At 35.6% G+C, this 64,162-nt stretch overlaps 1 protein-coding gene across 1 annotated transcript; it reads right to left on the reverse strand.

The window, feature by feature from the left end:
* Positions 1 to 22,581: 22,581 nt before the first annotated feature.
* LOC106083868 (hormone receptor 4) lies at positions 22,582 to 60,741 on the reverse strand. Its single transcript, XM_013247144.2, is given in 6 exon segments — positions 22,582 to 26,067; positions 29,982 to 30,103; positions 30,201 to 31,673; positions 31,731 to 31,879; positions 32,224 to 34,969; positions 59,751 to 60,741. Coding segments are annotated over 6 exon segments (7,845 nt in total). The 5' UTR covers positions 60,670 to 60,741; the 3' UTR covers positions 22,582 to 23,631.
* Positions 60,742 to 64,162: the final 3,421 nt, after the last annotated feature.

The raw sequence follows: 64,162 nt of genomic DNA on the forward strand, positions 1-64,162 counted from the left end.
TCTGAAGCCTATAAAAGCTTTATTTTTTAACCGATTTCGCTAAAATTTGAAACAGTGAGTAGTTTTACGCCTCCCAACAACGGACTCAAATATAATATAGATCGGACTATATTTATATATAGCTGCCATATATACTGATCTGCCGATAAAGGTTCTGAAGCCCATAAATACTTTATTTTTTAACCGATTTCGCTGAAATTTGAAACAGCGAGTTATTTTAAGCCTTCGGATCGGACTATATTTACATATAGACCGATATACCGATTAATTGTCTGAAGCTCATATTTGCTTTATTTATTACCCGATTTTGTTGAAATTTGAAATACAAAATTCAACAGTGACTTATATTTATTAGACCACCTAATGTCCTTGCCGAATTTGGGTGCATAAGTTATCCAATTTTCATCGGGTTGTGTCGAAAGGGGGTTTACATATATTCCCGAGGTGGTGGGTATCTAAAGTTCAGCCCGGCCGAACTTAATGCCTTTTTGCTTGTTTTTATTATTTTTCTGAGAAACGTTGCTTGAATAATTACCTTATTTTTGAATAACGAAAACTCGGATGTCATTTATTTTTTTTATTAAATATTTATTACAGTTTCATTTATTTTTATTGGTTTGGTTTTGGTTGGTTCATGAATGTTTGGATGATCTTTTTTTTTTTTTGTTATTGTTGTTTGCATTTTATCATATTTTTGATAAATAAATGGTTTACAGTGGTTTATATAATAAGTTTTTTTTTGTTTTGTTTAATAATAATAATTGTTTTGTTTAATAGTTAATACAAGGTGTATATAGCGTTTTATATAATATATTTGTGTTTTTTTTTTGTTTGGTTTTCTTTTGAGTTATATACTTTTTATTAAGTTTTTCTTAATTTTTTTGATAATATTTTTCGATTTTTTTTTCTAAAAAAAATGCCTCAAAGAAAAAAGTTATGTAAATATTTTTGCAATTTTTCCCATTTTCGTAATTTATAATTATGATTAAACAAAAAATTGTTTAATTTAATTATCATGTTTTAATTAATTTTCTTAATTAGTTTAGTAAAATATTTTATCGATTTTATTTTTGTTTATATATATAAATGTTTCAGTATAATTTTTTTCTTCTTTTATTTTTAAAACTCAATAACAATTAAATATAGTTTGGTTTCTATTCGTTTATGAAATAAAATAAATAAAACTTATCTTATATGTTAATAATATATATCTTCTACGTTTTTTTTTTGTTTTCGAATAAAAATTATTTAATTTGTTTTTTTTCGCGTTTACAAAATTGTTCTGTTTTTTACTTTTTTCTTAATCATTTCTCTTAACAAACATATTCATTAATTATATTTTAAATAAACATAAAGAAACAACAATTGCAAAGGTTTATACTATATGTTTTAAGGGCTACTTAAGTTATAAATAAAGTTTTGTAGGACATTTTGTTCTAAAGGTGTTAATTAATATTTTTTTGTTTAGGTTTGTTAAGGTTTTGGTTTAGCTATACAATGTGTTTTATATTTTGTTCAACTGTTTATATCTAATAGGGCGTGAGTTTAGGTTTGAAGTTTCTTTTTATTTATTTATTTATTTTTTTTTTTTGGGGATTTGTGTGAAAAACAACTCTGCTTTAAGTGTAAATAAATGCTGTTTTTTTTATTTTAAAATTTTTTTTATTTGTTATAAATCAAAATATGTCTTCCTTATGTTGTTGACTTACGAAAACCATATCGAAAAGTTTGGACAATGTCATTTAAAAGAAATTCGAGATCTATGGCGTGTGCATAAAAATCTTTAAAACACTGAAAAATCTAACTATGGTACCAAAAAAACTAACTATGGTACCATAAATAACCCCATTGATTGCGGAAAAATGCAAATTTTGCCCACTAAGGAACAGGGGCAAACTTCTCACATATCAATGAGTGCAGTCCGATTTAAGTTTTAAGCTCAATGATAAGGGACCTCCTTTTCATAGCCGAGTCCGAACGGCGTGCCACAGTGTGACACCTCTTTGGAGAGAAGTTTTACATGGCATAGTACCTCACAAATGTTGCCAGCATTAGGAGGGGAAACCATCGCTGAAAATTTTTTCTGATGGTTTCGCCAGGATTCGAACCCAGGCCTTCAGTTTCAAAGAAAGACATGCTAACCTCTGCGCTACGGTGGCCTCCTGATTGTGAGGAAGTTTTAATACAAGAATTTAAAAGAAAATAATGTGCGTATCAAAGCCCTGAACGAAACCATTCATTGGTGACTTTTTTTTCAAGACTACTGAAGAGCGAGACACTGAAGATAGAGTTAAACGACCGAGTTGCTGTTGAGTAGATGATCTTGAAAAACAGCCACCATGTAGTACTTGCGAATATTTTTATCTCGAATTTATAGCCGCTACAGTGAGTTATGAGAAATTACTCCCTGTAATCACTGTATATGAAAGCGTCTCGCTGTCATTTTCAAACACAAACTGATCACACAAATCGATTGCAAACTGTTTGTTTTCTCATATAAAATAAAAACTAAGCGTGTGTGTGTTTATCCATGCTTTTGCCAACTCAACCTCATTGCCTTCGTACGAATTTCGTACTACGAAGGCAGACAACAAGAAAAATAGTACTTTGTCTGAAACAAAATATACCCGAATACGTGCACTCACTGAAATCCGAATCAATCTTTCTTTTGCTGAAGGGCTCAATATGCATTCCCTCATCTCGTTACTTGGTGTCTTGTGTATGAGTTTTACTCAGTTCTCAAATGTCTCATTGTTCTTGAAATACTCTATGATTGTTAGCGTGTGTCTTGAAAGCAGACATGAATGGTTTTGCACAGGCCTTTTGTGCGTATACGTATTATTATTATTGAATTAATATAACTTATACGACCTGTTGTACGACAACTTTTTGCAATCTTTGCAAATTGAATTTCATTCAAAATTTAGTTATAGACAAAACTTCCGTAAAATGTCCCATTTGGGGGTATTTGGAGATGGGCCACCTCCCATTACTTGGACCTAAAGTTGTATGCCATATTTGTAATCTACTGCCTAATACTTTTCATTTGAGTCCCATAATGACATGAACTTCGAATATATCTGTTTAGAGGAGTTTTGGGGTTGGGGGGGGGGGGCCCGCTGGGTATTTGGACCCAAATTTTAATACCATATTCGTTTTATGGCCTCCAATACCTTTCATTTCATACCCTTATTGTGCCCAGCTGACCACTTTCGGATATGGGTGGCGTTTCTGGGGTAAGGGGGAGGGTCCGCCTCCACCCGATATCTAAAAATTATAAAGCCTATGTTTCCTTCCAGACAAACATACATAACCTATGAACATTTTAAGAAAATCGGTTCAGCCAAGTATTATATAGTCATAATGGGTCTAATGGCATTTGTGAGGGGAGGCGTGATCCCCTATACTTCGATCTGATTTTGTATGCCTGTTTCGAATTCTACTCCCGAATACCTTTCATTTGAGCCCCATACTGAAATGAACGTCCAATATGTCTATTGGGTGGAGTGTTGGGGTTGGGGCGGCCCGATGGGTACTTACACTCAAATTTTAATACCATATTCGTATTCTAATCTCCAATACCTATCTTTTGAGGGTTCATCCCCCTTCCGATACCGAAAGATTATATAGCCTATGTTTCCTTTCAGACAAACCTACACAATATGCGAAAATTTCGAGAAAATCGGTTCTGCAGTTTTTGGCTAATGTGTCCATTTTGGGCGTTTTTGTAGGGGTGGGGCGGCCCCCTATACTTCGACATGAATTTGTGTGCCAGATTCGTTATCTACTCCCGCATACTTTTCATATGATTTTGGTGGTGTTTTTGGGGTAACGGTGGAGGGTCCGCTCCCTTCCGTTATCAAAAAATTATAAAGCCTATTCCTACATCCTGACCATATTCGTAATCTACTCCCGAATACTATTCATTTGAGTCCCATATTGTCATGATCGTCAAATAAACCTATTTTAAGGGGTTTTGGGGCTGGGGCGGCCTCCCAGGTATTTTTATTATGAAATTTGTACTCTACTCTGGAATACCTTTCATTTGAATCCCATATTGTCCCGATTGTTCTACTTTTATTTTTCGGTAGTACTTTTGGGGTAAGGAGTAAGGGAAGGTCCGCCTCATTCCTAATATTAAAAAAAATTATATAGCCTATGTTTCCTTTCAGACCAACCTACACAACTTGTGAACATTTCAAGGAAATCGGTTCAACCGTTTTTGAGTCTATACGGAACAAACAAACATACACAAATTGAATTTTATATATTATAAGACTAGTGAAACATAGTGATATGGTGCATGGGTGCGTATACGTAGTAGTAATATATTAATATCACGTATACGGCCCGATGAAAATAAAGTGTTAGCTTAGAATTAGAGCTTTATACAATCAATTTTTTTATACCCTCCACTGAACGGAATGACAGGATATTCATTTTGTCATTCCGTTTGCAACACATCGATATATCCATTTCCGACCCTATAGAGTATATATATATATATGATCTAGACATGTCCGTCCGTCTGTCTGTTGAAATCACGCTACAGTCTTCGAAAATAGAGATATTGAGCTGAAATTTTGCACAGATTCTTTTTTTGTCCATAAGCAGGTTAAGTTTGAAGATGGGCTATATCGCACTATATCTTGATGTAGCCCCCATATAGACCGATCCACCGATTTAGGGCCTTAGGCCCATAAAAGTCACATTTATTATCCAATTTTGATGAAATTCGGGACAGTGAATTGTGTTAGGCCCATCGACATCCTTCGTCAATTTGGCCCAGATCGGTCCAGATTTGGATATAGCTGCCATATAGACCGAACCTCCGATTTAGGGTCTTAGGCCTACAAAAGCCACATTTATTATACAATTTTGATGAAATTCGGGACAGTAAATTGTGTTTGGCCCATCGACATCCTTCGTCAATTTGGCCCAGATCGGTCCAGATTTGGATATAGCTGCCATATGAACCGATTTTTTGATTTAAGGTTTTGGGCCCATAAAAGGGGTATTTATTGTCCGATGTCGCCGAAATTTGGGACAGTGAGTTAAGTTAAGCCCCTTGACATACTTCTGCAATATCGCACAGATCGGTTCAGATTTGGATATAGCTGCCATATAGACCGATATCTAGGTTTTAGGTTTTGAAGCCATAAAAGACGCATTTATTGTCCCATGTCGCTGAAATTTGAGACAGTGAGGTTAGTTAGGCTCTTCGACGTCCTTCTTCAATTTTGCCCAGATCGGTCCAGATTTGAATATAGCTGCCATATAAACCGATCTCTCGATTTAAGGTTTTGGGCCAATAAAAGGCGCATTTATTGTCCGATGTCCCCAATATTTGGGACAGTGAGTTGTGTTGGGCTCTTTGACATTTTTATGCAACTTGGCCCAAATCGGTCCCGATTTGAATATAGGTGCCATGTAGACCGATATCTCGATTTCAAGTCTTGGCCTCATAAAAGTCGCATTTACGATCCGATTTCACTGAAACTTGACACAGTGACTTATGTTAGGCTTTTCGACATCCGTGTCGTATATGGTTTAGATCAGTTTATTTTTGGATATAGCTACTGTACTTATTAGTATTTGGTCCAAATCGGAACATATTTTGATATAACTGAAATGGGGCATAAGGTATGAAATTTTCACCGAATTTTGATGAAAGGTGGTTTACATATATACCCGAGGTGGTGGGTATCCAAAGTTCGGCCCGGCCGAAATTAAAACGCCTTTTTACTTGTGTCTTTTTGTACTACTCAGAAGAATTTAAATTGTTAAATTATTTCGAATTTATTGCGCAGTTTACAGTAATTGTTTAACAAAAAATTCGTCCCATGAGATTAACTCCAATATCCACAAAAAAAAAATCATTTAAGTGCCACTGCCATATATCTTATTCTCCAAAATCCTTAAAATTTTGAAAATTTCTTTCAATTGACAGTGCCATCAAACTTATTCCCCATTTTTTTAACAAAAAATGTTCTTTGTCGTCGTATTTCCTTGAAGAGGAAACTCAATATATACTTATTATAAATTTGTAATGTTTCATCATTTGTATTTCCACAAAAGCACCAATTGTATATAGTGAAAGTAGGAATTGAAAAAAAAAACTTTATTTAATAAAACAAAAAATATACAAAAATTTTAACAAATACAAAATCTTTTAAAAGATTTCCTTCAATAAATATAATGACATATATAGTTTTGTTTATTTATAGATGTATATATGTGTGTTGACTGTGTGTTGTAATGTAGCGATTTTCCTTTTTCAATGGTAATCTAAGTAAGGTTACTGTATTACTGTTTATTTTTGTTATCAAGTGCAGTTTGTTTTTAGTTTTTGTTATTAATTGTATCATCGTTTTAAGGTTTTTCTTTTGTCAAGTGTCATTTTCTCTAAAATTCTTAAATGTTTTGTTTAGGGTTTTTATTTATTTTATGTTTTCCTATGTATGTATGACGAAAAAATTTTGCTAACTAAAATTTATTGAATTAAATTCGATTTTCTTATCATCTATAATGAATTTATAACATAGAAGATGTTTAAACTCAACTGTATGCATGTATGTATGTATATGTAATAATGCAAAGTGTTTATCTTTGTGTTTCTATATATATATATGCATTGTTTGAAAGTGTTTGTGTTATTGGTTTTTCAATGTTATAATCTACAACGATGTTTTTGGGGGGTTGTTTGTTTAGTGGTTTTATGTATGTGAACACAATATATGTGGTTTTCAGTTAAATTTATTCCCATTTATCCCTTTTAAATCATATATACATAATGTGACTTCGTTTATTGTTTGAAGTGGACAGTTTAGGGGGGGAAAAGATTTACATAACTTAAAACGAAATATTTATGCATAGATTTATTTCCGAATTTGACGCACTTTATGGTGGCTGGGTTTTGTTGTCGTTTTTTTGTACAATTTCTTTTTGAATAGGACGAAACAAAATTTCTTTATATATTAAAGGAAAACTAGATTACGAGGGATATATGTATGTAATTTTTGTGGCGGAATTTTCAATATATATACAATTTTACAAAGTTTGGCGATAAATCATTATAAACACTATTTGAATCAAAATGAGAAAATAAATAATTTTATAAAAATTTTGCCCATGATCATTCCACTAAGGAACAGGGGCAAACTTCTCACATATCAGTGAGTGCAGTCCTATTCAAGTTTAAGCTCAATGATAAGGGGCTCCTTTTTATAGCCGAGTCCGAACGGCGAGCTGCAGTGAGAGAAGTTTTACATGGCAGAGTACCTCACAAATGTCGGCAGCATTAGGAGGTGAAAACCACCGGTGAAAAAATTTTTTTTCTGATGGTCTCGCCAGGATTCGAACCCAGGCGTTCAGCGTCATAGGCGGATATGCTAACCTCTGCGCTACGGTTGCCTCTATTATGGCCTTTATTAAAATATTTAATTGAATTCTTTTATATATTCGAGCTATTTGTGTGGGTTTTTTTGCCCAACCTGGTAATTTTTAACAAATATTTATTACTTATCTTTTTTATTGAAATATATGTGTACCATAATTGTTAATTAAGAGTTTTTTATACCCTCCACCATAGGATGGGGGTATACTAATTTTGTCATTCTGTTTGTAACACCTCGAAATAGGCGTCTGAGACCCCATAAAATATAAATATTCTTGATCGTTATGTCATTTTAAATCGATCTCGCCATGTCCGTCCGTCTGTCCGTCCTTCGGTCTGTCCGTCCGTCCGTCCTTCGGTCTGTCCGTCCGTCCGTCCTTCGGTCTGTCCGTCCGTCCGTCGTTCCGTCTGTCTGTCGAAAGCACGCAAACTTTCGAAGAAGTAAAGCTAGTTCGGAATTTTGCAAAAAAACTTCTTATTAGTGTAGATCGGTTGGGATTCTAAATGGGCGAAATCGGTTCATGTTATGATATAGCTGCCATATAAACTGATCTTGAGTCTTGACTTCTTTAACCCTCTACAGGGTGCAAATCTTGTCCGATTTGAGTGAAATTTTACACATGGTGTTTTGGTATCACTTCCAACAACTGTTTGGTTCAAATCGGTCCATGTTTTAATATAGCTGCCATATAAACCGATTTTGGGTCATGACTTCTTGAGCCTCTAGAGGGCGCAATTCTCATCCGATTTGACTAAAATTTTGCCCTTGGTGTTTTGGTATCACTTTCAACAACTGTGCTAAGTATGGTTTAAATCGGTATATAACATGATATAGCTGCCATATAAACCGATCTGGGATCTTGATTGCTTGAGCCTCTAGAGGGCGCAATTCTTATCCGAATTGGCTGTAATTTTCCACGTTATGTTTTGGTATCACTTTCAACAACCGTACTAAGCTTGATTCAAATCGGTCCATCTTTTGATATAGCTGTCATATAAACCGATTTTGAATCTTGACTTCTTGAGCCAATAGAGCGCGCATTTCTCATCCGAATTGACTGTAATTTTGCATGAGGTGTTTTGTTATGACTTTCAATAACTGTACTTAGTATGATTCAAATCAATTCATAATCTGGTATAGCTGTCACATAAACCGATCTTGGGTCTTGACTTCTTGAGCCTCTAGAGGGCGCAATTCTCATCCGATTTGACTAAAATTTTGCACGTGGTGTTTTGGTATCACTTTCAACAACTGTGCTAAGTATGGTTTAAATCGGTATATAACCTGATATAGCTGCCATATAAACCGATCTGGGATCTTGACTTCTTGAGCCTCTAGAGGGCGCAATTCTCATCCGATTTGGCTGTAATTTTGCACGTGTTGTTTTGGTATCAATTCCAACAACTGTGCTAAGTATGGTTTAAATCGGTACATAACCTGATATAGCTGCCATATAAACCAATCTGAGATCTTGACTTCTTGAACCTCTAGAGAGCGCAATTATAATCCAATTTGGCTGAAACTTTGTATAACGGCTTCTCCCATGGCCTTCAACATACGTGTGCAATATGGTCTGAATCGATCCATATTGCTTGATACAGCTCCCATATAAACCGATCTCCCGATTTTGCTACTTGAGCCGCGAATCGGACTATAACTTGATATAGCTCCTCCTCCTCGTCCTCCTGCTTCGTCCTTATTCATTATTCTTTGTTAGCCTAAAAAGAGATACTGCGCAAAGAATTCGACAGATGCGATCCATGATGGAGGGTATATAAGATTTGGCCCGGCCGAACTTAGCATGCTCTTACTTGTTATATATTAGATTACTGCAAATCGGACAAACATATATATGGAAGCTATATCCAAATCTGAACCAATTTCTATGAACTTCTTCAGCAATTTTGAGAGTCAAGAGGAAATCTTTCCTGCCAAGTTTCGAGAGAATCGGTTATTAAATGGCAATTTTATTGCATTTTTACAGCAAATCGGACGGACATATAAATGGGAGCTAAATCCAAATCTGAATCGATTTTTTCCAATTTCAATAGGCTTCGTCTTTAGGCCGAAAAACATGCCTGTACCACATTTTAAGACGATCGGATAAAAATTTCTACCTGTACTTTGTACACAAGATAGACGGAAAGACAGACAGATATACATAGCTAAATCGAATCAGAAAGTGTTTCTGAGTTGATCGGTATACTTATCACTGGGTCTATCTCTCTTCCGTTTGGGTGTTACAAACAAATGCACTAAGCTATAATACCCTGTACCACATTAGTGGTGTAGGGTATACAAAAATTTCAAATTCCGAGTTTACCCTCCACCCATCACTTTTAAACCATCACTTTTTTCAAATTCCGAGTTTACTCTCCACCCATCACTCTTTAACCATCACTGGTCTAGTAGGAGAGACCCAAGAGAGTAATAATTATCGATCCGGTAAACGAATAATCGTTTGCGGCTATCGGAACACTTTTGCCATTAAAGAGTTTTTGGTTTAACAACAAAAGAACATTACTTTTACCGTAGGCGAAGTTGCTGAAGGATTTACAATAAACTAAGTTGGTGACATTCAATAATGTTACGTTTATGGCAAACGCTTGTTATGTTGAAACGATGCGTTATATAGTTAGAATAAAATAAAAACTTCATATAAAAGTAGAATCAGAAAGTGATTCTGCTTTGAGAGGTATGCTAATCAATGGGTCTATCTCTGTTCCTTCTGGGTGTTACAAACAAATGCACTATTGTTTGTAACATCCAGAAGGAACAGAGATAGGCTCATTGATAAGTATACCTATCGAAGCAGAATCACTTTCTGATTCTACTTTTATATGAAGTTTTTATTTTATTGTATTTGCCATAAACGTAACATTATTGAATGTAACCAACTTTGTTTATTGTAAATCCTTCAGCAACTTAGCCTACGGTAAAACTAATGTTCTTTTGTTGTAATACCTTGTACCACAGTAGTGGTGTAGGGTATACAAATTTTCAAATTACGAGTTTACCCTCCACCCATCACTGGTCTATACGCTTAAATACTCCCCTCTCCCTCTCTCTCTCTCTCTTTCTCTCTCTCTCACTCTTGTAGGAGAGACCCAAGAGAATAATTATTGGTACGATAAACGAATAATCGTTTGCGGCTATCGGAACACTTTTGCCATTAAAGAGTTTTTGGTTTTCCAATAAAAGAAAAGAATTTTTAACGTAGGCGAAGTTGCTGAAGGATTTACAATAAACAAAGTTGGTTACATTCAATAATGTTACGTTTATGGCAAACGCTTGTTATGTTGAAACGAAACGTTATATAGTTACAATAAAATAAAAATTTCATTTCATATAAAAGTAGTTTTGTTCCTCATAAAAATGTCTCAAACGTTTTTGTTTTGCAGTGTAGTAGCTAAAAATAAGCTAAGTGCCCAAAAAACTAAAATTTTTAAATCTTTTGAAAGATTTTCGTAAACTATATTTCCAATTCAAATAGTGTTTATTATAATATATATCCACCTATAAGACCAATATCGCTATAATGTCATAGTTTTTCTCATGAGTTCGTTTGTTAATGTAGTGGCAGTAGGAGTGTTAGATTGGTTATTTTTTTTTCATATTCAGTTGTTATAATACAAATTCGTTTTTGTTTTTCAATGCATTTTTCAGGTGCAAAAATATTGTTTTTTTTTTTTTGGTTATCTTCTCATCATCTTCTTCTGTTTTTCGGTTCAAGGGGGCCCTTCTTAAATATATTGCTGTTTCGGTTGTTGTGAAATATTCTACATTTGTTTTATGTTATTGTTAAATAGTACTTAACTATTAAATGCAAGTGTGCTGTATTTTATTCGTTATATTTTGTTGTTGTTATTTTTTGGGTTTTTTTCATTGCAGTAAATGTTTTGTTTTTGTCATCATATGGCTTAAACTTCCTCCCAAGTGTTGGTAATGTAAATCTTAAAATTAGAACTGATTTTTATTTTAAAGTTTATTATTAAAGTTATTCCATTTTCTATCCTGTTTGTTTGTGTGTGTTACTGTGTGTGTCTATGTAATTTTGTGTTATATTTTTTTTTTTTAATATTATTTATTTATTTATTTTTGTTTTTTGTGGTTTTTTTTCTTCTATGTTACTTTGCTACTTTATTCCGTACCGTAAAACACTTTAAAGGCATTTTTTATATCAGACTCTTGCTTTATTTATTTCTGTTTTTTTTGTTGTCTTTTGATGTAATGTAAAAGAAATTAAGAGCATATTCGATATTCTGGCAATATGAATGTGAATGATTGACTATTGATGATGATAAGAAGCTGTCTTAGAGATAATTGGAGAAGAAAGGGAAAATTTGGAATTTGTAAAAAACCTTTTTTATCAAAAACCTTTAAAGTTTTTTAAAGAAATAAAATATGGATTTCAAGAAAAGGGAGGTGCTCATTGATTGTTTCTACGTATAATGCCCAAAATATTGAATTAATTGAAAAAGTCGGGCGGTGCCGATAATATAATATCCTACACCTACCCTAATTCCTACACCTAGTCTAATGCTGAACCAATTTTGATGGACCTCAGCGGATGTTTTCAGATAGGTTATTAAACAATCCGTATCAAATTTCGAGCAAATATGTTCAAACTGTAATAAATACGGTTGACAAATGACAACATTATTGCAAATTACCCAAAATCTGATGAACATATATATGGGAGCCATAACTAATTCTGAACCGATTTCGAGCAAACTTCATAGATATTGTGGTAGTCGTCTAGGAAAGCGTTGTGCACAATTTTGGCAATATTGGTCAATAATGCACTTGCAAAGGAAAATCAGGCGAAGTACATATATGGCAGTTATATATAAATCTGAACCGATTTTTATGAAATTCACCAGTAATGTTAAAAGTCATAAGAGAATTCTTCCTGCCGAATTTCGAGCGAATCGGTTAACAAAAGACCATTTTATTGCAATATTACTGTAAATTCGGACGAACATATATATGGGAGCTATATCTAAATCTGAACCGATTTCGGGGAAACTTCTCATATACTGTGACAGCCGTCGAGGAAAGCGTTGTACAAAGTTTTGGGAAGATTGGTCAATAAATGCGCTTGCAGTGGCTCTAGGAGTGAAAATCGGGCGATATATATATAGGAGAGCTATATCTAAATCGGAACCGATTTCCATGAAATTCTCCAATAATATCGAAAGTCATAAGAAAATCCTTCCTGCGGAATTTCGAGAGAATCAGTTAACAAAAGACCATTTTAGTGCAATATTACTGCAAATCAGACGAACATATATATGGGAGCTATATCCAAATCTGAACCGATTTCAGGCAAACTTCTCATATACTGTGACAGCCGTCGAGGAAAGCGTTGTACAAAATTTTGGGAAGATTGGTCAATAAATGCGCTTGCAGTGGCTCTAGGAGTGAAAATCGGCCGATATATGTATAGGAGAGCTATATCTAAATCGGAACCGATTTCCATGAAATTCGTCAATAATGTCGAGAGTTATAAGAAAATCTTTGCTGCCAAATTTCGAGAGAATCGGTTAACAAATGGCCATTTTATTGCATTATTACTGAAAATCGGACGAACATATATACGGGAGCTATATACAAATCTGAACCGATTTTGATGAAATTTTTCATATATATTAGGATCAGTAACCAAACAATGCATGCCTAATTTTGTGCAGATTGGTTGAAAATTGTAGTAACTAGGGCCATTTAAGTGCAAATCGGGCGATACATATATATGGGAGCTATATACTAATCTAAACCGATTTTGATAAAATTTTGCATGTATGTTAAGATCAGCAAGAAAACAATCCGTGCCAAATTTTGTGCAGATTGGTTGAAAATTGTGGTTACTATGGCCATTTAAGTGCAAATATGTCAATACATAATATGGAAGCTATATCTAAATCTGAACCGATTTTTACCAAAATCAATAGCGTTTGTCCTTGGGCCAAAAAAATGATATGTGCAAAACTTCGTGATGATTGGACAACAAATATGAACTGCACTTTGATTGCAAGAATACATGGACCCACAGATGGACAGACGGACAGGGCTAAATTGAATCAGAAAGTGATTCTGAGTCGATCGGTATAGTTAGCAATGGGTCTAGCTCTTCTCCTTCTTTGCGTTGCAAACAAATGCACAAACGTATAATACCCTGTACCACAGTGGTGGTGTAGGGTATACAAAATGTTGTAATTACATTAGTGTAAGCCAATTTGTAAGGACATCAGAAGTCTCAATCTATAATGAAACCACAAGATTTGAATAAATACCTGGGTGTTTTGCTGGATAGTAAATTAAACTTCGAATCCAACATTTTGGAAAGGGCAAGAAAGGCCACTCTTGCCCTATACACCTGCAAGAGAGCCATTGGCAAAAGTTGGGGCTTAGACCGCGTGTCATGCATTGGGTATATACTGCAGTTGTCAGACCTATAATGCTATATGGTGTTGTGGTCTGGTGGACGGGGCTTCAAAAGTCCATCTACTGCTCAATACTTAACCGGATCCAAAGGATGGCTTGTTTGTGCATCATAGCCGCGCTGTGGCTACCCAAATTGCAGCGACCATTGCCGTGAGGTTAATCGAACTTTCTCATTGGTCATGTGACGGCTACGGACACTGTCTTATCCTTGATACAATATCCGATGTTCCAGGCAGTGAGGACTACACCCTACCTGAGCCGCTTTTTGATAAAAATTACTATACCACTATTCCTGATAAAACCGATAGGAACTGCAATATCCCTAATATCCCTGCAATAACAGAAGTTACATAGACTTCTACACGAACGGTTCCAAACTAAAAGACCATATGGGCTTTAGATGTATTCTAAAGATCTAGAACTGGTCATGTCGAGAAGGTTACCCGACCACTGCAGTGTGTATCAAGCTGAAACCCTTGCAATTAAAGAAGTAGTGGAATGGCTTATATACAATGTCATTACGACGATTGGCATAAATATCTTCTCAGACAGCCAGGCAGCCATTAAATCCCTACAGAACGTATTTCTGAACACTAAACCCGCCCTCGATTGCCGCAGATCTCTCATCGAGATGGCTGAATAGTTCAAAATTCACCTGTTCTGGGTGCCGGGCCACAGAGATATCCCTGGGAATTGTAAAGCGGACGAGCTTGCAAGACTAGGAACTACCCTACACATTCCAGGGAAACTGGAATCTGTGGGTATGCCTCTAGCAACATGTAAGCTAAGTTTTCAGGACCAGGCCCGAAGGACAACGAATAATAGATGGCCACAGAGAGAGTCCTCAAGAATGAGGGGGCTGTGAGCATTCCAAAACTATGTGGCCTCATCTAGATTTGAAGAGGTCAACCACTTTGCTGTCATTGGCTAGAACATACGTCTCATTCGTTGTGTCCGTCATGACAGATCACTGTCTAATCGGAAAACATGTTGACAGACTGAAGGTTGCCAGCAATGTCTTTTGCAGAAGTTGTGAGGACATCGAAGAAGAAGAGACTATAGAACACCTTCTGTGTATGTGTCCCGCACTAGCAGTCAGAAGAATTTCCACTTTATGTTCCCATTTCTTTGAGAACCTGTCGGATTTAGCGGATGTGAACATTCGCAAGTTATTGGACTTTTTAAACCGATCTGGAATTGTTCAACGGTAGGAACTAGAAGCAATATTTCTTCTTCTGTTCCTGTGGTATCACAATGGACGAAAACGTCTAAGTGAGTCTGATGGCAGACTGCCACTTAAACCAAACTTAAACAACATAATATCTCCGCTGATTTTTTTTCCTGCCAGAAAATGAATTTTTTCCTACCTGTAATGATTTTTTTCCTACCAGAAATGATTTTTTTCCTTCCAAATAACAGGACATCCAGAGAAGGTTTTCGAATCCAAAGATATTGAAATTGACGTTTTATGGCAATAAACAGTTGATATAGGAACTACAGAAAGAAATTTTCTCTCATATCTCTAAGCAGCTTCTTTTGTTTTATATATAGACTTAGCTGAGTTTTTCTCCGTTTCATGATTTTTTTTTTAAAGAAAAATGTTAATTATGTCAGTTCTTTTATGTTTTGATAGTTTTTGAATATTGCTAATGGGAGGAATTGTGACAAAGATAACATTGATTTAGACTGAGGAAGTTGAACACATTTTTGTTATAAATAAATTGAATATCTAGGAGCAACACAAATTCTCAACTTGCACAGAGGCAGTATTTTTTTTTCTTCTAATTTTAAATTGGTGGCTTCTTTTGTATACTTGTTTATATGGCAGTACATGTCTAGGCAGTGAAAATTAAATAAAAGTTATAAATTTAAGATATTATTGCAATTTTGGACTTTGTGTGGGTTTAGAAATGCTTGGCTGCTGTTGAAATATTGGGAATTGTTGAGGTGGGTATAAACAAAAAATCTTAATTCTAAAATATGGGAAATTATAAAAATTGCAATCGAGGATAGCTTCAATTAAATACCTTTTGAAAATATATGTTTGTATCAAAGAATTGTATGAGACCCAAAATTTGCCACCCAATAGCCACTTTGGCCAAAGCAATTGTCTGTAACGCATGGCACATAAAAACAAAGTTGGCTAGAAACCCACGCACATATACAATGGATTGTGAGATACGCGAACGTTTTTGTTATCGTTCAGTGGATGTGATTTTCAACAGACAGATATCGTGTGTTGTTTGCAAATGAACACCACTGAGGTGAGTGCCATATGAAGCCAAAGCAAGCAGAGAAATACCCTGCCCTACTTCTATTGTTTTCAAACCCACCACCATAGGTTGGGGGTATACTAATCTAGTCATTCCGCTTATAACACCTCGAAATATTAGTCCAAGACCCCATAAAGTATATATATTCTTGATCGTCTAGACGCTCTGAGTCGATCTAGCCATGTCCGTCCGTCTGTCGAAATCACGATAGCAGTCGAACGCGTAAAGCCGCAATTTGTGTCCGATTGGGTGAAATTTTACATGCGATATTCTGTTATGAGTCCCTGATACGGCTCCCTTATAAACCGATCTCCCGATTTGAATTCTTGAAGCCTTACAAGCGTCTCCTTGTATCCGATTTGGCTGAAATTTTGCATGCGGTGTTCTGGTATGGGTGTGAGCTTGCCATTCTTTGCATGTCTACCACGTGCACTTAGTTTTAAGGGGGCTTGTTGATGTTCTTTGGTTCGTACCTATTGTGAAAAGTGTATTTATAGTAACCAGAGCTTCTACACGCATTTATAAAGAGTGATTTTTTATTTGTTAAGTTTTTCGGGGTAGCATCTCTACTTAAAATTTGTGTCCAAACGTCCCCTGTGAAGTGAAAAGAGTTCAGTATACTCTGCCATTTCATCAACATTTTTGTATCAAAATGTGCCTCACAACTGCTGCATGGAAATCCACTGTTTCATCGATATAGTGGGGATAGAGGCCGAACGCCTGGGTTCAAGTCCCGGCATAAACATCAGACATTGTGTCAGCTGTGATTTTCCCCTTACTAATGCTGGCTACATTTATTAGGTATCTGGCCATTTTAAAACTTCACTACTAAGTGTTGTTGCTATGCGGCTCGCCGTTCGTACTCGGCAATAACAAGGAGCTTAAACATTAATCGGAGTATTCTCCATTTTGTCACATCGTGTTACTTGGGATTTTGACTATAAATGGCTGATCAAAGATCATTGCGGGAAAGCAGTAGTCTGCGGTGGTTTTCATATCACCTAGAAGATTTGTAGGGATGCAGGCATCTTTATTTGCTCTTTTTATACAGCTATCGAAATCACTTAATTTAGAGGCAGTACTGCCGTACTTGCCTTTCATTCATTAGATATCAGCAGAATATGTATCATGTTGCGGGTAAAATTTCAAGTGTTTTAATATATCTTGTTGGCAAGCTTTAGTGAATTTGAGGGAAGGACGGACTTTGAATGTCGAAATAATCAGAAATATATATACTTTACAGTGTGGTAAAAGCACTATATCAAGGTTTTAAAAATAATATCACGAGATGAGTAGTATACCTCTTATACTATGGTGGTGGTTATAAAAATATCTTGAGAATATTCTTATTTCCGCCAAGTAATGTAAGCAAAATTTCGTTTTAATATTACGCCTAAAAGTATGCTTCAAGTTTATATATATTGAATACCAACAGGGTGTTTAAAGGTTTTTATTTAGACTGCTCAATCTTATAGCAAGTTTAGATTGAACTTTTTATGCTCGGGAAATCCAAAAAAATTTAATTGTCCAAAAGATTTGTTTATATATTGCCTGAATTAACTATTCCCGATTGCTTTTACTCACTAAAAATACTCGTTGATACACATTTCTCGGGAAATTCGGAAATTCAACGTACAACGTGGCGCCAGAAGAGGTTGTCACTGGTATGTATTTGTCGGATGTTATTAGGGAAATTGTGTCTGAGCCGAAAATCTTTTGGACGATAAGAAGTTTCGACACCTTGAAGTCGTCAGTCCCTGATGATGTATCACCGGTTGAATCACAAGCTGTGTCTGATAGACTGGCTCCTTGGCTTAGGTAGATATACTCTACTTGAATCAGCATGTCATATATAGCTGTGGGATGTAGGGACACAAAGGCCATTTTCATTGCGATAGCAGGAAAACTATACCATACAAAGGCAAAAGATTTTCGTCCTATTCTCTTGAGAGGTTGATAGAAACATATCTTATGGCAAAAATCCCTGGAGATCGCCTGTCGCGGCAGCAGCATGCATGTAGCTACATAGAGGGTTCTCTCGCTGTCAAGGACTATACAATACAATGGTAGCATTTCTTGACATTGAAGGTGCTTTCAATAATGTAAAACCGACGTCAATCATGAAGGAGTTGGAGTTTCTATGCATCAACTCTACCGTAAGAAAGTTTATTAATAACTTACTTACTAAAAGATGCATTATGGCAGGTTTGGGATCTGTGGATCTAAAAAGATGGGTCAGCAGAAGAACTCCTCAAGGAGGTGTACTGTCTCCTCTTCTTTGGAATATAGTCATTAACAATATTTTATTGTCTCTGGAAGAAAAAGGTGTAAAAGTGGTCGCGTATGCTGATGAGATGGCAATTGCGGTTAGGGGAAATTTTCACAGCACTCTAAGAGATATACTTCAGGAAGTTCTACGTGCAACAGCGAAGTTGGCTACCGAAAGTGGTGTAGGTGCAAGACAGATGTAGTTGTTTTCAGCAGGAGCTACAAGTTGTCTGCATTGGCACTTGTCTCCTTGGGATGAGAAAATGTTCGATTTACAGAAAGCGCAAAATTCCTGGGTGTTTTGTTGGACAGGAAATTGAACTTCAAATTCAACATTTTGCAAAGGGCAAGAAAGGCAACTCTTGCTCTATACACCTGCAAGAGAGCCATTGGCAAAAGTTGGGGTTATAGACCACGCGTCATGCGTCATGGTATACACTGCAGTTGTCAGACGTTTGGGTTGATTGGAGTTTAATGGTTACGTTAGTTGCGTTGATTCAAAAAGACCCTTCTGACCTACTCGTTATCAACTCATATAGAAGACTCACGGAACACTCTTTCAGAAGAGTTGTCCTAAGGATGCAACTACTGACGACGGGGAGAATACTTCATAACCTCTGAGCGCCGGACGTTTATCAATCATAAGAAGGCCGATTGGATTGGCTTCAGAGAGTATACCAATCGCCGCTTCAGTGAACTGACACCCCCCTCGGATGTGCTCGTTGCCGAGAGGAAATTCTGAGACATCAATAACGCAGCAGCCGCTCGCTTTATACCATCTGGTCGAATAACCCAAGTGCGGCCCAATTTCCCGGCGCAGGCAGTGGTATTCGCAGACGGGTGTGATGAGATTCGTAGTACAGACCCCACTAACCCCAGAATCAGCGAGCTGAATCTGGAAATAAACAGGGTAGTCAGCGAACATAAGCGGAATTTATGTCTGGAACACTTGGAGTAATGTAACTTAGGCACCGGTGTAGGCAAACTGTGGTCTACTGTTAAGTCACTCTCGAACCCCGGTAGACAGCATGACAAGACCTCAGTCACTTTTGGCGAAATAACCGTGACTGATCCGAAGAGATGCGCCAGGTTGTTCAATCGTCAATTTATTGTGCATCTCGAGAGTGACAGGGCAAGGGGGAGAGCCATTCGCCGAATTCGTGGTCTCCGAGCCGATGAACAGCCATCACAACTTACCGTGGGCGAAGTTGCGAATGTCATCCGTGGCGCCAAATCATCTAAGGCGTTAGGCTCCGACGGAATCTCTACATTGATGTTGAGTACCTTACCACTGTCCTCAACCTGTCTTTGAACACTCTTATAGTTCCCGATGTCTGGAAAATGGGCAGAGTGATCCCGCTACTGAAGCCTGAAAAAGACCCGAGTTTGGGGGAGTCGTACAGACCGATCTCCCTTCTCTCACCAGTGGCAAAGACGCTTGAGGCATTACTCCTTTCGAGCCTCGTAGGAGAATTTCCATTCGCCGAGCATCAACATGGATTTCGAAGACTGCACAGCTCAACAACAGCTTGCATTGCATGCCATCACTGCACACATTTGCCATGCCTTCAATCAGCCCATGCCATGTGATAGGACGGTCCTCGAGGCACTGGACCTATCGAAGGCATTCGACACGGTCAGCCATATCAAATTATTTGAGAACATCGCCAACATGTCCCTCCAGCCAGCCCTGAAACGACGGGTCGCGAATTATCTGTGTGGTCGCCAGTCATTGGTGAAATTTAGGGATAAGAAGTCCAAACACCGTAGAGTGAAACAGGGAGTTCCCCAAGGTGGTGTGATATCTCCGGCACTGTTTAACCTCTACCTATCCTCCATTCCACCCCCTCCAACCGGCATTGAGATTGTATCATATGCGAACGATTGTACGATCAAGGCACCAGGCCCGCCACCCATTGATGACATTTGCGATAGGTTGAACTTCTACCTCAACGAACTTGCCTCATATTTCGCTGCAAGAAATATGAAGATATCCGCCACCAAATCTTCAGCCACATTGTTCCCTACAAATACGCTTGAGGTGAATACTGAGCTGACTGTGATGGTCGATGGAGAAATGATTCCGACCATCAAGTGTTCCAAAATACTTGGGGTCACATTTGACAGCTCTTACACATTCTGCCCACATGCCACAGCAATCTGCGATAAAGTCAATAGTAGAAACTAGGTCCTCAAGTCACTTGCTGGCAGCACTTGGGCTGCAGACAAAGAAACCTTGTTGACCGCGTACAAAGCTATTGACCTGTCTGTGGTAAGTTATGCAGCGCCAGTGTGGTATCATCAACTTTGTGACACACAGTGAAAATAATATTCGGATTTGTCAGAATGCCGCCCTCCAAACTGCGACGGGCTGTCTCCTCAGTTCTCATGTGGACCACCTTTATCAGAAGACAAAGATCCTACCAGTGCGAAGACATAACTACATGCTGTCTAAGCAATACCTTTTTGGGCTGTTATCGCAGAAGCCATCCAAATCATCATCTTGTGGATATATATCCACCGTCCAGAAGCCTTAAGGTTGATCTACATGATCTAGAGTGTGAGGTTCAGCGCTACCAGAGAGAACTTCTAGATCAAGCGGGTCTAAACAAAATTCTCGCAGACACGGTAGCAAAAGCGGTAAATAGTTACTGGGTGAATGTAGGGCTTGGAGAACGACCGCCATCCACTGCACCTGAAGAAATTGGCCATCCCCGGCAAACCAGAGTAGTTCTGGCTCAATTATGTTTCGGCAGTTGCAGCCGCCTCATTTCCTACACAGCAAGGATTGATGCCGACGTGCCAGATCTATGTCCCGATTGTGACCAGGGATCACACGATACACATCACCTGTTTAACTGCCCGGCCAGATCCACTCTTCTCAGACCCAGACTCTGGACGCACCCCATCTTATTCGCAGAGTTCCTGGATCTTGACACTGAACAAAATCAAGCAGACGAAAGATAGAACACAACAAACTGCTACAAAAACAAAGGGGGGAATCGTCTACGACTCTTAGACGAGCTTGTGCGCGATTATAACCTTCATCTATGGGTTGCCCAAAAAGTAATTGCGGATTTTTCATATAGTCGGCGTTGACAAATTTTTTCACAGCTTGTGACTCTGGGTCAGTTATCATCTGTCAGTTATCAGCTGTTACTTTTAGCTTAGACGAGCTTGTGCGCGATTATAACCTTCATCTATGGGTTGCCCAAAAAGTAATTGCGGATTTTTCATATAGTCGGCGTTGACAAATTTTTTCACAGCTTGTGACTCTGTAATTGCATTCTTCCTTCTGTCAGTTATCAGCTGTTACTTTTAGCTTGCTTTAGAAAAAAAGTGTAAAAAAAGTATATTTGATTAAAGTTCATTCTAAATTTTGTTAAAAATGCATTTACTTTCTTTTAAAAAATCCGCAATTACTTTTTGGGCAACCCAATAAAAGAAGACGTTTGCATTGATTGCAGTTGAATGTTTACGTTAGTTGTGTAGATTCAAAGAGACAAGCATTTTAGCGGTGCAACGCAAATGCGATACACCAGATACAGATCTCTGGAGCACTCATGGGTGCGTTCATTCATTGCTGTTTTAAGTTTAAAAACTTTTACCAATGACTAAAGCCAAGAGAATATGAATTCGTGTGAATTGAGCATTAATACCAGCTTAAAGAAAATTTTAATTTTGTGCATCCCTGGTCTAAATAATCTCATAAATCATAATAACCCTTTAAAACCGATATCTCGATTTTACTTCTTGATCCTCTAGAGGGCGCAATTCTTATAAGATTTGACTGTGTTCAGGTTTCTTTTGTGAAAATTAAAAAAAAAATTTTTTTTGATTATGTGCAGCTTTCTTTTGTGAAAATGACAAAAAAACGAATTGATATTTATAAATTTGTTTATACACCTTGTGGGGGTTGTTGTTTTCTTTCGGAATTTTTTAATGGTTTTGATGTGTGCAGCTTTTCTTAGAAGAAAATTAAAAATTTTAAAATACGAATTGATATTGAAAACCCTTAAATTTTATCTAGTTTAGGTTGTTATCTTCTCTCAGAATATGCTAAAATTAATTATGTGTGCGTCCGATTTAATTTTTTTTTTTTAAATTTTTGTCAATTTTTTTTTTGTGAGTTTCCTCTTTCTTGTGTGTTTTTTTTTGGCAGGAAAATAAATAAAAAAAGGAACTTGTTTTTTTTTTTCTTGAACACGTTTTTTATTTAAAGGGGATTTTTGTTGCTTTGTTTTATTTTTAATTTTTCTTTAGGATTGTTTTGTTTCCAGTTTTGTTGGCATAATAAGCTTTTGTTTGTTTGTGTGTGTGTGTGTGTGTTTGGTGAAAATGAAATGATTAATTTTTTGTTGTTTGTTGGTTTTTGTTTAATTTATAGTTATGTTTAGATAAATTGTAAATGATTAATTATAACAATTAATAAAAAAAAACACAGAAAAATACACATACATATATATAATCCGTTTACATTCTTTTGCAAAAGAAAAAAAACAAAAAATTACAAAAAACTAAAAGAAAAACAAATTATTTTAAGCTAAACATTTTAAATCATAATAATGATATTTATAATAATATTAAAAAAAAATTATTTGGGATTTTTTGTTTTGTTTTCCTTTTTTGTTTTTAAAAAATATTTAAAAAATAGCAATAATTAATAATAATTTTTTTTGTTTTGTATTGTTTATGCCTAAAGTAATCATAATAAAATCTTATTTAAAATGTAAAACATTAAGCTACAAAAAAAAGTCCATAATTTTTGTATAGTGTTTATAGGTTACGACATTTGACTTAAAAATTATAAAAATTTATTTTATATAAGATTTTTATATATATAAAAAATGTTTTCTTAGGTTTTAAATTATACATTTAAGATAAAAATTACATTTAGAAAAAAAAAAAAAAATAATAACTACCCTAAAACTTAAAACAATTTTTATAAATTGTTTATATAAGTTTTGACTTAAGGTCTATAAAAAAAATATTTATGTTGTAATAAACAATATATAATATTTATGTATGTATGTATATATAAAAGCAAAGCGAAACAATTATTTATATATATGTAAAAAAAAAATAAAACTTACAAAACAAATTGGCGAGGGAATAACAACAAAGGGGCTAAAAGGGGTGGGGGGGGTTTAAGGGAGCCAAGCTTTTTTTTTTTTGTAAGGAGGGTTGGGGGGTTTGGGGGTGGTTTGTAAAAAATCTACAAAAAATATTTACGTTTATAAACAAAGTTTTCAGTCCTCAGGTAACAATGTCTCAAAAACAACAACAGTAACAGCGGTAGCAGGAGAGTTAACAGTAGACGTAGATGAGGAAGTGCTGGACAAGCAGGAAGTCGTAGGGTTGTTGCATGCCCTTTGAGTCTTAGTGGCAGTGTAGTTATTCAAAAGGGGATTTGCCATAGCCAAGGCTTTATCTGTGGGCCCACTTAGGGGCTGGGTCAAAGAGTTCTTTAAAATGCTACCCGAAACATTTAGCACAGAAGAGTTTGGTGGGGCTTTTAGGCTCTTCGAGCAGCTGGGGGCTTTACTTATGCTAGAGGCCATAATACCAGTGGGTGCTGATGATAATGTAGTTGTGGCAGTTGATGAAAATGTTGATGCGGTTTGTGCCAAGTTCATCATTTTACTATGAGTCGTTGGCACGGCAGTCCTTAACAGTCCTGCTCCAGCCTGAGCCAGAGAGGTTGTTTGTAATGAAGATGCTAATGAGGTGCTACTCGTATTGTTAGTGTTACTATAGGCGGAAGTAGTAGGGGGCGTGGAAAAGGTTGTGTTGGCAAAACATATGGCCGAAGTGGCCATACCCGTAGATTTGGCCTCTTCATTTTTGGGGGCCACATCTTCGGTCTGAGTTTGGCTGGTAACCAATTGTGGCTTCATGGGGCAGGGTATCTTTAGGCTTTGTGTAAGAGGCATGGGGCATAGGGCACCACTGCTGCTGCTACTGTTGTTGGGGGCTAAAAGGACATTATTGCTGCTGGTATTGTGATTAGTTTTCTGTATTATAGAAGAAGCCGCCTGTTGGTTATTGTTATTATTAATGTTGTTGCATAAATTAATGTTATTATTATTGTTGTTGTTGCTGTTGCTGTTGTTTTTCATATTCATAGAACCTAAAAAACTATTGAAATGATTTTTATTAGTATTTAGTGTAATTGCAGTTGTTGTTGTTGTGTTTGTAGCAGTGTTGTTTGCTGATGTTGCAGAATTGATGTTGCACAATGCTGCTGCAGCAGCTGCAACCGATGATGTTATGGTTGTGGTTGTTGCTGCTGCAAATGATGCTGATGAGAAATTATTGCTGGAGGCAGTGTTGGGTAGAGGTGAAGGAGTTGGAGTGTTGTTGGCTACATTGGCAAAATTCAGCTTTTTAAAAGGCAGGGTACACATTTTGCGTGGTGCCACCTGGGGCACCACCAGTATATGTTTAGAGGCAGCCGCAGCTGCTAAGTCTTGTTGCTGCTGCTGTTGTTGTTGTTTCTGTTGCAATTCTCGCTGTGTGGTTATTTCGCTTAGGGTTGCCAAGGTAACTGCAGTCTTTAAAACTTGATCGGGGGTGCGCACATGTAAAGTCTTGTTGGATGATAGTGATGACGACGACATGGATGATGCTGATGAGCCTGGTGAGGAACATAAAATGCCAGAGGCCAAAAATGTAGTATTTGCTGATGTTGAGAAAGTTGATGATGATGATGTTGCTGTTGCTGCTGCTGGTGATGATGATGTTACCGATGCCATTGCTGTTTGTAATGTTGAGGCAACATTTAATGTTGCTGGACGTTTGGACATCAATGCTGTTTGCAATATTGATGTATATGTGGGAGTTTCATTATTATCCCCCCTAGTGTCTTCTGCTCCCTGTTGCTGCTGCTGTTGCTGCACCTTAAGTTGTGGTGAGTTTTCTCTTTCCCCTGCTGTTTCACTAAACAAAAGTCTTTTGTTTTCTTCATTATAATAACCATAGGACTTTATTGTATTCGCCGCATTTGCTGTACTTGGCATTGCACTACCACTAAGATCTTGTCCCTTAGTGTTATCACTTACAGTCAAGCTGGGCATACGGGCTATTTGTTCTGCTGCCGCTGTCAAGGTGGCCAAGGTATTGGCTGCCCCCGTTAGCAAAGAAGTCTTTAATATTGAAGTTGGTTCCAACAACTGAGGCACTGGTTTTATATTTAAATTATTTCTCTCTTCATCATTCTCATCATTGCTCTCTTCCATTTGCATTTGCATATCCCGGGAGCCTTCAACATCTTCGGTATCCATTGTTTCCATGGCATTTTCCTGCACTTCATCAGCCATTTCATAATCATCATAATCTCTTTCGATTTTTATCTGAGGCATTTCAACAATGGGCAAACATTTGAATTGATAATCTTTTTCCTCCCGTTGCTGACTATGGCCCTCATCGTTGGTGGCCGCAGTGGTTTCCTTTGTTGTTGCTCTAAGCTCTTGGGGGTCTTGGCTCGATGAGTGATGCTGTTCGTTTGCTGTTGTTTCGGTTTCGGTTTCGGTTCCCGTTCCTGTTGTTCGGTGATAAGGCGGTTTTTGCTCGGCAATTGTCAATAGACCACGTTGAAGCATTTGCTACCTTATACTGGCCGAGTTCAAAACAAAGGGAACGTAGAACATCTTACTTTCCAATAATAGACTAGCAGCAGCTTGGATCTGAAAATGCAGATGAATGAAAAGGAAAATGAAAAAAAACATGTTTTACGCAAACTAAAATTTACTGGGACCTGCCATAGCATTTAGAACATTCCTAGTTCGTTAAAACTTTCCAAGTGTTTAACAAATTTTAATTTTTCTTTCTTTCCTTGAAACATGTAAGTTCCTTGGAATGTTTTCGAAACATCTAAATTTGCTTGCAGCTTCCCAAGTTTTTTGCAGCTTCCAAAGTTTTTAGGAACTTCCCAAGACCCTTGGAATTTTCCAAAATCTTAGAAACATTCCAAAATATTAGGAACTTCTAAGATTCTAGGAACTTTCGAAGATTTTTGGAACTTTTCAAAATACTTGGAACATTCGAAAACCCAAGGAACTTCCCAAGATCCTAAAAACTCTTCTTGAAATTTTCTAAGATCCAAAATTGTCCGAACTTTCAAAGATCCGAGAAAATTTTCAAGACCTTAGGAACATTCCAAGATATTAGGAACTTTACAAGACCCTAGGAACTTTTTAAGATCGTAGGAACTTTCGAAGATTCTTGAAACATTTTGAAACACTTGGAACTTTCCAATATCTTAATCTTAGAAACTCTCCACGCACTTTGGAACTTTCCAAAATCCTAGGAATTTTCAAGATCCTAGGACTTTTCGAGATCCTTGGAACTAGGTCCTTAGGAACATTCCAAGATATTAGGAACTTTACAAGACCCTAGGAACATTCTAAGATCCTAGGAACTTTCGAAGATTCTTGAAACATTTCAAAACACTTGGAACTTTCCAATATCTCAATCATAGAAACTCTCCACGTACTTTGGAACTTTCCAAAGTCCTAGGAATTTCCAAGATCCTAGGACTTTTCGAGATCCTAGGAACATTCCAAGATCCTTGGAACTATCCAAGTCCTTAGGAACATTCCAAGATATTAGGAACTTTCCAAAATCCTTAAAAACTTTACGAGATCCTTAGAACTTCCCAAGATCCTCGGAACTTTCCAAGGTCTTTGGAACTTTCGAAGATCCAAGGAACTTTCCAAGATCCTAGAAACTCTTTGAAATTTTCTAAGATTCTTAAAACATTCCAATATCTTTGGTACTTCCCAATGTCCTTGGGACTTCCCAAGATCTAAGGAACACTCCACAATCCTTAGTACTTCTAAAGTGCCTTGAAACGTTCCCCCGAACTTAGGAACTTGCAGAGTAGCATGGAACTTTCCAAGTTCCTTGGAACTTTTTTCTTTTCCTTAAACTTTCCACGATCTTATCCAAATTTCTTGAAACTTTCCCCAATCCTAGGAACCTTCCACGATTCTAGGAACTTTCCAAAATCCTAGGATCTATCCAGGATTCTTTAAACTTTTTCAGTTTCTTGCAGCTTTCAAGTTTCTTAGACCTTTCCAACTTCTTTGGAACTTCCCAAGATCCTCGGAACTTTCCAAGACCTTTGGAACTTTCGAAGATTCAAGGAACTTTCCAAGATCATAGAAACTCGTTGAAATTTTCTAAGATTCTTAAAACATTCTAATATCTTTGGTACTTCGCAATGTCCTTGGGACTTCCCAAGATCTAAGGAACTCTTCACATTCCTTAGTACTTCTAACGTGCCTTGGAACGTTCCCTCGAACTTAGGAACTTACAGAGTAGCATGGAACTTTCTAAGTTCCTTGGAACTTTTTCTTTTCCTTAAACTTTCCACGATCTTATCCAAATTTCTTGAAACTTTCCACAATCCTAGGAACCTTCCACGATTCTAGGAACTTTCCAAAATCCTAGGAACTTTCCAGGATTCTTTAAACTTTTTCAGTTTCTTGCAGCTTTCAGGTTCCTTAGACCTTTCCAACTTCTTTGGAACTTTCCACTCGGAAAGTGCCATGAAACTTTCCATGGTCCTTGGAACTCTCTAAATTCGTTGGAATGTTCCAAATTCCTTGGAACTTCCAATTTCCTTATAGCATTCTAAGTACCTTGGAACTTTTCATGAAACTTTTCAAGATCATAGGAACTTTCCAAAACCCTAGGAACTGAAACTTTTCACGATCTGAAACTTTTCAAGATCGGAAAGTTTTTAAGATCATAGGAACTTTCCAAAACATTAGGAACTATGAAAGTTCCATGTTCTTTGGAACCTTCCACTCGGAAAGTGCCATGGAACTTTCCATGGTCCTTGGAACTCTCCAAATTCGTTGGAATGTTCCAAATTCCTTGGAACTTTTCAATTTCTTTTTAGCATTCTAAGTACCTTGGAACTTTTCATGATCTGAAACTTTTCAAAATCATAGGAACTTTCCAAAACCCTAGGAACTGTAACTTTTCACGATCTGAAACTTTTCAAGATCGCAAAGTTTTTAAGATCATAGGAACTTTCCAAAACATTAGGAACTATGAAAGTTCCATGGAGCTTTCCAACTTTGAAAGTTCCATTGAATTTTCCACGATTCTTAGAACTTATCAAGTTTCTTTGAACTTACCAAGTTTTTTGGAACTTCCCGAGCTCTGTGGAACTTCCCGAGATCTGTGTAACTTTCCGAGCTCTGTGGAACTTTCAACGTTCTGTGGGGCATTCCAAGTTCGTTGGAACAATCCAAGTTCGTTGGAACAATCCAAGTTCGTTGGAACTTCCCAAGTTCTTTGGAACTTCCAACGTTCTGTGGAGCATCCTAAGATCGTTAGAATAATCCAAGTTCGTTGAACTTCCCAAGTTCTTTGGAACTTCCCGGGTTCTTTGGAATTTTCCGAGTTCTTTGCAACTTCCCAAGTTCTTTGGAAATCCCCAAGTTCTTTGCAACTTCCCAAGTTATTTGCAACTTCCCAAGTTATTTGCAACTTCCTAAGTTATTTTTAACTTCCCAAGTTTTTTGATACTTCCCTAGTTCTTTGGAACTTCCTTAGTTCTTTGGAACTTCCAACATTCTGTGGAGCATCCCAAGTTCGTTGAACTTCCCAAGTTCTTTGGAACTTCCCGAGTTCTTTGGAATTTTCACAGTTCTTTGCAACTTCCCAAGTTCTTTGGAATTTCCCAAGTTCTTTGATACTTCAGTTCTTTGGAACTTCCTTAGTTCTTTGAAACTTCCCAAGTTCTTTGGAGCTTTCCAAGTTCTTTGGAACTTTCCAAGTTCTTTGGGACTTCTCAAGTTCTTTGGAACTTCCTTAATTCTTTGGAACTTCCTTGGTTATTTGGAACTACCCAAGTCCTTTGAAACTTCCCAAGTTATTTGTAACTTCCCAAGTTCTTTGGTTCTTCCCAAGTTCTTTGGAACTTCCCAAGTTTTTTGAACTTCCCAAGTTCTTTGGAACTTCCCAAGTTCTTTGAAACTCCCCAAGTTCTTTGAAACTACCCAAGTTCTTTGGAATTTCCTTAGTTCTTGGAACTTCCCAAGTTATTTGGAACTGTCATAATTTTCTTATAAATTTTCTAAATTCTTTGGAGCTTCCCAAACTCTTTAGAATTTTTTAAGTTCTTTGCAATCTACAAAATTTTCTGAAATTTTCCTTGTTCCTTCGAACAATACCCAAGTCCCATCGAATTTCCCATGCTCTTTGAAACTATGCAATTTCCTTGGAATTTCTCATAGTCGCTGCAACTCGCAAGTTGCTTGTAGCTTCTTAATTTCGTTGCAACTTCCTAAGTTCTTTTCAAATTCCCATGTTCCATCCAAAGCTCCTTGGAGCTATCCCTTGGAACTTCCCAAGTTTCTTGGAACTTCCCAAGTTTCTTGGAACTTCCCAAGTTTCTTGGAACTTCCCAAGTTCCTTGCTTCTCCTTAAGATCCTCGCAACTTGTCAAATTCCTTGGAATCTCCTTAGTTCATTAGAATCTACCAAGTCCTTTACAACTTTCCATTTATACTCCAAAGACTTCAGATCTTCTTTGCTCCTTCATCTTCAATTCTTTCCTTATTGCAATTTTCGCCCTACTTACCTCGGGTATATGAGACAATAACTCATTAAGGCGGGCTTGTGGATTCTGTGGCGATGAATGTTGTAAAAATGTACGCAATACTTGTATGTAACGTTCCTGTATACTTTCCAATTCCACTTCTGCTAAAGGCATAGAAACAAAAAAAGAACACAGACAGGCGAAAAGAAAATCTCTGTTAGAATCTACTTCTGTGGCCAACTCAAATATGCATTCGCTTACCTTTATTCAGTAATATGTAGACCTTGAGACAGACATATTCTTCCATTTTAAGTTTGATTCTTCTAAACATAATGGTTATCTGTGTCATCTTATCCACCATATGACCCACATCGAGTTTTAGCTGTTCCATAGCTATGGGCTGGCCCATCAGAGTCGTCAGACACGTTTGCAGCGTACTCAGATGGGCATTGACTTCGGCCACAAATTCTGGATCGTCTTTGTGTACTAAGGCAGGATGTGCTGTTATGTGGGGAGGTGATGTTGATGATGCATGATTGTTGCTGTTGTTGTTGCTGGTGTTGCTATTACTATTGTGATTGTGTTGTGTGGGCGACGAGGACGAGGATGAGGCTGAAGAATTCGAAGATGTGGAACTGCTGGCCGAGTTGTTCGAATGTGATGACGCCGCAGATGATGTATGCCGTTTGCCATGCAGGGCTTGATAGGCTGCTGTTGTCAGTATGAGTATCTCATGCCATTTGTCGGTCAAAAGTTTGGTATGTATCTCCACCGGTATCTCCAGATAGAAGGGCAGCTTCTTGGTCCACGACACCAGCTTGTGGACTATGGAGTCACCGATGTTGCAGAGTTTTTCACTAATCTCGGATTTGTCCTCCAAGAATTCGGAGAAATGCGGCAGTGTGGCAATGTCTTCCATGGCGTCACAGTCTATTAGAGTTTGTATCATGGACAGAGAATGCTCGTATGAGATCTGGCGATCTTTGGAGGAGCTAACCGCTGAGTCGAGTCGGTGCCGTAGGTGAACAATCTCGCTAGGATTTGTTAGAGCAGTCTTTAGTATGGTTCCATTTACCAAATGCGAGGGTATTTTCATGGCAGTCTCTTGGGGCGTGGCAGGTCTTTGTGAAGCTGCTGAAGGCTGATGGGCCACATGTTGGGGCGGCGCCACTGAGGCGGCATGGTGATGTGATGTCTGCTGGGGAGGGCCATTGCCACCACTACCACCGCCATTGCCTCCACCGCCGGCCACGGGACTGTGTAGAGGACCACCAGGGCCCAATGACGAGGCATGCAGCGGATGATGGGGTGATGACAAATGTGGCGGAGGCGGTCCCTGCTGCTGGGGCGGGCCCAACGAAGGCGATTGCTGAGCTTGATGGTGCGGTGAGTGCATGGCCTGCTGCTCTTTCGTCAAGAACATCGGTTTCATCTCACCGAGTAATTTGGTTTGTTGCTGATGGGCTGCTGCCGCCACTGCGGCTGCAAATTGTTGGTGCTGCAATTGTTGCTGCTGTTGTTGTGGCATAAAGAGATGGGTTTGGTGATGATGCGGCGATAGTTGTGGCTGATGATGTCCCTGTGGCTGATGCATGGGTGAGTGCTGTTGCGATTGTTGTTGCTGCTGCTGTTGTTGATTTTGTTTGTTCTTCTTGTGTTTCTTATATTTGACCTTGTAGAGGTTATAGACGGCCCCACTATTGCGGCCGCCAGGCATGCGATCCTCGCGAACAGCTATAAGTTTGGGAAGTTTTAAAAAGAAATTTAAGACAATCAGGGTTGGAAACCTACCTTGCAAAACCATGCCTTGTTCTATGCACTTCTTGAAGCGACAATACTGACAACGATTACGTTGAGCTTTGGTTATTTCACAGGTGCCATCGGCCACGCATGTATAAACTCTGCGATTTTGTACAGTGCGTTTGAAGAATCCTTTGCACCTGGCGAGAAGAAGGAAGGAAACAGGAAGAGGGAGGTTAGAAAAAGTTAAACAATTTTAGTTTTAAGTTGAAAGGGTATGGGAGATATTATCCAGGATGACGAAAAAATGTCGAAAATAGAAAAAAACAACGAAACGTTGAGCCTCACTTTTGTGTGATTGGAACACCACAAAAACTTACATCAAAAATAGGCTTCCAATTGACAATTGGCTCTAAATGAGGGAAATCCCATATCAAAGTCTTATAAGGACCATTTTTTTGTCTGATAAGTCTATCACAAATTTTTCTCTATTCTGGAAACTCCCCTCGCCCCCTTCCACTCTTTACTATCCATCTCAACTTACCCTTCACATGTTATAATACCATAATGTAAACCCGTTGCCTTATCCTCACATATCATACACACCAGCGGCTGATCATCCTCATCCGTGGGCTCATGGGGGTTATCCAAACCTCGCCCCAGGCCGGTGGTATTCGAAGAGCCACCACCGCCCCAAGGCTGTTGCGCTGCACTCAGGTTTAAAGCATGCAATTGGCCTGGTGGCAGTTGCGAATAATCTCCCGCCCACAAGCGTTCCATGTTCAGGGCGTGGGGAGGACGAAATGCATGAGGCGGTCTTGGCCGATTATCTTGTATGCGGGTCTGACCCAAAGACAACAGCAGCTGGGCTGCTTCCTCATTGTTTTGTGGCGATGGTCCAGGCGTATGCGTGGGCGTTAGAGATCCGGCTGAAGGTGACGATGCGGTATTCAATGATGACTGTGATGAATGATGCGATTGCGACTGCAGCGAAGAGGGTGGTCCTCCCAGACCTCCACCTCCTCCCATCTGTTGGTGGCCGCCCATATGATGGGGCGCATGGTGATGTGAGTGGTTGGGTGACTGACTCGCTGAGCCTGCGGATGAGGCAGGCGCCGCTGGTTCATAGCCCCAGACCATGGTGCGCACGCCACAACTTTCTCCCATTATCACTGTCGGTGTGCCCCGCGGTGGGGTTTGCGAGGGTGTCTGCGGCGAAAGCTGCGATGATGACGAGGCCGATGATGACGAATGATGCGGTGATGGTGACTGGCCCGGCCCACCCGGTCGTATGCTGCCCATGGGGCCTCCTATCACTTCGGGCTTTACGCCATTTATACGCGCATTCGATACCCAGACCATGCGTTGAGCCGCTGCTGCAGCCACAGCAGCAGCGCCGGGTTGCATTAGCTGAGGCAGACCCGCAGCAGCCGCTGCTGCGGCGGCCACATGTTGCTGCACTTCATTTTTGACGCGAAATAAAATGGCAGCATCCCTATTGGGATGTCTCAGTGACTGCAATGAGGCCGGATGCATTAGAGCCTGAGCCATGTTGCCCAATGCCTGAGGCGGCAGCTGTGGCGGAGGTGGGCCCTGCTGGCCCCCCTGCTGCTGGTTGGGTGACTGTTGTGGCATGAAGTGCGGCGAATGATGTCTCTGGGGCCCATTGGCGGTATTGCCAAAACCGGAGACATGATTTTGCATGGACGCAGGCTCCTTCTTGATACGCATATGCTGGCCAGCTGCTGCGTTTTGTTGCTGCTGCTGCTGCATTAAATGCTGCTGGGGCGACTTCGATGCCGAGTGTCTTGAACTGGGTGACATGGAGGCACTGGGCGATAACTCTCTGTTGGCAGGATTATTTTGCCGCGACATGGCAGCCGCCTGCTGCAGCAGTTGTATTTGTTGCTGTTGCGTCAGATGTTGCATCGATTGCGTCAGCAGATGATGATGTTGCGGGGGAAACTGCAGATCATGGGGAGGGCTGGTCTTGCGCAGCTGAGGCTGTGTCAGCTGTTGGTGCAGGTGATGTGTTGTGACTATAGGAGGTGGAGGTGGATTTTGTGGCTGGTGTTGTTGTTGTTGCTGCTGCTGTGACTGCTGCTGCTGTTGTTGTTGCTGCTGCTGCTGCTGTTGATGATGATGAAGTAGGCTGGTGGGCGCTGTATTATGGGTGGCTGTGGGTATCGTATGCAGCAAAGAGGGTGACATTGTGGTGGTCGATGCACTTACAGCTGTGGAATATGGCGAATGTGATGGTTGCGGCGGTAATTGGTTAGGTTCAGACTTAATACGGGATGGTGTCACCAAAACGGTGACATGTTGTTGAGACTGTGTGGGTGTCTTGCAACCCTGCTGTTGCTGTTGTTGCTGCTGCTGCTGCTGCTGTTGTGCCTGCTGTTGCTGCAGCTGATGTTGATGATAGGCCATCATGCGTGTGGGTGAAGCCAATATACGTTCTTCCTTAACGGAGCGTATGACACTCATACTACCCGTGCTGCCGCTGCCGCTATTTCCACCACCCGTTGAAGCGCCATGCATGCCATTGGCCGAGGGCATTTGCATTGATGTAGTCGAAGTTGTTGTGGGCTTATCATCCATAGAATCCGGTGAAGCTCGACTACTGCCACCTCCATTGCTGGTACTACTGCTGGCATTGCCATTATTATGCGGCGGTGTGGGTGTGGCTCTATTACTTGAGGGTGTCCTTCGTTCGGCACTATCAGCGGCTGCCATTTCGGCAGTGTTCATAGGCGGAGAAGTTCTTACAGGCGCAGGAGGTGTCATCATATTGCTGGCTGATGAGGATGCCGCTGACATGCCACACGATGATGAATGAATTTCAGTCTGTTCTTGTTGTTGTTGCTGTTGCTGCAGCTGTTGCAATTGCTGCAGTTGTTCATTTTTAACAGCAACCGCCGCAGCCACCGCCTTTGCTGTGGCCACCACAACTTCGGCAGCCACTTGATGCTGAGGCAAGGCTGTGCTGGAACAGGTGGCAGGTGTTGTGGCTGTTGTTAGAGAGGTGGTAGCCGTTAGAGTGACTAATGACATAGAGCTGGCCACATTGGAGCCACTACCACCACCACCACCACCACCTCCTCCTCCGGAGTCACACATTTTGGGTGACATGGGCGCCAAAAGATCCGGTGATGAGGTTGAGGTATCGGCTACAGATTCACCATCACTGCTGCATCTTGAATCGATTTTTCGTCGTTTCAGTTTTAGATCCTGAAAAAGGCTCATTTTATCGAGCTCGCTGTAGGGGCCACGGCTCAGTGTCATAATTCCTGAAAGAAAAGAAGAAGGGAAAAGTTAAAGTTGGTCAAGTCTTGGAGGTGAAACGAAGCTTGGGAAAATTTTTATTAAAGGGAAAATTATTCTAATGAAGTATGAATCTGCGAATGGAACTTGTTTGGCCTTAACATAAAATAATTCAAGTAAATTCAAAAATGTTGCATTTAAGGGAATATTCAATGGGAATTTTTTGGAAATTTTTGCCTTTAGGTGGATTTTTCAAGTGCCGTCCACCAGACTACAACACCATATAATGGGACTGGTAATTGTAGTATGCATCCCATCAATGACAAGCCAGTGACAAACCATTTCAATTATCAATATTTTGCGCTTTCTATAAATGGGACATGAGGTTCTTTTGATGGGACAAGGGGCGCAGTGGGTATCTTCTATCGAAAATAATAAACTTTTGTTTTAGACGGGTTTACGCATAGAACGAATTCCGCAAACCACTTCGCCGTAGTACGAAGACTGTACTCATTCAGCATGATGGGAAACTGTCTTGTTATGAGTAGGTCTTACTAGTCTCTAAAATTTGAGTTGGAACCCAGCTCCTCCAATATAAGATTTTGCAGTGATTACCATTGTCTCTGTGAACTTTAATGAAACCGTTAAAAACTTTTTGCCAATTTATTTTCGTAGAATGTGATTTTGAGGCGCTATAGCACAACTTTTATCTCTTCATTACAAAGAAGATAAGCTGCCTAGTTAAGCTAGGTTTAGGGTGTGTTTAAGCAGCAAGATCATGTTACATTTCCCGAAAGCATCTTTTAACTACTTTTCTGTCTAGTTAGCGATCTTAAACAACAGTATGACACCATTGTCATTATGACACATTTTTATGGACTCTGTAAAAAAAGAATGAAATTCCATGGGTTACTCCCACCCCGTTTTAGCGTTTCAGTGTTTGCTACTCCCCTTTACCCAACAATAGAGCAAACATCAGCTATTCAAACAAAAACATATGCCAGCTATTATCACCACGCCAATATTGTGTTTAAGTTGTTCTTTCTTTTTTACCCATTTCTTCCGCAGCAGTTTGTGTTCGCATGCCTTCTCGGGTCTTTGAACTTTTCTTTCTTTATTTTCTATAATTATCAACTCTTTTTTTCCCAATGTTTGAACGATTTAAGAGAAAAAAAACCGTCCGAAAAAAGTATGTGGTGGTGCTTTCTTTCTGGCTGGTTGGCTGGAAAGAATTAAGCAAAAGAGCCAAAATAGAAAGAAGAAATTTAAATGACAACAAAAAAATTAGGTTTCCTACTTTAAAGCGTAAAAATGTAAACGAACCAACGAACCCTATGATATTCAACAAGATACAATAAAAAAAACGCAAACAATTCAAAATTTGGTTTTGGCCTTTGTGAAGTGAAAGTATGATGGATTACAATCAAAGCCACAATGTTCCCGTTCTTCTTGAGATTAGCAAAAATTTATAATGGATAAAAAACAAAAATGAGAACAAGCTGAATGACGTGATGGATACCTTTGAAAGTTTTTGTTTCTCATCAAAGACAAACAAAAAATCTGGCCAAAAGTCGAAATATGGTTTATGAAAGCAGCAACTTTAGATAATTTACATGGCCATTCTAGAAGAAATGCCAACCCTTGTTATTAACATAAAAGTAATTAGGACTTGACAAAGTTAAAAACATTTTTAGAGGGATAGGGGAGAACACCTTGGGAAAGTTTGTAATACAGTTCTGTTTGAAAGATTTGGATGAACGAAAGGTATAAAAAATAAACACTTTTTTTAGATATGAAAATTTTGAGATAATTTAGCCGGCATTTTAAGGATTGAAAAGCAATGGATTCCACAGGTCTCATATTCTGATCTAAAGATACAAAGCCATAAATATAAGGAAAAAATCCCAGCATTAACTACATAATTCCGAAAAATGCAACCGTTTTTTTTTTGTTTTTTAAAAACAAAACAGAAAAATAAAATAGTTCAAATAGGTTCCACAAACTCTAATTCCCATCACTGGGTGCCTTAATATCAGAAAACAAATATTTATATATGAAATATTTTGTCCTTATAATACAAATCGGAGGAAACAAAAAAAATTTGCATCCATGCGAGAAACATTATTTTAATAAAATCTGAAAATAAATAGGTTCCACAGGCCGCATATTTTAAAATAATTAAAAAAATACACAACTAGTACCTATTAAATACTACCGAAAATATAAACTAAATAAATTATATTAAATTGTTAGGCCTAGGCAATAAATTCCATGCAGCCATTCTAATCAAATCTTAAAGTTTGGCAATAAATAGATTCCACAATCGACATGTACTAGCATGTTGAAACAAATAGTAAAATAAAAGCCCAGTACAAATTATAAACCTCCATAAAACTGAAAAATTTAATTTTCGTCCCTTAAAACAAGTAAATAGAAATATTTGAAATAGGTTCCACAAATAAAAATTCCTTTCATTGGGCGCAATAACTTAAAAAGCAAATTTTGATTTGAAACATTCTTCCTATAATATGAATTACAACCAAAAAAATTAAAAGTTTATGCATTGGCAAAGGCATTTTTTTGAATAAAATCCAAAACTCAATGAATTCCACAAGTAGGAATTTCTAAATAATAGAAACAAATGTGGGATAGGCACCTTGTACCGCAAAATTTAACCCTGGAGAAATCAAAAAAGTACTTAGCTACCTTAAATAAAAACACTAAAATACTTCTAATGGGTTCCACAAATTTTTATTCCTGCCTCATAAGAGCTATAAACATAATAATTAAATATTTTATAGCGAAAACTTTTACTAATATAAAAAAGTTAAAACAACTGAAAGGAAGTCATGAATAATAGTAACGACAAAGTATTGTTTTTAAAGTTATTTAAATGGAATCCACAAATTTTAACTTATACTCAAAAGAGACCAAATAAATTTGAAAGAAAATATTTTAGCACAAAATCTAACTGGAATATAAACAAATATCATTAAAAAATTTTCTGAAATGTTCATGGCACAATATCATTACTAAATTAAATAGGTTCCACAGGCTGTTGATGTCAAAAAATAAGATATACAGCTAAAAATGTCACACACAAAACGTTAAACTACCTGTAAAGAAGCCATGAAAAACAACGAAAGTTTACAATAGTCTAAATGGGTTCCACAAACTTTTTAAATTCACAAAAATTAAATATTTTGGAAGATATTAATAGCAATAATTGGACCTATGGGTCAATTATTATACTCACATCAAAAAATAACTGAAGGGAAGTCGTGAACAATAGTAACGACAAAGGAATTGTTTTAAAATTATTTAAATGGAATCCACAAATTTTAACTTTTACTCAAGAGAGACCAAATGAATTTGAAATAAAATACTTTCGCACTAAATCCAATGGGAGTATCAATAAGATCATTAAATGCCAAAGGAAATTTTTTTTATAAAAGTTTTAATGGGATCACAAACCTTTCAAATTTACAAAAATAAAATATTTTGAAAGCTTTTAATATTAATAATTGGACCTATGGGCAATTATTAATATTAAGGTCCAATTATGCGACCTTTGTGGAACGTTTTACGTACAGATAAGAGCAAAACATAATTCCCGAAACATTCCCTTTCTCCAGATTAAATTTATTTTAGTTTATAAATGTTGGTTGCTTTGCTATAGCCATAGAGAAATTTGTGCAAAAGCTGGGATATTTGTGGAACGCATTTCTAATTTACAAAAAAAAATTTAAAAAATTGCTGTGGAACGTATTTTAGAGTTTAATTAAAATTTCAAATCTTGATTTGAGAATCTAAATAAATGTTTAATGCAATAACAAAGAGCATAAAAATGCTATCCTTAAAACCAGGTAAACTGGGACTTAAGTGTAGCATATAGTATTTATAAATGTCTTACTAACTTTTTTTTAAATTTATTAAAATATTTTGGCCTTTGTTAATATAAAATACGTTCCACAACATGACTTTATCTCTAAAATCAAGTGAACTGCAACTTATATGCAGCAAATGATTTTATAACTATGTACCTATAAAGTCTTGCCCAACATATACAAGATTTGAATACTTTAGTAGTCAGTTTAGTTTGTATTACTTCAAAGTTATTTCATAACTGTTCAAATAGATTCCACATTATTAAAATTTTTCAAGGTAATACCTACAATTTTAATTTTACAAATTTTGTGTCTCATATCAACAGGGCCAAAAACATAAATAAATTATACTTTAAATGCAATAAAGGCCAAACAAGAAAAGAAGTGAAATACGTTCCACACTCCCTACTCCTGATAAGATCAAGGACGTTATTATTTAAAAATTGTTTTAAGGTTAGAAAAATTAGTGTCTCAGATGTTCAGAAGAGCCAACCACATTAACAAATTTATGTCAAAATTGCAATAAAAACTAGACAGGAAAAAATAGTCAAATAGGTTCCACACTGCGTTACTATGAAAAACCAAAGGCTTGAATTTTATAATTAAAAATGTTGGGGTCCTTGACGTTCAAAAGAGCCGTTTACATTAAGAAACTGAGTTATAATTGCAATTAAAGCTAAAAAAGGGAAATGAACGAAATGGGTTCCACACAAAAAGCTATAATTGTATTATCAACAGATTTTGTTTCTCAGATATTTAAACAAGGGCACTAAACTTAAAAAACCTTATAATGGTGGTAAAAGAACCAAACCAGAGACATATATTGCAATAGGTTCCACACTACCTTATTATGAAAATAACAATGGCTATCAATTTATTAATACCAGGTTTAGTTCCTCAGACATCCAAACAAGCCACCCATACTTACAAATTTGAATAATAGTGGTAATTAAACCTAGAATAAGGTATTTAGTCAAATACGTTCCACACTGTGTTACTATGAAAGTAATACTTATTTTTAAGTATTAAAAATAGAATTCTATTTGCTCAAGTTGAAACTTTCTTTTACCGAGATAGATACAAAAACCTTCAAGCATCTTCATCTCCTTCTGCCATATTTAGTTTACCCAAAATGACCCAATTTTAGAACATAAATATTTTTTAGGTATTTCCAACATTTTTTTTATTAAAAATTATACACATGTTTCTTATAGAAAACAATTCATAGTTCAGAAATTTTCTGCACATTTTGTTTAAGTGATTAATTACTTATACATGTATATCTTCCACCAATTACTCACTCATAGTTTTTCTTCTCACAAATAGTTTGCAATAGTTTGGGTTTGTTGTTTTGGTTCAAAGTGTGCGGCTATGTATAAAAAATATGTCTGGTAAAACATTTTTCCATATATCCCTCTCTATCTCTCCCTCGGCCTGTCCCACAGTATCTAATAGTTTGATTTTTTTAGAGGTCAACAGGAAAACAATATAAAATGCAAATTTTAGTATTATTATTATATTATTTTGTGTCTCGAGACCATATAACATATAGCACAACGCTCAGCTAGACACAGCGCAGCATTTATAGTTTCGCATGCTATTCTTTCCTATTTCGTTGTTGTATTTTTTGTTTTTGCAAAACTTAATACGTATGTACCTACACTATTCTATTAAAGACTAAATAACTGAGTACGTGTTGCGTTATTTTAGCACCCAACAAAGTTCATAAGCTTGTTGCGGAAATGCTCAAGAAACTAGGAACACTCAGACTGAAAGACCGACAGACAGATATGCCATCAAATCATATGGCCACTATCAACCGGCTCTTTTTGTTTCTTCATAACCAAGAAATGCTGATGACTATTTGCAGAATTCAAATAAAAAATGCTAACATCTGATATTTTCACTTAAGTGTATGAGGCGATATGCTGGCAAAACAGGTGACACCTAATGAATAATGTGCTCATAAACGTTTTGATTTCAGAATTTACCAAATGCTTAGGAATACTTAAGCAAAAGGCGTTAAGTGTTGAATAAGAAAAGTTCAGAATATATTAATTTACTTTTTAAGAATTCTCTAAAAAAAATCTTTTTCACATGCTTGAAAAACAAAGTTTTTATAACAGTATAACAGTTACCTATAACTGTTATACATCAGTTTAAAACTGTAAAAGTAATTGCTTTTTGAGGCCTATTGCATAATTTTTAAGCTTTCACTATGTCGGTAGTAAAAAGATAATGAAATATAATAAAATAGTTGTTATACTGTAACTGTTATAAATATTTTTTAGCTATCTCACTTTATCTGCTATGCATTGTGATATTATAAAACGTTGTTTTTTCATTGTTATGAAACCCTATTATCGTTTCGAAGGGCTTTGAGCAGTTTTTGACAGTATAACACTTACATATAACTGTTATACATTTATTTTTAAACATTTGTGCAATTATTTATAACTGTTATACATTTATTTAAAACTGTGACAGCAATATTACAGCTGTTTTTGATGACAAAAACCTTTTTTCACAGTATAACAGTTACTTATAAAACTGTATAATAATTTCATATAAATGTTTTTCCATGCTTGGAAAACAAACTATTTATGACGGTATAACAGTAAACTAAAACTTTTATACATCAGTTTAAAAATGATCTTAATAGTTTTAACATAGCTTTTTTACGCTTAAATTATGTATTGATAGATGTTAAGTTAGCCGTACAACTGTTATACACATTGTCCAAAACTGTTATACACAATTTTAAAAACTGTTAAACACACTTTAAACAGTTTAAAATTGAAGTCTGGTTCAGTTTGTTTAACAGTTTTTAAAATTGTGTAGGGCTAACTTTACTTCATTCAAACAATAACTTAAGCATAAAAAAGCTATGTTAAAACTTTTAAGATGTGTATAACAGTTTTGAAAAATGTGTATAAGTGTTTTGTAGCTATTTAAAAATGACTAACATTCAGTTCTAAATTGAATTTTTCTACGCTTCTTTCAAACCTACGAGGTTAATGAAGTTGCGATATTTATAATGTCCCAAAAAATAGTTTTTTTATATGTAAAATGAATTAAGTTAGCCATACATCTGTTATACCCATTTTCCAAAGCTGTTGTGCACATTTTTCAAAACTATTATAAACATTTTAGACAGTTTTAGAATTGAATTTGTCAACGTTTCTTTTAAAATTACAAGGTTAATAATGTTGCGACATTTAAAATAGCTCGAAAAAATATTTTTTTTCTATAAGTAAAATAAATTGCCGCCACGTGCTACGATTTTTTTTGAAGCGATGGGACATAAAATAGATTTTTTATGTAAAAGATAGCCTATTGCCCTTTAAGCAAAACTGTCCATCAAATAATCTTAATGTAATTTTAAATTGGATGATGGGTTCAATAACTCCAAACCGATATCGCCAATTTAAGCTAAATCCAAAATTAAAAAGGCAAAGCGAAGATTTATGTATAAAAAAACCCCTTCTTTATATAATAATCAAATTGGTATGTTAAGCCACATCTATGAAGATTAAACTTCAACATGTCAATTTTAAAAATTGCTCAAGCAAATGCCATTCATTGCTCTTCAAAAACTCATGACAACTATTTTATTTCAAAGCACAGTTTATTTAATGGAACGATAAGGATCGTACTCGTACTCATATAAGACCAACTTTCTTTTTGTGTTACTAGCGGAGCAAAACTTTGCCATAATAGCCTATTTTTGCCCAAAAAGGCCCACGTAAGAGGCTTATTGTAGTCTGAAATAGATTTTAGCCTATCTACCTATCCGTTTGTCTGGCATAATTTATAAAATCTTAGCTTTTTTAAGTGTTTTATTTATATTTTTGTTGCTATTGGTTTCTTGTCCACACACTAATGTATGTATAAATGGTTAGTTTTATTTATTCTAGTATTGTGTTGCCATTTGTTTTTTGCTTCTTTCAGCTAATTTGTTATGCATGGAGATTTCTCTCATTGTCAAGGTTTTTCACGTCAACATTTATGGTATCGAGTGATTTGTTGCTATCTTATTAATAATGTTGGCGAATTTTATTAACGGAATCAGTTGTAGTTTTTGATAGTAGTCAATGGGTTTGTTGATGGGATTCAGATAAATGTTTTGGAACAAATTGTCGAATCAGATCACATATTTCAAATTATAACAGAAAGCGTTGATGGAGATTGAAATAAATTAGAGAGATAAAAGCATAATGAATAGAAGTGTCAAGAAACGATTATTATTCAAGAGGAAAATTATTAAATATTATCAATTATAATATCATGTATAACAGTTTGACTTTACAAAAATATGAACTGAAGTTTGGTCGAATATGTTATTTAAATGTTTTGTATTATTCTTCTGAAAAATTATTTGAACTAATTTCTTTTTGTAGAAAAAAACATTAAATGAAATATAACAGATTTTTCAAGCTGCCATATAGTTGTTACAAACTGTCATACAGTCTTAATTAAAAGTTATACCGTTTTCTCAAACTGTTATACAGTTTTCACAAACTGTAATAGAGTTTTCTGGAACTGTTATGCAGTTTTCACAAAGTGTTATTAAGTTTTCAATTTTTGTTTTTGTTTACTGCTAAGGAACTGTTTTACATAATTGAAAACCGGAAATTTTTTTTTTTTTTGCACAATAAAACTGTTATACATGTAAAAGAATAAATTTTGAATATTGTTTAGAATTAAATATGGAACCACTTGTGTTCGTACTTCTGTACAAAGAAAGTATTGCATTTAGTTTAACAAACTGTTATACATTTTTTCCGAACTTTTTTTAGTCATATTTTTGTGAAATAAAAAACTAATATTCAGTAAAACAGTTTACAAAAACTATTATATATAATTCAAATGTATTAAAAAACTGTAACACTAATGAAAAGATTTAGTCTAGGAACTTAAAAAATTTTTTATCTAAAATTAGAGTTATATATTTGCCAAATTAAATAAAACTTATTCTGTATAACAGTTTGAGAAATCTGTTAATTTAGATTTTTTATTTTTGAAATACGGTGATACCATGCAAAAAGTTTCACCTATGTGCTTAGCTTTTTCTACAAAGAGTTCTAGGATAATACTTTGCAAGATATATTACAATTATTCTGTATAACAATTTTGAGTAAACTGTTATATTAAATTAAAAAAATACAATGCTTAAAAAAATAGAAACATATTTATCTATGCTATTAGATGCTTTAGTTTTTTATACAGAGATTTTTAGAATAATACTTTGTAAGATATATTACAATTCAATTATTCTGTATAACATTTTTGGACAAACTGTTATATTAAATTCAAATAGTACATTCCTTTTTAAAAACTGTTATATACCATGCCAAAATTTTTATTTATGCAATTAGATTTTTCTGTTAAGATTTTTAGGTTAATAGTAAAGAATATAACAATATAACAGTTTTTGAAAACTGATATACTCGATTTTAACAGTTTAATGGTTTAAAAAAACTGTTATACACCATATTAATAGTTTTTTATGCCCTTAAATTCTTTAATAAAGTTTTTTGATATATATTTTGCAAACTAAAACACATTTATTTTGTATAACAGTTTATGCAAATTGTTATAATAGATTCCAAATCTGTTATACACTATGTCAAAAGTAATTTGACATTATGAGCCAAAATTCTTCAATAAAGATTTTTGATATATATTTGAAAACTTAAAATATTTATTATGTATAACAGTTTTTGCAAAATGTTATATTAGATTCCAACAGTATAATGGGTTTGAAAACTGATATATATTACGTAAAAAATTTCGTTTCCGCACTTTAACATTTCCATAAACGCACAAATATCAAGGTTTTGCTTTAAAGATTTTTGGAGTTATATTTTGCAAAGAAAAACACAATTATTCTGTATAACAGTTTAGGTAAAATGTTATATTTGAATCAAACTGAGTAATCGAATTAAAAAAAATTATAAGTCATGAAAGAATTTATGTCTACATACATAAAAATTTTAAAAGCAACATTTTGCAAAATCAAAAACATGTATTCTGTATAACAGTTTTTGAAAATTTTTGTATTCAGGATTTAGAAACTGTTTTACACCATGCAAAATGTTGAGTCGACGTACTTAGATGTTTCTTTAACGGGTTTTAAATCAATATTTCGCAATAGACTACAAAATTGTTCGTATAACAGTTTTAGCAAAGAGTTATACTAGATTCGAACGGTATAAAGGTTAATAAAAATTTATAGTCTACGTATTTAGAATTTTTTACAAAGGTTCTTAGGTTAAAATTTTTGAAAATTAAACACAATTAATCTGTATAACAGTTACGGCCAACTGTTAAACCATATAATGGTTTAGAAAACTACTATACACCAAACCAAATTTTATCCTGGGAACTTGGTTTTTTCCATAAAGACTTTTAGAGTTATATTTTAGAAAATAATATGCAAATGTTTTGTATAACAGTTTAAGTAAATTGTTATATTCGTTGCGTACACCATAGACTATGCAAAAAGTCTAAGCTAGGCTATAAGATTTGTCTATAAAGATTTTTGAGTAATAAGATTGAAAAACAATATACATTTATACTGTATAACAGTTTGTCGAACTATTATATGGGATTCAAATAGTACGTTTATTGGCTTTAAAACAAAACAAATATACACCATGCAAAATTTTTAATCTAGGTGCTTAGAGGCTTCTATAATAAATTTTTTTTGATTAATTTTTTGCAAAACAAAATATTGATTGTTCTGTATAACAGTTTTAGCAGGTTTTAATATTCGATTTAAACAGTATTATGTTAAAAAAAAAACTGTTAATAACCATGCAAAAGGTTTAGTCATATGATTAAGGTTTATCTTTAACGATTTTTAGATTAATCCTTTGGAAAAATCCAACAACATTATTCTGTATAACAGTTTTAAAACACTGTTACATTTGATATGGTTTTAAAGAAATTTTTTTTTGAGTATTTTTTTTTTCAGGTTAAACACAATAATACTGTACAACAGTTTTAAAGAACTGATATATAGGATCCGAACATTGTAACATGTTTATGGATTATGGATGTATGACAATAATAAGAAGTTTGTTCTTATATTTTGTATGCTCTTTAAAGAATAAAATAATTGAACTATAAAAGTTGCGTGAAGTTGTTCAACGTTAGTGTTAGAAAACATTAGTCTTCTAAAAATATATGTCATAAACTTGAATAGCTATTTTCATGGTCAGATGTTAGCAGCCTTTGATCTTATTCATATTCTTAATATAAATTCTATAAGAAACGTGTGCGAATTTGTTTGGCAAGCTAAATAAACGGTCCCACACTTACGACCAATAAGACAATTTTTAGTCTGAATGAATTCACGGCTTTAGCGGAAATAGTTTGCTGATATTATTTGCGTATCTCTCATGCCAACACAAGAATAGGTCTGAACAATTTTTTCCCATTTAAGTTATATGTTGGTAAAAATGCGAGAAAGACATTGCCAAACATTAGTCAGAGACTATTTGCTTAACTTATATGCCAAATAAGTTGGTAGCAAACTTGTTTTATATGGAGATTTGGTTAATAGTTCATAGTTTATATTTCGGACAATTTCTATGCAGATTTATTAAAATTAATTTTATAACATAATTTATGTGAATGGACTTCCGTAAAGGTTGATGTGCTAAGATCAGTCTTAATTTTGGCCCATAAACATTATTGAATAAAAATTATATTTTGTAATAATAGGTAGAGCTCAGACGGACTTCATTTCGAATGGCATACGAAAATTTATAAGTGTTAAAAGTTTATTATGGCACTTTATTCACATTTAAGCTAGAAATTTTTTATAATTTGATATTTACTTTTGTATAACAAGTAAAAACTTGCTTTACATTCGAATATTGATTGAATTTCATAGCAAAATTTTTCAAGAAAAAAATGTTTTTGAGAAATCATAATACCCTCATATTTAAATTTTAAATCTTAGAGTGTTTTCTTAAATCATGACTTTAATTTATTGCATATTATTAATATTTTTATTTATTATCACTCTATCTCTAAGTTTCTTCAATGAATCACCAAAAAGTATCTTCAGACACATAAAAAAGAAAAATTATTAAAATCATAATGTCATTTCTATGTATTTTAAATATAGATTTTTGTCTATCTTTCTCCTCTTGAAATTCTACTCAATCTTCTTAATTAGATGCTAAAAATTGCTTTGCTAAAATTTTATTTACTTTTGTCTGTTTTTGAACTGCACATTTTTTTTTGTTCATTATAATTTTATTTTGTCTTGGCTATTGCCGTCTGCCGTCAGTCATTCCATTCCTAATATGCAATGAATTGGTGTAGGTCGTCGTCAAACAGCAATTGTTGATATGATGTTGAATTTGCAAAAAAAAAAGAATAACAAAAAAAAAAAAAAAATGCAAAATATAAAGAATTATCTCAGCGAACATTTGTAGAGAGTAATAATGTTTAGAATATCAAAAACGATTTGCAAAGATGCAAAGTCTAAGTTAGGAGAGTTGCCAAAGAGGCAATAGAATTTTATCAAATCAACTTCAATACATGTTAAAAATTATACAACAATTAAAAAATTACATGTAACCACTAGCTGAAACTGTTATACAAAATTGGGCCATCTTTTTTTACTACCATGATTTTCTTTTTAATGAGGTTAAGGCAAAAATACAAGGCTTCAAAATAAATGACAGTTAATTTTGAATTATTGCGGTTTACACATTATGTTTATAAAAAAATTGTTGTACATAGTATAAGAGTTTATAAAAACTTGTGTGCACAGTATGGTAGTTTATAAAAGCTATTGTGCACAGTATAACACTTGATATGAACACATTGCAATAGTTCATAGACAGTATAAGAGTTTATAAAAACTGTACTAAACAGTTTAACACTTCAGAAAAACTGTTATACACTGTATAATAGTTTATAAAATAGTGATATACAACGTATGATAGTTTTTAGAATACTGATATACACCGTATAATACTTAATATTTATTGTTATAGACGTAAAGCAGATTATAAAAGCTCTTATACGCAGTATATTAGTTAATGTATATTGTTTCATATAGTAACCGTTTTTTAAAGTTTTCGTCAACAGCATAACATACAAATATTATTATAGACAGTGCAGAATTCCATAAAGACTATTATACAAAGTATAATTGTTTATAAAAACTGTTATAGACAGAATAACACTTCACAAAAACTATTATACACAGCATAAAGTTTATAAATACTTTATTTGTGGTTGAATTTACGTTTAGCTTAGACCAATGAGTAAAGCAAATCTGTTATAGATAGCATAATAGTTTTAAAAAAATTTTATAAACAATATATCAATTTATAAAAACTGTTATACACAGTATAAAACTTAATATAAACTGTATTACACAGAACACCACTGTTACTGTTACAGTTTGTGTTTGTATTTTTGTTATTATTCTATGCACGGGACACATAAGACTACGAGCTCACTTATACAAAGTTGGTGTGGAAAAGGATGAGTCGTTGAAGCTGTCATAGCCCGTATTTCGTGACAGACACCGGCTTTTAGGTGGGGGCACAAACTAGCTTAGGGGCGTAGTATGGAAAACAGTTAAGAATTTTGTAAGTACCATGGCACTCCTTACTAAGATTTTCTTTTTCAAGGTTACGTTTTAGTATTTAGAGCGCACAAAAAGTCGATTGCTGTTTTAGGTATAGGTCCATAATGACATTGGGCCGATTAATATCCGCACCCTCTTTTCAACCTAACCTAACTTATCATTCCGTATAAGATTCATGCCAAAACTAGTTTCTAAAAGAAATTTAGCAATTTTAGAGCACGTATAAAAGTTTACTAAAACTATTACACATAGTTTAAGAGATAATAAAACTTTTCATGAACAGTAAAGTAGTTCATAGAAACTGTTATACACAATATAACAATTGACATACACAGTATAACAGTTAATAAAAACCATTGTACACATTAGAAGGTTTAATCAAAACTGTTATATTGTTTTATTTCTTGAAATTTGAACAAACATTAGAATTTTAGGCGGTATGAGTACAAAAACCAGCTTTTTTGCCGGAACGAGAGTGGAGCGTTAGCGAAATTTTTATAAATCCGAAGCGTAATGGTTTCCAAACTCAAAATCCGCTCCGCTGCAGGTGTAAAAAATTTTGATAAAGCTCCACTCCCGCTTCGGCAAAAATAGGTCTGCTTCGCTCCACTCCACTTCGAATCCCTGCTTTCAATAGAGCCAATGGTGAAGAAAGCAGTCGTGAATGTGTTAATTGCAGATATGTTGGGATTGATTTCGTTGAATGACTAGAGGATAAGAGGGCGAAAATGTATACTCCTTCTGCTTTATGCAATTAGTTACAGCAATTGGTTAAGAATGTTTGGATTCATCACGCCATTTACTTCCAAACGGCATCTACAAAATTTCATCCTGTAGGAGACTCGCCTTAGTAAGGCTGTGATCTAGGCACTTAAGACAGCTAATATGCAATGGCACAAAAAAGCCTTAATCAGGCCCGGTCGAACCTTCTCATAAACCTCCTGTTATGAATATCACCCAGCATAGTACATATCTTAGCCCACCCGTATATAAGTCTGATTTTTTGTTTTCTTTAACCTTCTTTTAAGAGTTTTTCTATGCACTTTTTTTTTTACTTAGAAGTATTTACCCAATTTGGCAACCCTGTTAAGAGCAATGCAAACAGCTATAAATAATTTTGCACTCAGAGTGCAAACTCTTGCCTAATGCAAACAGTATTGTGCCGGCAGAGCACGTGAAAAGATGCAACAAGAAGAGCGGAGTATTTTATATGGCAATTTGTATATGTTTTGTGAATAAAATTCAAAGTTAATTGAAATAAAAGGAAAAAATGTACAAAGTGTGTTATTAGTATTTATATATAAACATCATCTTTTGTTTTAGTTTTCCTCGTGACCATAAAACAATTATGTCCACAACAATAGCTTAAAACAAAAGCCTTCCATTTTAATCTTTATATAAATACAGACATATCAAACCCCTACAAAAGAATGAAATACAACGTCAACAACTAATTCATATAAAATAAATTGTTGCTGCTAGATTTTTGGGTTGTTTTCTAGTCGCTAGGTACACAAACATTCACTCACTCACTCACTGAGTCAGTCAGTCATTTGTAAAGTTTATTAACCTTTACAAATTACATACAACTTATCGGTCATAGCAACACACTCAAAAAATATACATTCGACTAAACACACACACACACACATGGCAACTAATATCAACTTGTAGGTATATTTTGTGGCAGCACCCGTCATAAACATAACTGTTGTTTGACTCTGAAAATGTGTGTTTTCATATTAAAACGCAAAGTAAACGGAATAAAATCCACCACTGGGCTCCAACGAAAAGAAACGCAGCAACAACAACAAAAATGATTATGTAAATAGAAGGAATCAACGAACCCAAAAAATAACAACAACATTAAAGAAAAAATAATGCGGCAACAGTAACAAAGCTATGTATGGTGGGTGAGTAGTGAGTAGTCATCGTAACGTAAGCAGATGTCCAAGTTGTTGGCCTACTCAGCATTAACACAACACACCGTTAAGCTTATCTTCTGAAGAGAGTTCCCAGTGAAAAGGGGAGTGGAGAAGTTGTAGAAAAAGAAATTTTTGGGAGAAACTAGGCCTATATATTAGATACGAACACGTCATTTCAAAGCCGAAAAAGTGAGCAGTGAGAAGACAATAAAAATGGTAATAGTTATGAGACTCGTAGAAGCTGAAGAAAGAATGAAGAGTAAACATTATGAGAACAGTAAAAGAAATGCATGAACAAAGAATGGAGTCAAGAAATTTGTTTTCAAATTTGAGATTGGATAAGGCTCATTGGTTTATGCATATACAAAATGGTGTGAAGAGTGTTTAAAAAGAAAGGTATTTCAAGTAAAGTGGAGAGTTAAGGCCTGGTTATGCTCTCGTAAATGTACCGTAAATGTAGAACAACTGTATCGTAAATGTAAACAAAAAAATTCTATTAAAAAAAGATTTTAAGTTGAGGGAGGGTCTGAAGTTGGAGAACTTCAGGCAAACCTCAAGGGCACAACATGTATACCTTAAGGGCAAGTCGAAAATAAAGGGTGATTTTTTTGAGGTTAGGATTTTCATGCATTAGTATTTGACAGATCACGTGGGATTTCAGACATGGTGTCAAAGAGAAAGATGCTCAGTATGCTTTGACATTTCATCATGAATAGACTTACTAACGAGCAACGCTTGCAAATCATTGAATTTTATTACCAAAATCAGTGTTCGGTTCGAAATGTGTTCATTCACCGTAACGTTGCGTCCAACAGCATCTTTGAAAAAATACGGTCCAATGATTCCACCAGCGTACAAACCACACCAAACAGTGCATTTTTCGGGATGCATGGGCAGTTCTTGAACGGCTTCTGGTTGCTCTTCACTCCAAATGCGGCAATTTTGCTTATTTACGTAGCCATTCAACCAGAAATAAGCCTCATCGCTGAACGGTGAATGAACACATTTCGAACCGAACACTGATTTTGGTAATAAAATTCAATGATTTGCAAGCGTTGCTCGTTAGTAAGACTATTCATGATGAAATGTCAAAGCATACTGAGCATCTTTCTTTTTGACACCATGTCTGAAATCCCACGTGATCTGTCAAATACTAATGCATGAAAATCCTAACCTCAAAAAAATCACCCTTTACAACCTTCCAAGCAGTGATGCGAGAAGTCGAGACAGCTCTCTAACTGAGGGAGTACGCTATGGCGGCCTTCATGAATATTGAGGGAGCATTTAATAACGAGGAGTTGAATCGACAGTTACTGCTCTAAGCCGCACGGGGATCCCTCCTAGTTTCTCCCTGTAGACGGACTGTATGCTACGCCTCAGCCCTATCAACGTGGACTTTGAAGATAGTGTGGTCAGAAGGGGCGGGCGATAATGGGAACACCTCAGGGAGGTGTTTTCTTGCCGATTCTGTGGAAAATAGTGATAAACGAAATCCTGCTGGATCTGAACAGGGATGGCGTCATAATTACCGCATATGCGGACGACGTCGAAGACCACCGACATCATGGAAAGATTGCTGTCGAGAAGAGCTACACAAAATTGAGGATGATAGAGCCGATCCTTTTCACTCGGAGATATAAGTAACAGGTTTTTAGATTCCCGTATTTGGAAGGTCTTCACAGATGGCTCCAAAATAGAGGCAGGGAACGGATCGGGGTATACCACGAAACTCATAACTTCGGCATGTCGGTCAGACTGCCGTACAAGTGTAAGCTCTTCCAGGCAGAGTTCTGTGTCATAACATTCATAAGGCAAAATAGCTGACAAATTATTCTACATTTACGAGAGCATAACTAGGCCTTTATTCTGAGTTTTGTAGTATTTCATAACAAAGTACTGGGTCAAAGGTTTTAGTTTGGGTTTGTACTCTATTCGGCTTTATGTTTAGCTAAGGTGACCCTTTGACATATTTGGTTCCTTGTGATACCTCCGTATAGAAAGATCAAAGCCTCAAGAGGGAACTGAACTTCCGCATTGGTCATCCAATATCGCTTCCAACTCAGTTATAGGCAAGCTTTTTCACTGACCTTATTTGTATTTATCAATGTATTATTAAATAATTTCTTTTAATGGTTTTTGCTCAGGGAATTAGCATAAACATAAACTCATAAGTAATTACTTTTTTATTTTTTATTAAACTGTCAATTTGTCAAAGTATTCTGGTTATTTTCCTAATTTTTTTTCTATTCCATTTCGCATAGTTATTGCAAGTCATTAAGGCCAGACATGTGAGAACATGACAAAATAGACGAAACAAAAATAAAAATATTTCAAATTAATTTGACACACTTTTCTAAAAAGAGACAGAACCAAAACCAAAAAAAAAAATCAACAAACACAAACAAACTTTCGCGCAGCAAATATTCCGATTGATGAATTTGGTTTCTTGGGTGTACAAATTAACATGAAACTTTTGTATGTGGCAAAAATGACTATAGAAACTAATAAGGGATCCCATAATGGATATAAATAGTTGGAAAAGATATGTGGTACGAATTTAAGTGGTAATCAATTTTTTGATGCCCACCATCATGGGATAGGGAGGTATACTAGGTTAAGTTAGGTAAGAGTGGCACTCCTTTACAAACGAACTTAGACAATTTTGGTCTATTGTGTTACTACAGTAGCGACAGACCAAGGCCATTGGTGGGAATCAAACCCACGACCCCCGCACGGTGAATCCGGGCCCGCTACCAAATCACTTGTAGGGGGTATACTAATCTAATCATTCCGTTTCCAACACCTCAATATATTGATATGCGTCCTCATAAAGTAGGTCGAGCTAACCATGTACGTCCGCCCGTCTGTCAAAATGAAAATACTGGTCGAACGAGTAAAGCTAGCCGCTCAAAATTTGCAGAGAATCTTCTTCTTAAGGTGGTTAGGTTAGTCACTGGAACAGAAGTTCCTATCGTTGAACCATCCAGGTCGCTTTAAAAAGCCAATAACTTGCAAATGTTCACATCCGCTAAATCAGACAGGTTCTCAAAGAAATGAAAACCTAAAGTGGAACTCCTTCTGACTGCTAGGAAAGTGTTCTATAGTCTCTTCTTCTTCGATATCCTCACAGCTTCTGCAAAAGTCGTTGCTGGCAACCTGCAGTCTGTCAGCATGTTTTTCGATTAGACAGTGACCTGTCTTGACGGACGCAATGACTGAGACGTCTGTTCTAGCCAATGACAGCAAAGCAGTAGACCTCTTCAAGTCTAGATTAGGCCACATAGTTTTGGAATGCTCACAGCCCCCTCTTTGTGACCATCTATCATTCGTTGTCCTTCAGGCCTGGTTCTGAAAGCTTAGCTTACATGTCGCTAGAGGCATACCCACAGATTCAAGTATTCCTGGAATGTATAAGGTAGTTCCTAGACCTAGCAAGCTCGTCCGCTATACAGTTCCCCTGGGATATCTCTGTGGCGCGGCACCCAGAACAGGTGAATTTTGAACTGTTCAGCCATCTCGTTGAGAGATCTGCGACAGTTAAGGGCGGTTTTAGCGTTCAAAAATACGTTCTCCAGGGATTTAATGGCTGTCTGGCTGTCTGAGAAGATATTTATGCCAATCGTCGTAATGACATTATATCTTAGCCATTCCACCACTTCCTAATTGCAAGGATCTCCGCTTGATACACACAGCAGTGATTGGGTAACCTTTTCGATATGACCACTTCTAGATCTGTAGAGTACACCCCAAAGCCCACCTGGTGGTTTAGTTTGAAACCATCCATGTAGAAGTCTGTGGAACTTCTGTTACCAGGGATGTCATAGTTCCAATCGATTCTATCAGGAATAGTGGTACAGTACTATTTATCAATAAGTGGCTCAGGTAGGGTGTAATCCACACTGCCTGGAACATAGAATATTGTATTAAGGATAACACAGTGTCCGTAGCCGCCACATGACCAATGAGAAAGCTCCCTAGCCTGCGCTCGATTGCTGGCGAGAACATCAGAAAAAATTTTCAGCGGTGGTTATCCCCTCCTAATACTGGCGATATTTGTGAGGTAGTATTCTATGTAAAAACTTCTCCCCTAAAGAGGTGTCGTAATGCGCCACGCTCTTCGGATTTGGAGATATCTTATCATTGAGCTTAATCATGAATCGGATAACACTGATTGATATATGAGAAGTTTGTCCCTGTTCATAAGCGTAGAAAGGCCTATGGAGCGTGGGTTAAGCACCCCCCAGGAAAAATTTAGCCTTACCCAGAATTTTAGAAATTTCATTATTTTCGATAAACTTTGGTAATTTTATTGCTACTAAAGGGTTTTGCCCCCCCACCCAGAGAGTTGGAGTAGCTTTGCTAGTGCCTCTGATTGCTCCTGAGCGAATTTAAATTTGGGTATCCAAAGTTCGGCTTGAGTGATCTTAATGCATTTTTGCTTGTTTTTAAATTACTCGCTCAAAATGTTGTACTATAATACAATTTTTAGTTTTTTTTTTTTTAATTTTTAGTCCCATTTTATGCGATATTTTATTATTATTAGCGATAAAAATTATCGAAATTATTCTAACGGGATTGGAATAATTTAATGCTTTATTGCCAAATATTTTTGTGAACATTTTACCTTCCGCCCTTACATTCCATTCTAGTCTAAATGGCTATTTTTTGCACCAAATCCATTCACCTCCATCTCCCTCCAAATTACGCGTAGACTAGACTACTGTAAAAATCCCCAAGCAGATACGCTCCAATGCAACTAAAATTAACCAAAACTTACTGTTACATGTAAGCAGACAGATATAGAAGATCATTAACAACAACAACAACTGCAGAAATGAAGTTTCTCGCACAACTGTTACCAAAGCTCACCACTCAGTACCCTTTTATTCCTCAGCTGAGCTCTTTTCAGTTGAGAGAGTTGAGTCTTGCTATGATTGGGTGTGTTTGTTGTTTTTATACATCAATTGGTTTGTGGAGATTCCCGTCTAGCATTCTCCGTTGTTGTTATTGTTGTTGGTTTTCTTGCCTTTCAGTATGTTTGACTGCTAGAGTGCGTATGTGCCTTCACACACATAAGTGAGAGACAGAGCAAACACATATACACACACACACATACAACGAAATGAAAGCAACAAAAACAGTTTGACCCATTTTCATTATCAAACACAAGATTAATTCTAAACAATAAAATAACAGCAGCAACAATAACAACAACAGCCAAATAGCGTTGACGACTGCAGCAACAATAAAACCTGCAAGAACGGCAATGACAGCACACTACACTGTGGTGTTATAAGACAAATATTCCATAATTTGACATATTTAAGTTGTTGTTTTGAGGAAGACTCGTTTAGTTATAGACTTCAACCCCCTACCAAACAAAACAAAAAAAAAAAAAAAATCCCGCTACCCTCATCATCATTTCACACTCGTCTGCCGTGGTGATAAATGTTGAGTGTAGGGTAGTCTGTTCAATTGCCACATGTTGTGTGATATCTAAGCTCTAACGTGGTTTACTCATAACAATGATGATGGTGGGTGAATGTTGTAATGCCATGTTTACTCTTTATGATTGTTGTTGTTGTAGTTCTATAATGCGTGAGTGTGACTTTTGTTATTTGTTGTAGGTATGGCTATAAATTAAATTTTTTCTTTTATTTATTTAAGAAAATGCACTTTTTTCGTTGACAAGATAAGACCAAGGAGTTCATATATTGTAGTTTGTTCTTTCATATTGTATATATCCCTCCAAACATTTTCTATCGTGCGAGTCACTAAATCTGCACTCACGGAAGTTGAAAACAATCTTAAGCGATATCATTTTTTACTCTAATAAGTGTCTCGGTACGGGAGAAAACGTTCCACTTGGCGATATATACCCATGAGTGACTAAATAGGGACTAAAAAAAGTGCAAAATTCGATTATCAACGTCATTAATAAAAATAAATTTTTATTTGCTAATGTTTTTTTTACCTTTTAGAGTGAGGCTTTTTTTATTTCTTTTTCTAATTTATTTCTTTTCCAAATCAAGATTAATAATCGAAGATTTTATTTGCAATGATTTCCCCTGACTGGGATTTGAACAGCCAACCTTACGATTGTGCGGCGTATGCTATCCCTCTGTGCTACCGGCCTTTCTTCATTACAGAAGGCTAAGTTAACATACATTCTCTTGTTTGGGGTTTTTTGAGTTAGCGTCCAAAACAACAACAAAAAATCTATTTTTAAATTTGTAGCAATAACAGTTGATTATGAGAAACTAATTAGCGAATCATAAATGATAGAATTCCGACAGTAATGTATTTTGTTGTTGTAAATCATGAAATCTCTACAAACTATCATACAAAAGGACCTAAAAAGTGACTATTCTGGGAGGGAGTGAGAAAGTCACTTCCAAATGTTTGGAGGGTATTGTTGTTTATGTGCTTATGTGTGCATGTGTGCATTGTTATTTATGGCCATTAAAGGAGGATTTTTTCGAAAATGCAAGAAAGAAAAAGTCTTATGTAGTTGCATAATAAATCTAAATGAGACAACTGCATTATGATTGTTATTGTTGTTGCTGTTGTGACTTTGGCAGCGATAAGGCAAAAGTTCAATGTTCTAGGCTTATTCGAAACACCGTTATACTAAATGAGCGTAACGTTGACTTTACCAATCAATGGAGAGGGAGAGTTTCTAATCGCTATAACCCTTTTTGAGATGTTGTGGTGAATATTATATGCATGGTTGGTTGCTATTGTGGAAGTTTAGGGATTTGTTTAGGGAGTTCGAGTTTTTGAAACATTGTTGCATTGTTAGATCGATCTTGATTTTGGTAGGTCTTGGACTAAATTATATAAAATAAAACTGTAAAATAAATAAAATAAAATAAAATAAAATAAAATAAAAAAAGTAAATTAAAACAAAATAAAATAAAATAAAATAAAATAAAACAAAACAAAATAAAATAAAATAAAATAAAATAAAATAAAATAAAATAAAATAAAATAAAATAAACTAAAATAAAACAAAACAAAATAAAACATAAATAAAAAAAAAATAAAAACTAAATCAAGTCAAATAAAATGAAATAAACTAGAGTAAGCCAAAATAAAATTAAACAAAATAAAATAAGGTAAAATTTAACTATAAGTGACTAGACTACTGATCTAAATCTGAACCGATTTCGAGCAAACTTCTTAGATATTATGGTAGTCGTCGAGGAAAGCGCTGTACAGAAGATTGGTATGGGAGGATTGGTCAATAAATGCGCTTGCAGGCCGATATATATATATATATATATATATATATATATATATGTATGTATATATATATTTGCCAAATTTTAAGAGAATCGGTAAACCTATGACAATTTGATTGCAGTATTACTGCAAATCCGACGAACATATATATGGGAGCTATATCCAAAACTGAACCGATTTTTTCCAATTTAAATAGGCATCGGCTCTAAACCAACAAAAATGTATGTGCCAAATTTGAAGACGATTGGATTGAAATTGAGACCTGTACTTTGTACAAATATGGACCTGATATAGCTGCCATATAAATCGATCTTGGGTCTTGACTTCTTGAGCTCTAGAGGGCGCAATTCTTGTCCGATTGGAATGAAATTTTGCACGACGTGTTTCGCTATGACTTTCAACAACTGTGCTAGGTATGGTTCAAATCGGTAAATAATCTGATATAGCTGCCATATAAACCGATCTTGGGTTGGCTTCTTGAGCCTCTAGAGGGCGCAATTCCTATCCAATTTGGCTGAAATTTATGACTTTCAACAACTAAGGTTTAAATCGGTTCAAATAAGGTTCAAATCGGTTCATAACATGATAAAGCTGCCATATAAACCGATCTGGGATCTTGACTTCTCTAGAGGTCGTAATTATTATCCGATTTGCCTGAAATTTTGTACGACGGATCCTCTCATGACCATCAACATACGTGTTTATTGTGGTCTGAATCGATCTATAGCCGGATACAGCTCCTATATAAATCGTTCCCTCTATTTTACTTCTTGACCACCCAAAGTGGGCAATTCTTATTCGAATTGGCTGACATTTTACACAAGTCTGCAACATATAATTTAAGTGTGGTCCGAACCGGACCATATCTTGATATCGCTCTAATAGTAGAGCAAATCTTTTCTTTTATATTTTTTTTTTGCCTAAGAAGAGATGCCGGGAAAAGAACTCGACAAATGTGATCCATGGTGGAGGGTATATAAGATTCGGCCTGGCCGAACTTAGCACGCTCTTACTTATTTAATTCTCATGCATATGGCCCTAATATTCTTTTCGAACGATTTGGTCTTTTTCTCGCCAAATGCATCCAAACATAATTTTGAGACTCTTTTATCAGCTGACTTGGCAAGGTTAATGGTTGACATATAGATGGCGCTAGCTTTCCCTCCATTAACAGATGGACCAACAAGATCTATTTGTGTCTTTAATGAAAAAGGTATGTGCCGTTATATTATCCGGAACATTTGTCTCTTTTTTTCTTTGTCTCCATACAATGAGATATAGATGGCGTTGACTTTTTACTCTAACAGCCAGACTATGTGTGTCACCTATGAACAGATTTTGCTTCTTAGAATCATTGAGATAATTGTCTTCTCTACCTTCCTCATATAATCAGCTGATTTTTACATATCAGCCAAACAAAATCAAGCCGTTTAAGATAAATAAATGGGCGCAATGATTAAGACAGTATTTTTAGCTACCAAAAATTGATTATTTTTAAAAATGGTAAATTTTAGAAATATAAATCTTAATTCTAATGTTATTAGTAAGGTAATGAGGATGGTGTTAGATAATATAAAATTTTCTATGGAAAAAAAGAACATTTTTACACAATTTACCTATGGAAGTCATAATTTTGATGTCTGTGTTGCTGTGGGTAGGTATTTTGGAGAATTTTGTTTAACAAAATTTAGAATTATATTCAAAATCTTAGCCAAATATTGCGCTCCAGGTAAGCGCTAAAGCCAATTCTGTTTGGTGAGGGGCTAGGTTGGCGTTGGTTTTTGGGTATAGGACAATACATTGGTGGGTTGTAAAGGTGGGGGGTTGTGATTTTCTGTAGTTGTAGTAATTAATAAGCCAATTAGGGTTTGATGTGTTGGAAGATTTTCTTTTGCTAAGTTCGAAAATGGTTTTTGTTTTTTAATTTCTTATAGAAATTTTTTGGCACTTGGTGGATTTTTGGTTTTTTTTTGTTTTAATTATTAAAAAAAAAATGTTTTTGTTTTTCTTTTAAGGTAAATTGCGTTTAATTTTGCTAACTGAAAGTTTGGAAAATTGTAGGGAAAAAAGGGAATTTGGTTTAGTTATTTTCATGTTTTTGGGGGTGGGGGGTAAAAAATATACTAACGACATATTGATGGTTTCAAACGTGCCGCTTTCTTGCGATAATAACAATTGTAATTGTTGTAATGTATATTGTTGTTGTTATTGCATTTTGTACACTTTATGTTTGCATTTGTTGTTGTTGGCATTGACGACGTTGTAGGTATGGGAATTTTGGTAAAAGGATCGAAGTGTGGTGGCGATTTATCTTCACTGCCTTCGGCCAGGGACAAATCTTTAGTAGATGAATCATTGATATTTGAGGATGATGATGTTGAGGTGGATGAGAATTCGCCCTCATTGTGACAACAGCAATTGGAATTACTCAAACTATTGCTGTTGGTGGTCAGGGGCAAGGGACTGAGACTGCCATTGCCATTGGGTATGCATTTCTTGAGTAGAGTTTTATTGAGAGGCGATTTTATAATGCAAGCTGTACTCAAAGTGTGATCCTCATCTTCCTCATCGTCTTCATCCTCTTCGTCGCCATTATTGAGGCCTTCATCTTGCGATTGACGATGAGACGATGCTCTGTCTGCCTCCGCAGACTCTTTTTGTTCCTTTTTTTCCTTGGAATTCTCATGTTGCCTTTGTGAAGTGCTGGCTTGAAATTTCACATGATCTCCACCATTGGTCTCGGCCGCACCATAATGTTGGCCATTTTGTTTCAAAGGACTGGAGGGGGGAGATTTTTGGGCAGATTTTTCCAAGGCTTCCTCTTTGGCTTTGGTGAAATTATGAAAATCATTATTCAGCTTTAGATCATTGGTTGTTTTAGAATTTGAGCTGAAATTATTGCATATTGCATTGGAGCTATTGTTGTTGCTAATGGTGGAATTGTTATTATTGTTGTTGCTGCTGCCGTTGTTGTTATTATTGTTATTCGATTTGGTTAGTTCAATAGCCGTCAATTGCTGTTGTTGTTGCTGCTGTTCCACACTCATTTGGATGAAATTGGATGTTGAATGCAAAGTTTTTATGGTTTGATGTTGTTGTTATTGGATATTTGAGATAAACTCATGGTGACTGGGCGATTTTTGTTTTTCGAAAATTGCTATGCTGTTTTTTAGGCAGCTATTTTTTCGGATTTTTGTGGAATTTTTAAACTTTAGTGGTTTTAAAATTGTTGCTAGCAACATGCAACATGTAGCTAAGGAGATCCATTTTGAAAATTTTAAAATGTTTAGCAATTTTTGATTTTCTTTAAAATGTTCATGGTTAATCACAAATTTAAATGTCTTAGATTTTTTTCCATTCGCTTTGAAAATTTTTTTTATAAGCTGTTCTGTTTCAATATTTTGTAGGTTGAACACTCACTTTATAAAAGAGTTCCCAGACAAAACTTTTCCTAAGAAACAAAGAGGAGACTCGCTCTGTGGGGGCTTTTATCCTCTTTGACACAGTTTTTTTTATAAAACTTTTGTAGTTACAACATGTTGCTGGTTATTCACATAAACAAATATTGACAAGAAATGTTTTTTCTTATTTTATTGTTGCTGGTTGTTCACTTAAACAAATGTTGATAAAAAATGTTTTTTTTTTTAATTTTTGTATACAGAATTTTAGAGTTTCTTTGTGTATTTCTCGATGTTGACAAGAAATTTTGTTTTATTTTATATTTTCTGGGTATCCACATAAACAAATGTTGATAAAGTTTTTTTTCCATTAAATTTTTGCATACAGAATTTTAGAGTTTTTTTTTTGGTATTTCTCGAGTATTGTTTGCTATTATCCCTCTTGGAGTTTTCAATTTTTTGATTTTATATATATTTTATTTTATTTATTTCTGAAAAATGTACAGTCTTTGGTTCTCTTTAAAGTAAACGTCCATTTTATGAGTATTCCAGGGTGTTTTCGAGTACCACTTGTTTCAAGGGATATACCCATGGTGCGAAAATTGAGTTTTTGTAGTTTTCTATTTGAAAAACCAAATTTTTAGTTATATTTGCAATTCAGTTGGCTTAGCAACATTTTGGTTAAGTAATATAAATGCTTGGCAACATTTTTGTTTAGCAACATGTTGCCGGCGATAACACTTTTTTTTTGCACCAAAAACAGGTTTTCAATTTTTTTTTGTAAAGTTTTTTAGTTTTTTCCTTTATTTTGAAACAAAACTCACTTCACTATGGTTTGTTAAAGTTTTCATAAAGTGTTTTGAGAGAAATGTTCTTAGAACTTTTTTTTATGTTAATAAAAAGTTGTTTGCAGACTTTCACATTCAATGTTTTCTTGAAAAGTCTTTAATTAATTGGTTATTTAAATTTTTTTTTAATATTTTTTTATTGTAAATTTTTTCACACAATATGAAACAATTTTCCAGTTCAGTTTTTCACTGTATCACTCTGATATATCCACATTTAAAGTTCTTTTATCAAGTCTTTCCAACTTTTTTTTCGATTTCGATCAGAACAGAGATCGGCTTCCAACTTATTTTATTGTTGGTTTATAGTTTTTTTTTGTTCAAAACACTTGCACTCTTTGCAGCACTTTTTTAGGCTTTTTAAAGCTTTTAACACTGTAAGGCTTAAATTCAGAAGCTTTCAAATATGTTTGAAGTTTTATAAAAAGTTTTTTTTTTTAAGAGTCTTAGCTGTTGCACTTTTTATTTTTTCTGTTGTTTTTTTTTTTTTTTTTGTGTTAAAAATGTTTTTTTTTTAATTTTTCTTATAATTATTTTATATATATATAAGTTTTTTGTTGTATATCAAATATTTAATATAAGGCATAATATTGGTATTTTCGGGTTATGTTGAAGTCTTTTGGTTTTATATTTGTTAAGGTTTTTTTTATAGGTTTCTTATTTTTTTTTAATTAATTCTTGTTTTGTTTTTCTTATAAAAACTCTACAAAAGTTTGTTTTTCTATCAAATACAAATGTAAATGCACTTGAGTATGTTTTTGCTTTAGCATGTTGAAGAACCAACACTTTCTGCCACTTTTGAGTACAGCTGCTTAGTTGATGAAATGCTTGAGGCAAATCTTCTCATACTGTTTTTTTTTTTTGATAGATGAAAATGCTTTGGATATATCCTTTGTTAAACCACTTGCTTATCCTTTTTCATTCCCATACATGCAGTCGTAGCTTTTTATTTATTATGGTTAAAAATTATTTTTGTTTGGAAATTATTGTTGATAAATATTTTTTTTTTATTGGGGACGGATTAAAATTGTTGTATACGTTTATTGTGGGGCTATAGATAGAAAACTTTTTTTAAATATTTTTTTTTTTTACCGAAAAAAGCATATTTTCCAGCTGTCCTTAGGTCTTGGTTGCTTTAGGGCTTAAAATTATATATTTGAATTTTTTTTAATATAAAATTAACACTTTTAATAAAGTCTTATTTTGGGTTGTACTAGCAAAGTTTTTTCTTCAAGAGCTAAATATAAATAAAAGTTTTAAAATTTAGTAAACTGTTTATTTTTTAGTTTATTTTTATTTATTTTTATTATTAATATTATAATTTTATTTATTTTTTTCATATTGAGCAGCTGAGTTGGTAGTGAGATCGCACCAGAGTAGGTAATGAGACTGGTTAGCCAGTGGTGGGGTTAATGCTTTGTGAGTCTGACTGAAGACCGCAACTAACAGCTGGCCTATGTTTTGACTGCCATTTAATTGAGTATTCATTTATTATAAAAACCAGTAAGGAAGCGAAAAAGTCGGGATGTGCCATCCGTATAATACCCTACACCTACCTTTTAAGTACAATGTGGGAGCTATATTCAATTCTGAACCAATTTTGATGAACGGGCAAATATGTTCAAACTGTAATAATTACTGTTGCAAATAACCCAAAATCTGACAAACATGTCTAATTCTGAACCGATTTCGAGCAAATTTCTCATATAATGTGGTACTCGTCGAGAAAAACGTTGTGCAAAATGCTGGCAAGATTGGTCAAACAATGCGCTTGCAGTGGTTCTTAGGGTGAAAATCTGGCGATATACATATATGACAGCTATATCTAAATCTGGGCCGATTTCTATGAAAATCGCCAGTAATATCGAGGGTCATAAAATCCTTTCCTTTCTTCAATCCTTTCTTCAAAATTTCTAGAGAATCGGTTAAAAAACGAGCAATTTCTACAATATTTCTCAAAATCGAACGAACATATATTTATATGGGAGATATATCCAAATCTGAACCGATTTCGAGCAAACTTCTCACATACTGTGGCAGTCGTCAAGGAAGGCGTATTGCAAAATTTTGGCAAAACGCTAATTTCGTCATTCTGTTTGTAACTACTCGAAATATTCGTCTGAGACCCCATAAAGTATATATATCCTTGATCGTCGTGACATTTTATGTCGGTCTAGCCATTTCCGTCCTGATTTAGCTGCCATATAATCCGTCTGTCCTTCCGTCCGTCTGTCTGTCGAAAGCACGCTAACTTTCGAAGGAGTAAAGCTAGCCGCTTGAAATTTTGCACAAATACT

The sequence above is a fragment of the Stomoxys calcitrans genome, chromosome 4 (genome assembly GCF_963082655.1).
Source record: "Stomoxys calcitrans chromosome 4, idStoCalc2.1, whole genome shotgun sequence".
Taxonomy (NCBI): Eukaryota; Metazoa; Arthropoda; class Insecta; order Diptera; family Muscidae; genus Stomoxys; species Stomoxys calcitrans.